Here is a 60,948-nt window from a genome sequence, read left to right on the forward strand (position 1 = left end):
CCGTTCTCGGGGTAGAAGTCCAGAGTGAAAAAGAACACCTTCCATTTTGAATAACCTTAAAGATTTACAATGAATTACAACCACCACAGTAGTTTACGTTTCAAGTTAACTTGCTTACAAAAAACATTGGAATTCTTAATCATAATTCGCAGCACTGTTACAGTAATTCAATTGCATTCTTAAAACCATTACATTGGAAATGTGGACTTACTGTTGGGAGGCTGCCACCTGACAGCGTTGAGGTAGGCGTCACAGTAACGGAAGAGAAACTCGTGCTTTGATCTCTCAACTTTCCCCTGCAGCAGGGGCATGAGGTCATGACCGTTTATCACTCTAGGAAGAGAAGACGCACACAAACACACACACACACACAATAAATGATCTCCGAGACAGAAATGGAGCATGCTGTAGGAATGATCCTTTGCGTAGGCAGAGAGACCTCAAAGGCCCTTGAAAACCTTTGATCAAAGGTTTAGATCAGCCTGATCCGCTTTTTCATTAGCTGAGATTTTTTCTAGCAGGTCCCTTTTGACACCTATTGTGAATATAATGTCTCTAGTTAGGGGGTGATTCAGAGCACTGAGAGTGCATATCATTTCTATGGTGACCTAGATTCCAAACGCTGTAGTTTTGACTGACAGACGAGGCTGCTAGAAAACCCTTCTAGTGCTTTGGACTTAACCATAGGAATAGAAGTACTTGAACAAACAATGCCCCTCAGACCTCAGCAATTTCACAGCACTCACCTGTCCCCCAGTGCCGTCCCTCCGGCTAACTTCACCGCAGTAGGGAAGATGTCCATGTTGCTGGTGGGTTCATCAATGTCTTTCCCTGCAGGTAACATCCCAGTCCAACGGAGCAGTCCTGGAACTCGGATCCCCCCCCCCCTCCCAGTTGGCGGATTTCCCTACTGCTCGGAGACAGATCGAGGCACTTTCTGAGGACTGAGAATAGGGGAAGTCCTTTATCACTCGACCCGAAATATAAGGCTTACCAGAACCTTTCATGGAAACGTCTCGTCTCTTAAGCATGAGGACATTTAGATAATCTGAGCAATTTATCTAGTAATCTATTATTCTATTCTATACATTGACTGGTTCTGACTTCCCATTTACATTCCTATTAATATACCCTACTAAACCACCGCAGATGCAAACTAAAGCCTCTCTGCACCTGCACTTCTAGGTTGAGTATTTTTACTCCTAACCGAAAATTCGACATCTGGCTGTTCGGCCTCTGTTGACCTGTTCTTTTGAAGCTGTTACAGACTGTACCTTTCTATATGCCATTCCAGCCTCTGTGCACCTCCCCCCGGACTGAGATCTCCTCAAGGTGCGCCAGCTGGTCTGAGGTCAGGTAAACCAGTGTGTTCTCCCTCAGGTTCAACCGGTCCAGAGTCTGCATGAGCTGACCTACGAATAGATGTTATGAAACAGGACATAATAGGTCAAATCCAATCAAATCTTCCAACCTTTCAAATATAATTAGTGTGGACATTTCAAATCTTCCAACCTTATGGACATAAAAAAGAAAACCATACAGCAATATAGAGTAAATATCAAGTCTTACCTACACTCCAGTCTACTTCCTGGATGGCGTTTCCATAGATACCGTGCTGACTGGTCCCCTGGAAGGCTGGTTAATGCAAACATGGCCGTGTGCACTTGGATGAAGGAGAAGAACAACAGGAAGTGTAGTGCAGAGTTCCTGTCAAAATAGTCAACACACACAGTGTAAATGGAAGAAAATAATTGTATGACAACAATGGAAACTACCGTGTACAGTATGCTTTCATTTTACAGACACAATCACCTAGGTCACCAAATATAAATAAAAAATATAAATAAAAAAACTCAACACACCTTTCTCAAAAGTTCAGTGCTTCATCTGTCATTCTCTGGGTCAGGTTCTCTGAGACATACGGCTGCTCGACCACCTCCCGGTTCCTCATTAGAAAGCAGCTAAAGTCGGGGAACGTGGCAACGAACGTACCAAAGATGGCCGCCGCGGCGCCCACCAACGCCGCCACACTCAGCACCAGCTTCCTCCACGCGGTGACCACGCCCCGCGCATGCAGGAGGGTCACTGTAGCCACACCCACTCCCAGGGTCTTGTAGGGTAGAGTTGAGAATATTTACTATCCTATATCCCTGAGGGACAATTTTCTTTATTAGCTAAAAGGTCAAACAAAGTACATACAACAAACAACATTAAAACTAGTCTGGTTACCAGTCTGTTTATGCCATCATGCCAACTCCTTATCACTTTGTTTGGCTTGACAATGACAGCAATGGAGTTGGCAAGAGCATAAACAGATCCGGGACCGCATGCTACATCAGGATACATAAATAAAAGTTAAAATACTCAACGCAACACTGTAGTAAAAAGCACGAGCTGAAGCACACCCCAAAACAGCTGTAGAGGTGCTGGCGAATGGAGAGTAAACTGTAGACAAATCTAATGTATTTAGAAAGCCCTTTTTACATCAGCAGATGTCACAAAGTGCCATTACAGAAACCCAGCTTAAAACCCCAAACAGCAAGCAATGCAGATGGAGAAGACACTCTATACACGCTCCCAACAATTTAAAAGGTTAAACCAAAATAGTGTACGTCGTCGACATGTATTGTATACTGTACATCACCTTGAAGGGTATTTGTGCTTGGACATTGGTAAAGACGGAGCCGTGGCCGAGCTGACAGTCACGTAGGTTGGTCAGGGTTATACCGTAGAAGGGGTCGAAGCCGTGCGCACTGGCGTGGTGACAGTAGTCGTCGTTCCTCTCACAGTTAAGACCAAGGTGCCATTTTTCTACAGTGGAGAGAAGGGGCCAGGTGACGGACCATATAAACTGGCAAATTCAGGCATCTTCAAAGCACAACGACCTTGGAAGACAACACATAAAGTGTTTTCAGCAGTGGAGAAAAAAGGCTGATGACGAAAATGATTCCATTTAATAATACGTCAACATGGGTTACTGAAAAGCCTGTGAGGCATGTTGCATATCAAAGAACAAGACCTTGAATGTCAACTCACATGTAAATGTACTTTGTCTGTACAACCATTGAAAAGCCAATAATGAGTATGAAAGCTATTATACAGTTCAAATCAATCATGTAGCTATACAGTCAGAATTGAAAAAAAACCTTCAAACAACAAAACAGACACATCGCTGCAACCAATCAAATTAACTGCCACTGCTTCTGCGTGTTCCCTATTCCCAAAGTGTATTGATACGTACTCATGACGATAATAAATGGGTTATACGTAGAGTTTTCCATGGACCTAAAGACGCTTGACATAGTAGCAAAGGAGAGGACTTTGGCTCACCTATGAGAGCAGTCTCGTAGCCCTGTCGTTTGGTGGCCTTGGCAAAGGTGACTTCTTCACTGGGAAGACCGCCAGACGCAGCAGAGATGATATACACCCCCTAACTGTCCAAGACAAAAATAGGATCAAAAACTGATGTGAAATCACAAAGTGGGGAGAGTAACAAAGTATAACATTATACAGTGGAATGATGATGTACTTTTCATCCTGCTGCATTGTGGTCAACATGCTATTTATTCTGTTCTATGAACTGTCCTCTCCACATAGCCTAACTAATGCATCCCTAACACCACATAATACTAGTTAGGCCTATCAATACTACCTAGTGATCTGTTAAGTGATTATAGTACTAGGCAAAGCTTTGTGTCAAACCCCAGGAGGATAGGCTACACATTGAGCTCTTGTTGTTGTTGTGTAGTATATTTTATTGCTATTGTGTTACTATTTTTACCATTTCACAGTAAAGTCTGCGCCCGTTCGGCGCATGTGACTTATAACATTTGATTTTATGTTTATGACTCGCCTCACCAGATCGTATCGGGTATCGGCCCATCAGGAAGGCTGCCCTGCTGGGCGTACAGAGGGGGGGGCAGCAGCGATATGCTGCGTCAGCCTCACCCCCTCCTGAGCCAGCATGTCGATGTTGGGGGTCCTGTAGACACAACAACACAACACATTACCACCCAGCTGGGCTCATCATCTGGAAGGATACGTTTTAGTCGTGTTTTAAAAGGTGAGCAGAGAGCACAGCAAAAATTAGAAGTCAGAATAAAAAGAACAGAATAGAATGTTGTCTTCCGAGGATGTACATTTTTGTCATCATTCAAGGCATAGCACACGTCAAACAACAACAGTAGACCAAGACAGCATGGGATCCATGGGGACTTCATTTTGATGGTGATGCACGCACACACACACACACACACACACACACACACACACACACACACACACACACACACACACACACACACACACACACACACACACACACACACACACACACACACACACACACACACACAGAACCACTGGTCACTTCCCATTTCACACTGTCTATTTAAATACTTTATCACTGACGAAGCACATCATAATATGAATTTCTCCTACTGTACATTGTATTTCAGTTGTCTCACTGTCTATACACTGGATTCTTGACAGAGCTTACTCATATATATATACACATTCAATTCGGAAAGTATTCAGACTGCTTATTCTAAAATTGGTTAAATATTTTGTTCCCTGATCAATCTACACACAATACATCATAATGCACATAGTTTTTTTTTAAATATATATTTTTTAAATGTATAAAAAATAAAATACAAAAATATCACATAAGTATTCAGACCCTTTACTCAGTACTTTGTTGAAGCACCTTTGTCAGCGATTACAGCCTCGAGTCTTCTTGGGTATGATGCTACAAGCTTGGCACACCTGTATTTAGGGAGTTTCTCCCATTCTTCTCTGCAGATCCTCTCAACCTCTGTCAAGTTGGATGGGGAGTGTCGCTGCTCAGCTATTTTCAGATCTCTCCAGAGATGTTAGATCAGGTTAAAGTCCGGGCTCTGGCTGGGCCACTCAAGGACATTCAAGACTTGTCCCGAAGCCACTCCTGCATTGTCTTGGCTATGTGCTTAGGGTCGCTGTCCTGTTGGAAGGTGAGGTCCTGAGAGCAGGTTTTCATTAAGGATCTCTCTGTACTTTGCTCCGTTAATCTTTCCCTCAATCCTGACTAGACTCTCAGTCCCTGCTGCTGAAAAACATCCCCACAGCATGATGCTGTCACCACCATGCTTCACCGTAGGGGTACCAGGTTTCCTTGTTTCTTGTTTCTCATGGTCTGATAGTCTTTAGGTGCCTTTTGGCAAACTCCAAGCTGGCTGTCATGTGCCTTTTACTGAGGAGTGGCTTCCATCTGGCCACTCTACCATAAAGGCCTGATTGGTGGAGTGCTGCAGAAATGGTTGTCCTTCTGGAAGATTCTCCCATCTCCACAGAGGAACTCCGGAGCTCTGTTAGAGTGACCATCGGGTTCTTGGTCACCTCCCTGACCAAGGCCCTTCTCCCCCGATTGCTCAGTTTGGTCGGGCGGCCAGCTTTAGGAAGAGTCTTGGTGGTTCCAAACTTCTTCCAATTAAGAATGATGGAGGCCACTGTGTTCTTGGGGACCTTCAATACTGCAGAAATGTTTTGGTACCCTTCCCCAGAATTGTGCCTCGACACAATCCTGTCTTGGATTACTTCGACCTCATGGCTTGTTTTTTTCTCTGACATGCACTGTCAACTGTGGGACCTTACAGGTGTGTACCTTTCCAAATCATGTCCAATCAATTGAATTTTCCAAAGGTGGATTCCAATCAAGTTGAGGAAACATATCAAGGAAGATCAATGGAAAAAGGATGCACCTGAGCTACATTTCGAGTCGCATAGCAAAGGGTCTGAATACTTATGTAAATAAGGTATCTGTTTTTTATTTTTAACAAATTTGCAAACATTTCTAAAAACCTGTTTTCCCTTTGTCATTATGGGATATTGTGTGTAGATTGACGAGGAAAACAATTCATTTAATCAATTTTAGAAAATGGCTGTAATGTAACAAACTGTTGAAAAAGTCAAGGGGTCTGACTACTTTCGAATGCACTTCATAAGGAAAGGGGGATACCTAGTCAGTGGTACAACTGAATGCCTTCAACTGAAATGTGTCTTCCGCATTTAAACCAACCCCTCTGAATCAGAGAGATGCGGGGGGCTGCATATACTGCTGTACATATCAGTTGACCTGTAAATCAGGTGTACATACGTATAGATTTCATTTGATTACTGCTACAGGACTATTTGGCTTGCTAAGATAAGATTTGCCCCGCAGTTCTTGTCTTTTTTTGTCTCCTTACATTTTAATTGTTTGAAATTTTACTGCATTTCTAAGAGCTAGTAACATAAGCATTTCGCTGCATCCGCTAATCTGTGTACGCAATAAACTTTGCTTTGAAGAGAGCTAGAGCAAATGTTACTAAAGATTTACACCCAAATGGCAACCTATACCCTATATAGTGTACTACTTTTGAACATTTTAGAGCCCTACTGGAGTTTCTGTAGAGCGCCTGCGAAACCATAGATCGCTAACGTTACAGTTTAGGCCAGGGTTCTCCAACTGGCGGAACGCTGCTCCGAAGCACAGTATTCCCACCCATAATAGTAGAGATATTTATGTGATTGTATACAATTGTAAGCAAGGCTTGAAAGTATTATGTTTGAGACAAATGTTATATCTGTTTTGGGCTTCTTGCTATCAATCTACAGTATACAAATGATCAACTAGCAAGCAAGTCGCAGCAATGAAGAACGCGAAGGGGGAGGGAATTCTGACAGGGGGGAGATTTTCGGCACAACACCGGCAACTTGACCATCCACTCAAGAAAAAAAATCGTCTGAATCTAGTTGATGATCCCTGGTGAAGGCTATATTGTTGCCAAGTCGTTTAAATCCTACCTTTGTGGATATGCATGTCTCGAAATGTTTACGCTAGAAACAAGAAGTACGTTTTTTGTCAACTGTCATGTGACTAAGAATGAAGCAGTCTCATTGGATTATGGTTTTTCGAAATATTTTAGCTGACCTGTGTGCTGCCTAAATGTAGTGCAATCAAGACTAAAATACTGTAGATTTCAACCCTCTACCCTCTATAGTGCAATCCTACAATCCTGCAGCCTTAATCCCTGCCAATATTTATTTAACATGTTTAGATACCCCTTGTGTCAGGAACATACGGAAGCCTACACTAGTGGATCATATTAATAAGGTAAGACGATATTCTTCAAAAAAATCTATAATTCTATTTCACTAGTTAAAATGACAAATTCACAGGCTGGTATATTACAGATTGCACCTTTACAAAAAAATCTTATTTGTAAATTTACTCCGGCATAGGCCTACAGTAGAACACTGCAAACAAGAGGTTCCATCATAGCTCTATGAGTAGGCCTACAATTTGTGTATTTAACTAGGCAAGTCAGTTAAGAACAAATTCTTATTTACAATGACATCCTACCCCAGCTGACGCTGGGCCAATTGTGCACCACCCTATGGGACTCCCAATCACAGCCAGATGTGATACAGCCTGGATTTGAACCAGGGATTGTAGTGACAGCACTTGCACAGAGGTGCAGTGCCTTAGACCGCTGCACCACCCAGGAGCCCTACAACCACAATATTCACTCTTCACTTTCTGACCAATGCTATTGTCTCTGCCTTGAATGCAAAGTTCCCGGCCATGTGTTCTTGATGCTCTTGACTTGACCCTCTCTACCCCTCTAGGAGAATAGGACATGACTGTTTCATACATCAATAGGAGGCACAGAATAGGAATGCCCTAGATGTGCTGTAGAACCAGATGATGTTATCATTGTCCGTGGTTGGATGAACTGAACTGGTCTACAGGCATTGACCAGTTATTGTTTAGATACTGTCGAAAAAGGAAACGGTGACGGTACAGTAGGTCAAGTCTGGTTCACACACTGGTCAGAGGATTGACCATAGAATTAGAATGACTTCTAAATTCTATTATTTCTAGAATGACTTCCCATTCTAATTATACGTGGTCGACTCTCAGAACAGACTCTTTGATCACGCTGTGATATGAGTAATGATGAATATTCACACTTGTGCTGTTTTTGTCTGTTAAATATGAATTTTTCACACAGTAAATCCCTCAGCAAAGGGGTTAACTAGTATGCATGGTTGCAGATGAGTGTCCCTGAAGTCTAAATACTCATGACAAAATGTAGAGCTTTCGGGTGAGATTTTTGTATTGATGCTGGCAAGCTGATTAGTCTTTTGATGTTGAGCTGCATTCCACAGGAGAAGCACATGACTGACTGAAAAGAAGAGAGGGGTGAAATCCTACAAACACACCAATTGCTTTTCATGGAAGTATTCCAACCATGTGAAATTGGCAATTGAGGAAATGGTAATACAATATTTCCATTGGAATACATACCCTTATGAAAAGCTAGCTGAGATTCAGATGGTGGGGGTGTTTGTTTGTTACACGGCTTTTCATTTCTTACAGCCGTTTGTAATACAAATCTGTTAAGGGATTTTCCATTTATCCCTTAATTTTCTCTGTATTTCTGAAACCTATTCCTAGGAGAGAACTGTCTCTGTGTCGCCTCTCTCCCAGGTCTGGTCTCATATGGATAAATACTGTCATCTGTTGTCTAAGCCATATATTGCAGAACAGGGGGCCGAGTTGGGCTCTATATGCGTGATAGGCATGTTTACACTAGGTGAAGTTTGAAACGATTAACTGATCATTTAATAGGCCTGTCCTACCCACTACTCAGTAAAACCCTACATTTTCCTGACCACTTAGATATTGAACTGCAACAGATATGTTATTTAGTCCATGCAGTCAAACTTCTGTGAAGGTTGTTGGACCATCTTTCAACTACTTTTCCTATAAATATTCAAGTGCAACGCTTGTATAAATTACAAGGCGTGTGTGGCGTGTCATAAATCAGTCTGTATGCCATGCATACGTGAACTAGGCCCTGACAGGTTTGAGATAGAGAGAGAGAGTCTCTTCTGAATGTGTGTCCATTGTACGTTGTTCACAGAATGTGCATCCCATAGAGATGAAACCAGTTCTATCTATGGTGTATCCATTGTACTATAATTCACAGAATCACAGGCCTGATGGTGACAAGACAGCACCACGGGGAATCGAGTTCCAGCCCAGAAAAAGTGTCTGTAATTAGGCTGATTATACACTAGCTGTCTGACAACACAGTAAATCAGGAGAGTGATGAACCTGAACAGTCATTCCACATTCACTACAGCATCACTTTGATGCTGTGCTAATTAGGGATTGGAGCATTTGTATCGGTTCTTATTGAGTTTGTGTAAACAACAGTAATATTGATGATATTATATATTTTTTAATTGGTGGTTATTAAAAAATGCACATTGTGCGCTTTGCACTGTAGTCTTTTATTTTGAAATTCAACGTGGTATGGATATGTCTCCAGCAGGGAGCAGCATTGCACAGCAGATCTTCCAGTTCAAGACGTCTTACAATGAGAGCTGTGTAAAAACAACTTCAACACAGTATGCAGTGATTTATTTAGTGTTTGATTTTGAGTCAGCTTATGTCTTCTGATGGAGCTCTGTCGGCTTCACCGGCCTCTTTCAAAGACAAACTCTCCTCTACGTGCTTCTACATCTGCATTGCTTGCTGTTTGGGGTTTTAGGCTGCGTTTCTGTATAGCACTTTGTGACGTCTGCTGAAAAAGGGCTTTATAAATAAATGTGATTGATTGATACTCAAAGACAAACTCGTCATAATGTGGCTGGTAGACATTCCCCTCCCCACAAGATCCCCCCAATATGCAGCTCAATTTCTTTGGGTCTGGGACACATTCACTCATCACCCTGTGAGGTCCAGGGCTTCCCCAGGCCTCCCCCTATCAGCCTGGGCCAGATTTCGTTTGATATGTGATATGTGAATGGTTCATGACTGGTTCTCAGTGGCAACAGATGACCTGTAAGAGTGTCCATAGCCCCTGAGGGCCTCTCCTCCTGGCTCTGGGGTCCTTCCTGCCCACCCAGAGGGATAACAGACTAAGGGTATGGTTAGGGTCATGCATCTCTCTCTCTCTCTCTCTCTCTCTCTCTCTCTCTCTCTCTCTCTCTCTCTCTCTCTCTCTCTCTCTCTCTCTCTCTCTCTCTCTCTCTGTCTCTCTCTCTCTCTCTGTGTCTCTCTCTCCATGTAGTCTCTCTCTCTTTCTGTGTGTGTGTGTCTCTCTCTCTCCATGTAGTCTCTCTCTCTCTCTCTACCCCCATCGAGATCTTATCATACTGGTCATTGACAGCACACCTGGATAGGGACAGCTCAGGCATCCCTCACTCACGGTGGTGACAGACCGAGAGGTGGGGTAGAGTGTTTGTGGTCATCTCTTACGGTACACCTCCATGACTCAGAAACATTTGCGGGAATCCTCATTGTTGGCATCCTCACATGTTGCCATATTGAAAACATACGATCTTGTCATGCATGCTCTCTCTTTGATCACAAATAGAGGAAGCAGGAGCAATAGGCAGAGATCTCTTTCAAATTGTCCCTCGTGTCAGGAGAGGGAAAAATAACTAATAGGGTGGAGTAATTTCTAAAAACTAAATTCAATGATTTATATCTGATTCTATTTCTATAATGATCCTTCATTTATGTTGCCTGCAATTCCACTGACTATACTGTTCCACTGACAGTCATTTCCATACTTCTGTGGCATACTGGGGCATTCATACTGGAGCTATCAAAATAAATTGGGTATCCGATGCTCTTAAGTTTCTCTGCCTTTGGTTGACCCTGAAGCAATAACAAGACTATAATGTTTTTGAGGGTTTATCATACATTTTCCAAAATGGATTGCAACTGAAAACAATTGTCTTTCTGTTTACATGTACATGACTATAAGAATACAAGTCAGGGACAAACTGTTCAAGTGGTTTCACAGTGCAGTCAAAAGGGTCTGTTTCACTTGATGTTCAAGCCAGCGAAAAGCTTTTGACTTGATGCATTCATTTGTCTGCAGCCCTCCGGTCATGCCGCAACCACAACAGATGGTTAGAGTGTTTGATTTTGTTCACAGTTATGCCATATTTGAACTGGAATCAGACAGCCTCTATAAAACCTAATTGGAATTATGAGTACTTACATCACTATAAAGAACAAAAGCATAAAAAAAAAAATGTAAAAGCATGATTGGGTGCGGGCAGATAAAAAATGCCAGATATGTGAACAGCAAACAACTATCGATGTGCCATTTGAAGCCATTTATTTTGGAGCGTTGTTTTTTGTGCTGTCCCGTCAAATATCTGAGGGTGTTTTGTGGTTTTCCCAGTGGGGTGGCTAAACCTCATCGCTCACAAGCAGGGTTTAGGTCGAAGCCGGGAAAGACATACAAGGCCTTAAGCTGTTTGTCAGAGCCGTGTGTGTGTGATAAACTGTCAACAAAATTAGCACTGAAGCACAGACCAGGCTTGTGCATGAGGATCACAGCAGTACTACATACAATCACAGACACAAACACACACACACACACACACACACACACACACACACACACACACACACACGTAATGCATGCGCAACTGTTAAATATTGAACATTGTAACAGTTTGGTGGTTTAACATTAAGTACCTCAACAACAAAGTTAACAAAATACTCCCTTGATTGGCAGCGGTTAGAATGTTGGACCAGTAAACAAAAGGTTTCGATTTTGAATCCCCGAAATGACAAGTTGTAAAAAATCAGTCGATCAATCCTTAAGCAAGGCACTTAGCCCGAGGGTCGCGGTCAATAATTGCTGATCCCTGGCAATGACCCACTCTCCGAGGGTGTCTCAGGGGAAGTTGGGATATGCAAAAATACACATTTCCATTTCACACCTCACACTCGTACAGGTTATCCACTTGCACATGCAGGGAAGCAGGACAAATATAAGCACACCCTATTTGACCTTTGGCACACAGAGCCTGAACTAACCACTGAACGCGAGGACTGATTTCCCAGTCTTACTTCCATTTGAAAACAAGTAGTTTGATTTCCATCTCCAATACCTCAACAGCCTGCAAACTGTAAAAAATATTTTTTAAATCCCACAAATCTAATGGTATACACAATTTTTTCAGTCCAAGTGTTACCTGAAGGAAAAAAAAGGTCGGCCCAAACTTATAGTGCCTTCAGAAAGTATTCACACCCCTTTTTCCAAAATTTGTTGTGTTACAAAGTGGGATTAAAATGGATTTAATTGTCATTTTTTGGTCAACGATCTACATAAAATACTCTGTAATGTCAAAGTGGAAGAAAAAATCTAATGTCTGTTGGAAAGCAGAATGAACCAGGTTTTCCTCTAGGACTTTGCTGTGCTTAGCTCTATTTCATGTATTTTTATCCTAAAAAAACTCCCTAGTCCTTTCCGATGACAAGCATACCCATAACATGATGCAGCCACCACCATGCTTGAACATATGAAGAGTGGTACTCAGTGATGTGTTGTCTTGGATTTTCTCCAAACATAATGCTTTGTATTGAGGATTTCTTTGCCAAATGTTTTGCAGTTTTACTTTAGTGCCTTGTTGCAATCAGGATGCATGTTTTGGAGTATTTTTGTTATTTTGTACAGGTTTCCTTCTTGTCATTTAGGTTAGTATTGTGGAGTAACTACAATGTTGTTGATCCATCTTCAGTTTTCTCCTATCACAGCCATTTAACTCTGTAACTGGTTTAAAATCACCATTGGCCTCATGCTGACATCCCTGAGTGGTTTCCTTCCTCTCTGTCAACTGAGTTAGGATGGACGCCTGTATCTTTGTAGTGACTGGGTATATTGATACCCCATCCAAAGTGTAATTAATTAATAACTTCACCATGCTCTAAGGGATATTCAATGTATGCTTTAAAAATGTTTTAAGTGTCTACCAATAGGTGCCCTTATTTGCGAGGCGTTGGAAAATCTCCCTGGTCTTTGTTGTTGAATCTATACTTGAAATTCACTGCTTGACTGAGGGACCTTACAGATAATTGTATGTGTGGTGTACAGAGATGGGGTAGTCATTTAAAAATCGTGTTAAACACCATTATTGCACTTATTATCTGACTTGTTAAGCAAATCTTTACTCCTGAAGTTATTTAGGCTTGCCATAACAACAGGGTTGAATACTTATTGACTAAAGACATTAAGTAGGCTGCCTTAATCAACTTCATCAGCACCCGGGGAGCAGTTGTCGTTGAAGGTTAACATCCTTGCTCAAGGACATAATAGCAGGTTTTTCCAACTTAGCAGCTCAGGGATTTGAACCAGCAATCTTTTGGTTACTGGCCCAATGTTCTTAACCGCTACCTGGGGTATTGTGTGCAGATCACTGACACACAATCTGAATGTTGTAACACATCAAAACTTGGAAAAAGCCAAGAGGTGTGAATACTTTTTGAAAGCACTGTAGCTCTCCTTAATCACTATGATGAATAAAATAGTTTTTCTTGATTGTACTTTTAACAGAACTGATATTTACTTTGAAGTGCAAAGTGTAGCAATACAGGTGAAATCAGTTATTGACACAGACATGGTGGCGTAGCAGGAAGCTTGCTGTGCTGTGAAACAAGAGGGTGTGAATTCAAATCCCAGCTGAGGATATGTTGAGTATAAATTACTCTAAATGAATGTGCCCCATGTAATCATGTGTGTAAAATATTTAAGTTGGAAACATTGTTATTACGTGTAACTAATTCCACAGCCTTTTTTCTGGTAAGATGCCCAAATAATAATTTCTAGTTGAATTAACATATGAGACAGTTTGAGCAAACACGTCATTTTAAGTTATTGCCTATAGTTTTCTCATGTTGGAGCTAAGTTTGCGCCAACTAAAAACGTTACGTTTGCGTAACACTTTGACCGAAAAGTTGCGTAAACAAAAAAGGCTGTGGAACCAAGTTACTTAATAATAGTTCATTGAAACAACTAGATTTTTTTTACAGTGTGGTCTGCAGTCCCAGTACTTAAATCTCACACAAATGCAGGACTTCACTAAAACAGCAGGCAGACACATTTCTGATCTTCCTCTCCATCTAGAACAATCTGTCTGACACAGCTAGTCACACTGTGGAATCCTGAGACAGTGTTCTCATGTTATAGTATATTCTCAAAATGCATCACCTTTGTCTGAAAGACCCTGTGGGCTGCCCACTTTCCTAGATTAACCAATATACATGTTTATTAGACCACTGCATACTGAACTAAAACTAACAGCAGCACTCTACTGTTAGTAGGTTAATAATTAATTATAACTGTGACTAACTATGACTTTGTGATCCATTCGTCATTTACTGAGCTGGCCAGGCTTCGGATCCCTGACAGCACATCATGTAGAAATCGATGAACACACACGCCTCCGGTGCTGACGTATAGCCAGTGGTGCTTGACATATCTATCAATAACTCATAATTAACTGTATTTAGGACCGTCTAACAAGAGTGATATTATTACTGTAAAACAAAGCTTTTGAGCAGTGACAAAGTGAACAATTATAAAAATAGACAAAAAATAAATACATCTGTCAAATCTACGGTAGCTAACATGAAGTTCTCGGCATGTATGTACTGTAGGATGCATTTTATTTTTGGCAGTGAAACGAGGCTACTCAGGCGAGAGAAACTCACCCAAATGTATAGCCCAGTTGGAAAATAAAATTGACTTTTTGGAGAAAAAAATAATAATAATGTAAAAAACATTTATTAAATGTGAATCACATTTTTATTTGGCGTACCCCCGACGGCATTGGTATGCGTACCCCAGTTTGGGAATACCTGATCTAGAGTAAAGTACAGTGGCTTGCGAAAGTATTCACCCCCCTTGGCATTTTTCCTATTTTATTGCCTTACAACCTGGAATTAAAATAGATTTTTGGGGGGTTTGTATCATTTGATTTACACAACACTTTGAAGATGGAAAATATTTTTTATTGTGAAATAAGACCAAAAAACTGAAAACTTGAGCATGCGTAACTATTCACCCCCCCCCCCACCCCCACCCCCCCCCCCCCCCCCCCCACCACCAAAGTAAATACTTTGTAGAGCCACCTTTTGCAGCAATTGCAGCTGCACGTCTCTTGGGGTATGTCTCTATAAGCTTGGTACATCTAGCCCCTGGGATTGTTGCCCATTCTTCAAGGCAAAACCTCTCCAGCTCCTTCAAGTTGGATGGGTTCCACTGGTGTACAGCAATCTTTAAGTCATACCACAGATTCTCAATTGGATTGATGTCTGGGCTTTGACTAGGCCATTCCAAGACATTTAAATGTTCCCCTTAAACCACTCAAGTGTTGCTTTAGCAGTATGCTTAGGGTCATTGTCCTGCTGGAAGGTGAACCTCCGTCCCAGTCTCAAATCTCTGTAAGACTGAAACAAGTTTCCCTCAAGAATTTCCCTGTATTTAGCGCCATCCATCATTCCTTCAATTCTGACAATTTTCTCAGTCCCTGCCGATGGAAAACATCCCCACAGAATGATGCTGTTATGTGACTTCTGAAGGTAATTGGTTGCACCAGATCTTATTTAGGGGCTTCATAGCAAAGGGGCGAATATATATGCACACACCACTTTTCCGTTTTTTATTCTTTAGAAGTTTTTTAAACATGTTATTTTTTTTCATTTCACTTCACCAATTTGGACTATTTTTGTATGTCCATTACATGAAATCCAAATAAAAATCAATTTAAATTACAGGTTGTAATGCAACAAAATAGGAAAAACGCCAAGGGGGATGAATACTTTTGCAAGGCACTGTAGCCTAGTGTTTAATTAGGTAACTGGCAGTGGATCACAAGCCTTGTACAAATCTGATGTGTATGACCACATCATTAGCGTTACTGGAAGGAGAGGGGAAAGAAACCAGGTACCCAGCTCTTTCATCATTCATCTCTATTGAGGACAGCTCTGACTCTATTCCACTATGCTTGCAAAAAACTCCATTTGTTTCCTTATTGATGTGAAACGCTGGTTGTGGCACGTAAACAACGACCATTGAGGCCATGGCAGAGACTCAAGTTTGTCATTATATTGTCAATACCGTAACAGGTCCCGGTTTGTTTATATGAACTAATGAATGATTCTCTGAAGATGCCATCAGATAGGAGGCAGAGAGAGTTGGATCCATAATTCATAACAATCAGCAACTAATTCAGTGATTATTACACATGTAAAGTGTCTCTGCCAATTTAGTTTCAATACCTACCATATTATAAGCACCTAAACATTGATAGGCGTAATGGAAATGCAGAGGAGAGTCCAGAGATCATGCGATACTATGTGATATTAAAGTCTATCAATATCTGTGGGTCAGGCTGCCCTCTCTTCGGAAACCTACTCTTCTGAGACCCCATCCCAAATGGCACCCTATTCCCTATAGAGTGCACTACTTTTAACCAGGAGTGCCATTTGGGAGGCAGCTTGAATCTATCAGCGTTAGAAGCAGCTCTTCCAATGGGAATATCCTCTGCTAGGCCTCTTCCTTACTGTTGGAAGCGTCCAAGTTATAGATCCCTGAAGATCACATGCAGTAGATCTGCCATGAAGCACAAATCAGAATTATGAAACTGCCAAATTCTCTTTTCAAAGAGACTGTGGATATTCTGAGGGGAATTGTCGCACGCAATCGTGTATGTGTGTGAGGGGGTGAGGGTTAGAGTGTGTGTGTGTGAGTGAGTGAGAGCCTGTATGCGTGCAAGTGTGTCTGAATTTTGATATCACTTCAACACTCAAGCTGATGTTTTCTCAGTCCTACTGCTATAGCACTTTTAATAGTTCACTAATGAGGAAGGTGGAAAATACGGTATAGAATGTCATGCTCTTTGATTCATCTCCTCCTTGGTTAGGGTACAGTAACAGGGTCTGTGTTGATGGAAACCCTAAGTCAGGTCATACTTTCATTCTCAAGTATTCATTTTCCACATCAAAAACTCTGTCATCTCCTCAGAAATGCAGTCACAGGCTCACAGCCACAGAATTATTCAAATTTCTATGGTCTATTCTCTAATTCTACAGTCACAGTGAGTACGCTTTACACATACTGTGCTGACACTTTACTCAAAGACATGTTAATCTCCATAAACGTGACAATTGGAGCTCAGATACCCCTTATGTGCAACAGACCCTATCAATCAATATCCATGTTTATTTAATGAGTTGGCGAGTTAGAACATTGGTGTGCAGCGTTGTTGGCTTGTTGCTAAGTGTATAGGAATGCAGATCAATGCGGCCAAGGTTGTGTGGTTGGACCCCAGCACTGTAGACTTCTGTAGTGGTGACCTAGCTCTCACTATCACCGTCACGAGGACATTCACGACTGGCTTAATACACATAGCAGACCAAAGAGAATGAGGACATTTGGTTTAAGCTAGTCGCGCGATGCCATCCTTCCAAGTCTCATTGTTGATGAAGCCCGGGAATCAAGGCTAGGTTTAATCGTGCAGAGTATACATACATACAGATTTTATTATTTAGTTGTTTGGCATCTTGTGTTGTAAGATGAACCATCCCTATGTGATATTGATTTATTGTTCCAATTTACTTTGCTCTATTTTTGCATACACTTTTCCCTCTCTTACACACCTGTGTTAAACCCTGCTTTTGGCATAACAGCTTTGGAAAAACGTCCATTTGTAATGTATTACCTTGATTCCTCATCACTTCTAACTGCTGCTGCCAGCCCCTCTGGTCTAGATTAAGTGTCAATGCGTGCTTTATCAACCTATCAGAGCTGCCATCACCCCCCCCCCCCCCCCTCTCTCTCTCTCTCCCTCTCTGTCTCTTTCTCTCTCGCTTTCTATCCCTCTCTCTCTCAAACTCTCTTTCTCAAGCCATCTCTCTCTAATCCTCTCTCGTTCTCTCTCTATCACTATCTCTCTCCATCTATCTCTCTTTCTTTATGAGATAATTCATCTCTCTCATTCTCTCTCTTTTGGCTGATCGCAGTGCCCATTGTTCGAAAAGAAGAAAACCCCGTCAGGATGGAAGATACAGCGCAAGTGAGTTGAGTGAGTTGACGACCTTCAACACAGCGTTTCGAAAACAATGGGAGACAGAGAGCGCCTCGAGGTGAAGTCTGCTGTTTCATTGTCTTGTAGGTCCAATGAAGAATGAAGGTGAAGTATTTTACTCCCAGCCCACTTAATCAACCCAGCCAGGGTTTACAGAAAGCACAGCATCTCCAACACCAACAACTGTTATACAGGGTGTTGCCATTGCCCTGTAGTTCCTAACCGCATACATATTCCATAACAACACGGTACATACACCTCTTCAAGCTACTATTCATTCTACAGGTAATAAATGCAGTTACCATGCTGAGCTTGTAAAAACGTGATCATAGACAATGGTTTAAACCCTATACGTTATGCATGAGTCCACACCAGTACTTAAAAAAAAAAAGTGCTTCTCCTGCATGTACAATAAATCATTGTTGCCCTATTGCTGAGTTTAAAAACAATTAGCTATAAACCACGCCATAAATTACACACAATGCATTTCTCGTCCATAACCACCTCCCTGACATAACCCACAGTATCATCTCTGCTTTTATTAGAGGGATATTCTGTCTGGACCTTGGACTGTCCCCCTTACTGACATGCTGTGTCTCTAGATTCGAATTTCCAGCATTTCAATAGTGTGCACACATCACAACAGATCATGCATGTCCCCTAAGAGAGAGGGAGAGAGCAAGAAAGAGGAGAGCGGGAGAGAAGGGGGGTGAAGAGAGAGGGGGGAGAGAAACAGAGAGCGAAAGGGAGAGACAGAGAGAGAGGTCCCCCTTTACAATCCAGAGCACATCATATTAGGTTACATTGGAAATCACACTTCCATTTCAAGGACTTTTTATTCATTAGAATAAACAGGAACATTCCTAATTAAATCTGCTAGTCCTGCTTGACCTTGTACATTTTGCTGCTCACTACTCAACAAGCAAGGCAATCACTCACTCACTCAGAAACCACTTGGATAGCATACTTGCTGCCTATATGTGTTGTGCGATCAATATTGCACACAATATGATTTGTAGTTACATGAAAGGTTCTAGTGTATAGTGTGTTGGATACAATATAACCAATATACACACTACAGCAAGTATACAAGCAAAGACAAAAACAGGAAGTACCAGTGACTCGCTCAATACAGAAGTGGTCAGATGACGCAGATGTTAAGCTACAGGACTGTTTTTCTATCACAGACTGGAATATGTTCCGGGATTCTTCCGATGGCATTGAGGAGTACACCACATCAGTCACTGGCTTCATCAATAAGTGCATTGATGACGATGTCCCCACAGTGACCGTACGTACATACCCCAACCAGAAGCCGCTTTCATTTCAAGGAGCGGGACTCTTTTATTTTTATTTAACCTTTATTTAACTAGGCAAGTCAGTTAAGAACAAATTCTTATTTACAATGACGGCCTACCCCTGCCAAACCCTAACCAGGACAGCGCTGGGCCAATTGTGCACCGCCCTATGGGACTCACAATCACAGCCGTTTGTGATACAGCCTGGAATTGAACCAGGGTCTGTAGTGACGCCTCTAGCACTGAGATGCAGTGCCTTAAACCTCTGCGCCACTCACTCTAACCCAGATGCTTATAAGAAATCCCGCTGTGCCCTCCGACGAACCATCAAACAGGCAAAGCGTCAATACAGGAATAAGATTCAATCCTACTACACCAGCTCCGATGCTCGTCGGATGTGGCAGGGCTTGCAAACTACTACGGAAGCACAGTTGCAAGCTGTCCCGTGACACGAGCATACCAGACGAGCTAAATAACTTCTATGCACGCTTTGAAACAAGCACCACTGAAGCATGCATGAGAGCATCAGCTGTTCCGGATGACTGTGTGATCATGCTCTCCGTAGCCGATGTGAGTAAGATCTTTAAACAGGTCAACATTCACAAGGCCGCAGGGCCAGACGAATTACCAGGACGTGTACTCTGTGCATGCACTGACTAATTGGCAAGGGTCTTCACTGACATTTTCAACCTCTCTCTGTCTGAGTCTGTAATACCAACATGTTTCAAGCAGACCACCATAGTCCCTGTGCCCAAAAACACCAAGGTAACCTGCCTAAATGACTACCGACCCGTAGCACTCACGTCTGTAGCCATGAAGTGCTTTGAAATGCTGGCTCACATCAACACCATTATCCCAGAAACCCTAGACCCACTCCAATTTGCATACCGCCCCAACAGATCCACAGATTGCGCCATCTCTATTGCACTCCACACTGCCCTTACCCACCTGGACAAAAGGAACACCTACGTGAGAATGTTATTAATTGACTACAGCTCAGCGTTCAACACCATAGTGCCCTTAAAGCTTATCACTAAGCTAAGGACCCTGGGACTAAACACCTCCCTCTGCAACTGGATCCTGGACTTCCTGACGGGCAAAGTCTTTATATAAGTTATATAAGCCTTACCACCTGCCGCCCGCAGGTGGTAAGGGTAGGTAACATCACATCTGCCACGCTGATGCTCAACGCGTGGGCCTGTCATGCCAAATAATGTCCCCTGGCCAAATAGTGTCCACCTCTACGTCACAATGGGATTCAATAAACTATTAGCGTCCGTTGCTATATCAACAGTGTGATGACCTAATGATTAAAATTTTGGAGATCATTATAGCCTAAATGACGTTCTTTTCATCATCGCTATGCAAACAAGGCTGATGTCCGTGACAATTTCGCTGTTTAAACAAATTTTGTTTAGCTAATAAAATGAAAACATTTATTCAAACTATTTTTTGGTTCCTTGGGTATCATTACAACACGAAATCCATGTGTAAACGTGTAATCTGCTTGACACATTAAAGTTACTTACCTTACAGATCACGAAGTCGGCTAATTTCCACTCCAGTCGTATGCAAATCCGTTTGAGTCATACACTGGCTTGTCTGGCTGTCATGTTTTTATTTTATCCTGCCTTTCCCTTGCCTACACTGAAATAATATAATTTCAGTAGTCCTCTATTATGTTTAATTTCTTTCTATCTCGCATAGCTCATTGGTACAACATTGTGGTTGAATATATATGTATCTATTGTAGGTCCTAGGATACAGCAATGAATAATGTGGAACAAATACATACCATCAAAGGAAACCTTACAACTTACAGGAATGAACACCTTATGAAACAGCAGTGAAAACCATCCTGGAAAAATGTAAGTAATACATAAACTTTGATCGTTTTTTGGTACAGTTGTGTCATTTCATTTATTTTCACAGGTCATTTTTTTGTACACTCACATTGCAATCAGACTGAAATACATCATTCTGGTGTGTGGAATGAAGAGGTGGGTGCTGTGTGGGTGGGAGGGTCTGCCTGTCACTTGTTCTCAACAGGCAGTCTCAGAATGGGGGACTTGATGAGGGAGAATGTGAAGCCCAGGCACTGCTGCTCTCTTTGTTCTGAGTGTTTGCACTGCTAGTGGTTTTTAGTTCATCTGCGTATCTTACATATTATATGCCCAGTATGATACGGCTAGCAAACTTTATTAGCAGATAATGACAACATGACAATGACAGTAGCTTTAGACAATGTAATGAGACGGAGGAGGGGATGGGATGAGTGGTCAGATTGTTGGGCAATCAGACATCACTAGATACAGAATTTCGTCTGAAGGGAGAGGAGAGAAAGAGTTATAGGATGAGGAGAGAGGAAAGAGGCAGAATCAAGAGATGTTCAATCAGGTGCTGTGGCTAGTTCTTCCTGTCACATGTTCTCAACAGGCAGCCAGTCTCAGTCAGGGGTTCAATAACATGGGCCTGGTTTAGTTGGAAGCCCTCTCACCACATCAAGGTACAGGCCAAGAGAAGGATTTTGTTTTTAATTAAGGCCTTTAACCCCCTACTCTATCTTTGTAGTGTTTGACCTGATGGGGCTGGGATAGGTGTAGTAATATGGTGATGACTCAACCCTGCTGTGTAATGCACTCTGGGAGACTTCTACCATATTACGTACACAAATCTAGAACCTCCAGATATGCAAACACTAACTAGAAACCAATGTCCAATTCCATGCCAACCCTGGCCTAAAACTTGATTTGGAATTGGACACAAAAGATGAATATTTAGGGAGAAGGGGTTAAGGACCAGTAAGGAACTAGGCAACTGAACTGTCAATTGTGAGAGAAACTCTGGGGTGGTGTTATGACCACTGGAGTCATACACCTTAACAGTACCTACCGCTCAGCGAAGGTTACTTACCGTGACCCAGTAGTTAGCCTTGAGATTGACTATCTGGACAAACCCCTGGGCCAGTGTTGGTACTGCTGACAGCATGGCGATGCCGCCCACCGCAAGGAAGCCTCCTACTTCTGAATGCTGCACCTGCAGAAGAGCTTGAGCATGATCAATTGTAAAATTGTCTAACCAGGAGTGTGACGGAATAGTTGGAAGTGTCCAACTGCTCCAACTGGAGAAGATTGTTGGCTTCCACCGAGGTAACCATTATGAAGACATAAAGAGAAAAATGGCGGTGTTAGGAAAACTTAAACTACCTTCAGGTTATTTTGTGTGCAAATTCAAATAGTTATTATCTGAGATTTTTTTATATTTACCTAACCCTAACGGATGATGACCCCAGCTAGGAGCGAAAGAGGAGCGAGGTTTCCCAGGTCTCGCCTTCCTTTCATCCTTCTTCCAAACCAAGTAATTTGCCCGGATGTCGAAGCACTTGGTCCCCTTCTTGATTTTACTCTGGTAGCTCTCCTTCTGCTTATCCTGCACCTTGTTGATGTTCAGTCTCACCTTGATTGATAACAGAAATAAATGCAAATATATTTAATATTAAATGTCCAACATGCATCTCTGTCAGCACGTCCTCCTTCTCCTTAGTGAAAATCACCCTCCTGTGTTGCTGGCCATCCTTCCCCAGTAGGTACACGTCCTTGCCTAACAAGTTGGAAGACGAGTTGTTGTAATACTAAAGTCAAAGTCAATTTGCACTGCTCTTTTTCTCTTTCTATGTCTTTCACTCTCTTCCCACCTCTCTCTTTCTCACTTTCTTCCTCCCTCTCTTTCTGTATGGGTCTCTCTCTGTCATCTAGTGACACCGAGTTAAGGGCAGTTGGAGTTACCGTAATTGCTTACACCTATCCATTTGATTGATCAGGGTTAACTTATAGCTAGACACATCAATGTGACAGACATACAGTTTAACTAAATGTATAGCATGTAGATGACCAACTAACGTTAGCTAAATGAAAAATGGTTGTACATAAATCCTTCCAGTTATCTAACAGTAACAGTAATATAAATGAACAGCTTAACGTTAACGTTACCCTGAATTGTGAATTTATCTGCCCCCCTATGAATGTCGCGCCTCTAGTAGAGATCAGTGCTGCCTTCATATTACTTTGCCTGGTTTGGAAAGATAAAAGAAAATCTCCTCGAGAGATGCCATTAAAGTGCAAACTACATACAAACAGAAAGCAGCTACAATAAGTTAGCTAGCTAGATAAACAGAAAGCAGCAATAACAGTTAGCTAGCTAACTTAGATAACGTTAGCTAAATAAAACTGTGTTGCTGAGGTAAATAAGTACCTAGCAATGTCAATATAAAATCAATCTAAAAACAGCAAATTATTTATTCCTATTTAACAATATTTTCTTATATAAAGACAAATATATGGGAAAGAAATAGTGTTCTCTTTCCAGTCTTTTTGGCCTCTGAAGCAGCAGGTAGTCAGAAGGTTGTCACTGTCAAAAACAGTCCTTGGAGAGCAATTCTGAGGTAATACATTTGCACGGATTGAGGGAGCACTTCTGAGGTGAAATACAACTAGAACTGTCAGTGTCCTCCTTCCTTCACGACCACTACAAGGTAACCAAGCAACCAGCATAGCAATGGACGCTTTGGTTCATTACGTAATCCGGTCAGAATGTTGCAAGTTCTAGCAACAACCCTAGCAATAGAAGTTAGAACTCATCAAATCCCATTGTGACGTAGAGGGGGACATTATTTGGCATGACAGGCCCCTCAGGGGTGCATGCTCAGTCCCCTCATGTACTCCCTGTTCACTCATGACTGCATGGCCAAGCATGACTCCAACACCATCATTAAGTTTGCCGATTACCCAACAGTGGTAGGCCTGATCACTGACAACGATGAGGCAGCCTAAAGGGAGGAGGTCAGAGACCTGGCAGTGTGGTGCCAGGATAACAACATCTCTCTCAACATGATCAAGACAAAGGAGATGATTGTGGACTACAGGAAATGGAGGGCCGAGCACCCCCCCATTTGACACCCCCAGAGTGTGAAATTGCCAAAGACTCCAGTCACCCTAGTCATAGACTGTTCTCTCTGCTACCGCACAGCAAGCGGTACCGGAGCGCCAAGTCTAGGTCCAAAAGGCTACTTAACAGCTTCTACCCCCAAGCCATGAGACTCCTGAACAGCTAATAAATAGCTACCCGGTCTATTTGCATTGAACCCCTCCCCCCCCTTCTTACGCTGCTGCTACTTTCTGTTCATTATCTATGCATAGTTACTTAACCTCCACCTACATGTAAACTTCCGTTCAAAAGTTTGGAGTCACTTAGAAATGTCCTTGTTTTTGAAAGAAAAGCAAAGAGGACAAGTACATTAGAGTGTCTAGTTTGAGAAACAGATGCCTCATAAGTCCTCAGCTGGCAGCTTCATTAAATAGTACCCGCAAAACACCAGTCTCAACATCAACAGTGATAAGGTGACTCCGGAATGCTGGCCTTCTTGGCAGAGTTGCAAAGAAAAAGCCATATCTCAGACTGGCCAATAAAAAGAAAAGATTAAGGACTTGTGAGGCATCTGTTTCTCAAACTAGACACTCTAATGTACTTGTCCTCTTGCTCAGTTGTGCACCGGGGCCTCCCACTCCTCTTTCTATTCTGGTTAAAGAAAGTTTGCGCTGTTCTGTGAAGGGAGTAGTACACAGCGTTGTACCAGATCTTCAGTTTCTTGGCAATTTCTCGCATGGAATAGCCTTCATTTCTCAGAACAAGAATAGACTGACGAGTTTCAGAAGAAAGGTCTTTGTTTCTGGCCATTTTGAGCCTGTAATCGAACCCACAAATGCTGATGCTCCAGATACTCAACTAGTCTAATAAAAAAAGCCAGTTGTATTGCTTCTTTAATGAGGACAACAGTTTTCAGCTGTGCTAACATAATTGCAAAAGGGTTTTCTAATGATCAATTAGCCTTTTAAAATGATAAACTTGGAATAGCTAACACAACGTGCCATTGGAACACAGGAGTGATGGTTGCTGATAATGGGCCTCTGTACGCCTATGTAGATATTCCATTAAAAATCATCCGTTTCCAGCTACAATAGTCATTTACAACATTAACAATGTCTACACTGTATTTCTGATCAATTTGATGTTATTTTAATGGACAAAAATTGTGTTTTTCTTTAAAAAATTAGGACATTTCTAAGTGACCCCAAACTTTTGAACGGTAGTGTACATGCCCCGCACATTGACTTTGTACCAGTAGCCCCTGTATATACTGTAGCCTCGTTACTGTTATTTTATTGTTGCTCTTTAATTAGTAGTTATTTTTCTATTTTCTATTTTTTTTTTACATCAGTTTATTTAGGCTTGTAAGTAAGCATTTCACTGTAAGGTCTACACCTCTTGTATTCGGCACGTGTGACAAATACAATTTGATTCAATTCTTTTCATACTGTTGTCAACTGTATTGTGCCACAATCATTTGTAAACCCTTATGTTATGCTATGTGGTGTTATGTTATGTTACCCCATAATATAATGTTATCCGAACCAGCCAACATTTACAATGGTAGAGGACCATGCTGATGCCCTGAACAAGGGAGTAGAGAGGCAGCATCTGTCCTCCTCTCCTCTCACACTTCAGGCCTAGTGAGTCCCTAACAGATGTTGCGTTCTCTCAAAAGAGCAATTTTTTATAATGAAAGGAATGAATGACTCTCTCTGTAACAAACATAACGGGAACATAAAGCATTCCTCTCCAGGCACCATGCTGCTTTCAGCCAACGCTAATCCCACAGCTCAGTATGGTGTCAGATCATTAATTTATACATACATTTCACATGGGCCATTTAAAAAAAAAGACATACAAGAGCTGCTTTGAAGGTGACTCTGAGGAGTTGGTTTGAATAAATTCCTCTAAACCACACAAGAGTTTGTGTTTGGGAAACAGCCTCCGTTAACACGTTAATATATGTGTAACTGCCAAAATAAAGGAAACACCAAGGGGCATTGGGCCACCATGAGTCAGTATAGCTTCACTGCACCTTGGTATAGATTCTACAAGTGTCTGGAACTGTATGAGGGATGCGACACCATTCTTCCACGTGAAATTCCATTATTTGGTGTTTTCTTGATGGGTTGTAAAACACTGTCTCAGGCGCCGCTCCAGAATCTCCCATAAGTGTTCAATTGGGTTGAGATCTGGTGACTTAGACAGCCATGGCATTTGGTTTACATTGCTTACATGCTCATCAAACTATTTAGTGACCACTCGTTCCCTGTGGTTGGCGGCATTGCCATCCTATGGGGGCATAGCCATGGTACCCAAAATAATTGCAAAAATAATGGCCTGCCCAGCATTTTTGTACATGACCCTAAGTATGATGGCATGTTAATTGCTTACTTAACTCAGGAACTACACCTGTGTGGAAGCACCTGCTTTCAATAGGATTTGTAGTCCTCGTTTACTCACATGTTTCCATTATTTTGGCAGTTACCAGTATAACGTTAATATATACAGTAACATAAGCTTGACATATCAACATTGGATATTTCCTCAGTCACAAAGATGACCTTGTAGAATGATTTAGAATTACTTTTTCCCCAATGAGGATACAGGTTTGTGTCATGGTGGTAAAAACAGAGGACAAAGGTGGAGGTATCAGGTGAAGGATAAGGCCAATGTTAAAAATAAATATTTTGAAGTTAGTTAGTTGCTCGGTTATCATTTTGAAGTTAGTTGCTAGGTGCTAAAATAGTTAAAGAAATATGTGAAATATCTTTTAATATTTTAACCATGCCGTCTAAACTTTCATATACAGTTGAAGTCGGATGTTTACATACACTTAGGTTGGAGTCATTAAAACTCGATTTTCAACCACTCCACAAATTTCTTGTTAACAAACTATAGTTTTGGCAAGTCGGTTAGGACATCTACTTTGTGCATGACACAAGTCAGTTGTCCAACAATTGTTTACAGACAGATTATTTCACTTATAATTCATTGTATCACAATTCCAGTGGGTCAGAAGTTGACTGTGCTGTACACTAAGTTGACTGAGCCTTTAAACAGCTTGGAAAATTCCAGAAAATTATGTCATGGCTTTAGAAGCTTCTGATAGGCTAATTGATATAATTGATGTACCGGTGGATGTATTTCAAGGCATACCTTCAAACTCAGTGCCTCTTTGCTTGACATCATGGGAATATCAAAAGAAAAATTCTAGACCTCCACAAGTCTGGTTCATCCTTGGGAGCAATTTCCAAATGCCTGAAGCTACCACGTTCATCTGTACAAACAATAGTACGCAAGTATAAACACCATGGGACCACACAGCCGTCATACCGCTCAGGAAGTTGACGCGTTCTGTCTCCTAGAGATGAACGTACTTTGGTGCAAAAAGTGCAAATCAATCCCAGAACAACAGCAAATGACCTTGTGAAGATCCTGGAGGAAACAGGTACAAAAGCATCTATATCCACAGTAAAATGAGTCCTATATCGACATAACCTGAAAGGCCGCTCAGCCAGGAAGAAGCCACTGCTCCAAAACCGCCTTAAAAAAGCCAGACTACGGTTTGCAACTGCACATGGGGACAAAGATTGTAATAACCATTGTTATGTTTGGAGGAAAAAGGGGGAGGCTTGCAAGCCGAAGGACACCATCCCGACCGTGAAGCACGGGGGTGGCAGCATCATGTTGTGGGGGTGCTTTGCTGCAGGAGGGTCTGGTGCACTTCACAAAATAGATGGCATCATGAGAATGAAAAATTATGTGGATATATTGAAGCAACATCTCAAGACATCAGTCAGGAAGTTAAAGCTTGGTCGCAAATGGGTCTTCCAAATGGACAATGACCCCAAGCATACTTCCAAAGTTGTGGCAAAATGGCTTAAGGACAACGAAGTCAAGGTATTGGAGTGGCCATCACAAAGCCCTGACCTCAATCCTATAGAACATTTGTGGGCAGAACTGAAAATGCATGTGCGAGCAAGGAGGCCTACAAACCTGACTAAGTTACACCAGCTCTGTCAGGAGGAATGGGCCAAAATTCACCCAACTTATTGTGGGAAGCCTGTGGAAGGCTACCCGAAACGTTTGACCCAAGTTAAACAATTTAAAGGCAATGCTACCAAATACTAATTGAGTGTATGTAAACTTCTGACCCACTAGGAATGTGATGAAAGAAATAAAAGCTGAAATAAATCATTCTCTCTACTATTACTATTTAAGAATTTCACATTCTTAAAATAAAGTGGTGATCCTAACTGACCTAAGACAGGGAATTTTTACTAGGATTAAATGTCAGGAATTGTGAAAAACTGATTTTAAATGTATTCTAAGGTGTATGTAAACTTCCAACTTCAACTGTACATCCCATGTTTTCCCTTTTTCTTTCCTTCCTTCCTTCCTTCCTTCCTTCCTTCCTTCCTTCCTTCCTTCCTTCCTTCCTTCCTTCCTTCCTTCCTTCCTTCCTTCCTTCCTTCCTTCCTTCCTTCCTTCCTCCTCTCTTTTGCCATCTCTCCCTCTATGTTTCTGCCTTATCTCTCTTGCTCTCACTCTGTCTCTCTAGGGAAGGTCATAAATGTGTTTGGGGCATAGAGGGACCACGGTCTTAAAACACAGTCTTTAATCCTGAACCAGGATGGAGCTGGATAGAGTTGGTTATGTTCACAGCAAGGCCATTCATTCCTTATACTAAATAGACTCCCAGTACAGTGTTTACCAGAGCGTTCAGCAGTTTACTGTTCATACAACTGTTTTACACTGTTACATGCCATAGACAGCAAATTATATCTGCATTAGCATAAAGAGCAGCAAGGATGGCTTTCTTCAATGTGTGAACCAATAACTCCCATATAGGATAAAAAATTAAAAGGTAAAGGACCCCAAAGACATAAAATAGAGAGGGATAGAGCGAGAGAGAGAGAGACCATAGCAGAGTCATATTCAGATGCATGTGCACACATTCTGTATTTAGACAGGCAGAAACAGAGACCCAGTTGGTTGGGTTGAATGGGAATAAGTGTGACGCCATGCACCATGGGTATAGAACGCTGACAGACTGCGTTGCCGGGTGGTGTGTGTGTTTGTATTTCCACACGTCCCCAGGAGACCTGTGTTTCACTAGCTAACCTTTTGTTTGCACACCAAACAAGCTACCATGTCAATAGAAACACAATGGTTGTTCATTTTCTCTGGTGTATAACTATGGACTTTTGAACCATACAGTATAAGATACATTATGCACAGACACGACACTTTTTGACATGGAATTTACTTATACATCTCTATACAGGGTATGTCAGTTTTTTAAAGGGTGAATTGGAAAGAACAAACACAGTATACATACAAATAAACCACTGTAGACATAAATTATTGACAAAATGTATGTACAGCATTTACAGTACATGAGAGTTGAGACACAATATCTTCAGCCAATTAAAACGTAAAATAATATCACTTTTTTATTTAAAAAATGTATTAACACTTACAAGTTATTGTCTATTTGTCGGAGAGAGGGAGGTTGTAATACAAATCATTTCATGGGAGGTTAGTTATGTGCAGTCTGGTCAGCTCTGGTCAGCTGATCTCTCAGTGCCTCTCTATGGTGGGCTGGTGCTGGTGATGATTCCTGAGTCTTGGTCCTGAATGGTCACATTGAAATAGGCCAAACAAGTCAACAGTAAGGTCAGGGTTAGTATTGCAAACCTACTAGTAATTTACCAAAATTACGGCATCTTAGGTAATAATGGTAATTACCAGGTAATCTATGGCAATGTATGGTAACTTTGGTCATTTATACTTTAAAAAAATATTCATATATAAAGTATATATTTTTTAAATTTGTGTCCATATTGTCCATGAGTTTCTAGTAGATAGATCAAATAGTTCAAAGAGAAAATAGTCTAATTAATGATAAAAGGATCTAATCAATAATAGCAGTATTTTCAATTAACTCTGTTACTCTACCAACTAATGACTTTTTCACTACAGCCACCAGTTTGGCGGCAAAACATTTACAATATTGACATATTCAAATAAATTAAAGTGTGTAAAAAAAAATCTATAAAGGATATTTCATACTGAAACCTTAATTTTAAACATCAATCAGTGGCGGTCATGCCATTTAAGATGAGGGAGGATCTAGATACTTTTTCTAACCTCTCTGGATTAAAACCAAATGTGTACTATATTAAGTATTGAATCGCAAAAAATACAACTTTTACATTACCATGTAGTTTACCAATAAAATGGTCTGACGGGGATGTGGACATACTCGGTATACATATCCCGAAAGAAAGAAATGATCTTGCTACCATGGAAAGGAAAATACCTGTCTATTTGTGGAAAAATCATTCTGAATAACTCCTTAGTTATATTCCAGTTTACCTATCTGCTTATGGTCTTGCTTACACCTAGCGACCTGTTTTTGAAATTATTTGAGCAAAGAATATTCCATTTGATTTGGAACGGCAAGCCAGACCAAATAAAAAGGGCCTATTTATATAATGAATATGAATTCAGACTGCAGAAATGATTAAATATTAAAGCATTAGACCTCTCACTAAAGGCATCAGTCAAACAAAAGTTATACTTAAATCCAAACTGGTTCGCTAGCAAATTAGTAAAAATGTCTCTGTCACGCCCTGGCCTTAGTTATCTTTGTTTTCTTTATTATTTTAGTTAGGTCAGGGTGTGACATGGGGGATGTTTGTGTGTTTTTGTCTCGTCTAGGGTGTTTGTATTGTCTAGGGGGTGTTTGTAGAGTTCATGGGGTTGTGTTCATTGTAGGTGTTTATGTAAGTCTATGGTTGCCTAGATTGGTTCTCAATTAGAGACAGCTGTCTATCGTTGTCTCTGATTGGGAGCCATATTTAGGCAGCCATAGTCATTAGGTAGGTTGTGGGTGATTGTCTATGTGTAAGTTGCCAGTGTCTGCACTTATTGTTTGTATAGCGTCACGTTTGTTGTTTTGATTAGTTTGTATAGTGTTCGTTTCGTTTTCATTAAAGAATAATGTATTGTTATCACGCTGCGCCTTGGTCCTCCTCACTTAAATGTTACGACGAACGTGACAGTCTCACCCCATGTTCAAGAATGGCCTTTTTCCCTTTATTCAGATTTCAAATAACTGAAAGTGAGAAGTTGCAAACAAAATAATCTCAAAAAATATCACTACTTTTAAAACAAGCCATAGAAAGTTGGTTGCAATTTCAGTTTAATCCACCAGAAACAACAGAACAAATAATACAATAAATATTGTGGTTAAACTCAAATATACTAATTGATTAAAAAAACAATTTTTCTATACATTAAAAAAAAAAGTATACTCTTTGTAAATTCTATCATAAATAGGACTGGTGGAGTTGTCACACATGCAGCTAACAAAAATATATGGAAATGTCTGCTCAACCCAAAATTACAACCAACTAATTGCAGCATTACCGCAAAAATGGAAGAGGCAAGTGGAAGGGGGAAAAGTAAGGAACTTGTCTGTCAGCCCTGCATTAAAGACCAAAATTGGTTAAAGAAAATTGTGATAAATAAAAATATATACCAGTTTCATTTAAGTACCAAAAAAATGACAGTTCTGCCATATAGATTGCAAAGTCGTTGGGATGAGATTTTCGATGTACCGATTCCATGGCACATGGTTTGCGAATTGATACGCAAAACAATGCCAGATTCAAAACTTAGAATTTCCCAATGTAAATTATTATACAAAATTCTTGCAACCAATAGAATGTTATATACAGTGCCTTCTTAAAGTATTCAGACCCATTGACTTTTTCCACATTTTGTTACATTACAGCCGTATTCTAAAATGTATTTTTTTTAAGATCAGCAAACTACGCACAATACCCCATGATGACAAAGCTAAAACATTATTTTATTTTTTTAATTTACATAAGTAACCAGATCCTTTGCTATGAGACTCCTGTTTCCATTGATCATCCTTGAGATGTTTCTACAACTTGATTCGAGTCCACCTGTGGTAAATTCAATTGATTGGACATGATTTGGAAAGGCACCCAGCTGTCTATATAAGGACCCACAGTTGACAGTGCATGTCTGTTAAAGGAATTTAATTCCTATATGTTCAATTAAAACACTCTGCCCATTCATAAGAATTTGTAAGATACTTATTTGCATAAAATGGACAGAACCAGTCTCAAAATCAATCAATCAATAGCGTTTATTCTCGAGAGTACTGACCATAGTACAATTTACATCAGGTTATATAATAATAATGATGTCATAGGTTTTAAAATGTCCTTCCTCCTCTCGGATACAATGGCAATACAGTTCACAGCCTCCTTACATTGTCTGCCACCTGTTAAACAATCTACAACCAGCCCAAGGTCTCTCCCCTCCCTGGGTAGAGACGGAATTTCCTGTAAGGAACACATCATTCCAGCCTGTCTGATGATAACTCCATTCTTTCTAACAAGGAACAGACATTCCTTGTTCCAATTCTTGATTACAATTACACACATTATATTCAGCATTATGATTATAATAAGATTCATACATCCGTACAGTAACATAGTAGTATTCTGTTTAGTTATAATTCTAAGTCAAATGTACACATAATTTAGTCATTATTCATAAAAATCCCATAACAATGTCAGAGAAAAAAAGCCATGAGGTCGAAGTAATTGTCTGTAGAGCTCCGAGATAGGATTGTGTCGAGGCACAGATCTAGGGAAGGGTAGTAAAAAATGTCTGCAGCATTGAAGGTCCCCAAGAACACAGTGGCCTCCATCATTCTTAAATGGAAGAAGTTTGGAACCACCAAGACTCTTCCTAGAGCTGGCCGCCCGGCCAAACTGAGCAATTGGGGGAGAAGGGCCTTGCTCAGGGAGGTGACCAAGAACCCGATGGTCACTCTGACAGAGGTCTAGAGTTCCTCTGTGGAAATGGGAGAAACTTCCAGAGGGACAACCATCTCTGCAGCACTCCACCAATCAGGACTTTATGGTAGAGTGCCCAGACGGACGCCACATGACAGCCCGCTTGGAGTTTGCCAAATGGCACCTAAAGACTCAAAGACCATGAGAAACAAGATTCTCTGGTCTGATGAAACTCTTTGGCCTGAATGCCAAGCATAATGTCTGGAGGAAACCTGGCACCATCCCTACAGTGAAGCATGGTGGTGGCAGCAGCATGCTGTGGAGGTGTTTTTCAGCGGCAGGGACTGGGAGACTAGTCAGCATCGAGGCAAAGATGAACGGAGCTGTAAGGGGTGAATAACCGGTGGCAGGGAAGTCAGACGCAGGAGAGCAGAACTTGGTAATAGCCGGAGCAGTTTAATAGCAAAACCAACGGCATAAAAATAACAAGATATTGGGTACAAAAACCCGTCGCGCACCAATAAACACGTGCACAAGCACTTACAATAAACAATCCCACACAAAGACATGGGGGGAACAGAGGGTTAAATACACAACAAGTGATTGAGGGTATTGAAACCAGGTGTGAGGAAAAACAAGACAAAACACATGGAAAATGAAAAGTGGATCGATGATGGCTAGAAGACCGGCGACGCCGACCGCCACCCGAACAAGGAGAGGACCCGACTTCGGCGGAAGTCATGACAGGAGCAAAGTTCAGAGAGATCCTTGATGAAAACCTGCTCCAGAACACTCAGGACCTCAGACTGGGGTGAAGGTTCACCTTCCAACAGGACAACGACCCAAAGCACACAGCCAAGACAATGCAGGTGTGGCTTCGGGACAAGTCTCTGAACGTCCTTGAGTGGCCCAGCCAGAGCCCGGATTTGAACCCGATCGAACATCTCTGGAGAGACCTGAAAATAGCTGTGCAGCAACACTCCCCATCCAACCTGACAGAGCTTGAGAGGATCTGCAGAGAAGAATGGGAGAAACTCCCCAAATACAGGTGTGCCAAGCTTGTAGCGTCATACCCAAGAAGATTCAAGGCTGTAATTGCTGCCAAAGGTGATTCAACAAAATACTGAGTAAAGGGTCTGAGTCCTGAGTCCAGAAATGTGATATTTCTGTTTTTTATTTTCAATAAATTAGCAGATTTTTTTTTTTTAACAGTTTTTGCATTGTCATTATGGGATATTGTGTGTAGATTGATGGAAATGTTTTTTTAATCAATTTTAGAATAAGGCTGTAACATAACAAAATGTGTGGGAAAATCAAGGGGTGTGAATACTTTCTGAAGGCACTGTATATGGGGGATACAACCTTGATCATTCAATTTGGTACTGTCCATATGTAGCTTGTTTTTGGTCACAGGTCCAGGAATGGCGGAAGAATTGCAACATTTACCTGGAGCTAATGCTGCAGATAGCAAAACTGGGTGGTTTGAAAAGTCATAGTCAATCGATCAATAATATAATAATATTTTTAGAATAAAACGAATATTTAATTTACAATCTGTAGAAACTATGTGAATAAAAAGGTTCAGAACTTTTGTGAAGAATCACAGCACAGTAAAAAAAAATATATGGAAAATAGAAATCCAATATGGATAGTGCTAAGAGATAGTTGGGAGGGGTTGAGGGTAGCGGAAGGACAGGACTAAAAACAAACAAAATGTAACTATTGTAAAATAGATTGTGTCCGTAAAACGTACAGTACCAGTCAAAAGTTTGGACACACCTACTCATTCCAGGGTTTTTCTTTATTTTTACTATTTTCTACATTGTAGAATAATAGTGAAGAAATCAAAACTATGAAATAACACACATGGAATCGTGTAGTAACCAAAAAAGTGTTAAACAAATCAAAATATATTTTATTTTTGAGATTCTTCAAAGTAGCTACTCTTTGACTTGATGACAGCTTTGCACACTCTTGGCATTCTCTCAACCAGCTTCATGAGGTAGTCACCTGGAATGCATTTCAATTAACAGGTGTGCCTTGTTAAAAGTTAATTTGTGGAATATCTTTCCTTCTTAATGCGTTTGAGGCAATCAGTTGTGTTGTGACAAGGTAAGGTTGGTATACAGAAGATAACACTATTTGGTAAAAGACCAAGTCCATATTATGGTAAGATCAGCTCAAATAAGCAAAGAGAAATGACAGTTCATCAATACTTTAAGACATGAAGGTCAGTCCATGCGGAAAATTTCAAGAACTTTGAACGTTTCTTCAAGTGCAGTCGCAAAAGCCATCAAGCACTATGATGAACCTGGCTCTCATGAGGACGGCCACAGGAAAGGAAGTTACCTCTTCTGTAGAGGATACATTCATTAGAGTTACCAGCCTCAGAAATTGCAGCCCAAATAAATGCTTCCCAGAGTTCAAGTAACAGACACATCTCAACATCAGCTGTTCAGAGGAGACTGCGTGTATCAGTTCTTCATGGTTGAATTGCTTCAAAGAAACCCCTACTAAAAGGAAGAAAAGACTTGCTTGGGCCACTAAACACGAGCAACAGACATTAGACTGGTGGAAATCTGTCCTTTGGTCTAATGAGTCCAAATTTGAGATGTTTGGTTCCAACCGCCGTGTCTTTGTGAAATGCATAGTAGGTGAACGGATGATCTCCGCATGTGTGATTCCCAACATGAAGCATGGAGGAGGAGGTGTGATGGTGTGGGGGTGCTTTGCTGGTGACACTGTCTGTGATTTATTTAGAATTCAAGGTACACTAAACCAGCATGGCTACCACAGCATTCTGCAGCGATACGCCATCCCATCTGTTTTTTAACAGGACAATGACCCAAAACACACCTCCAGGCTGTGTAAGGCTTATTTGACCAAGAAGGAGAGTGATGGAGTGCTGCATCAGATGACCTGGCCTCCACAATCACCTGACCTCAACCCAATTGAGATGGTTTGTGATTAGTTGGACCGCAGAGTGAAGAAAAAGCAGCCAACAAGTGCTCAGCATATGTGGGAACTCCTTCTTGACTATTAGAAATGCATTCCTCATGAAGCTGGTTGAGAGAACGCCAAGAGTGTGCAAAGCTGTCATCAAGGCAAAGGTTGGCTACTTTGAAGAATATAACATCTAAAATATATTTTGATTTGTTTAACATGTTTTTGGTTACTACATGATTCGATATGTATTATTTCATAGTTTTGATGTCTTCACGTTTATTCTACACTTTAGAAAATAGTAAAAAATTAAGAAAAACCCTTGAATGAGTAGGTGTGTACAAACTTTTGACTGGTACTGTATATTTTTAAGTTAATTAGTTGGTAGGATATTGACGTTTGTTGCTAGGTGCTAAAACAGTCAAATAAATATGTGAAATATATTTATATACTTGAACCATGCCTTCTAAACTGTTTTGATATATATCCCATGTGTTATCCCTTTTTCCTCCATCCTCCTTCCTCTATTTGTCTACCTCCTTTCTCTCTCTCTCTCCCTCTCTCTCTAGGGAAGGTCATAAACACAAGGGACCATACACTTGAAAAAGTCATAAATCCCGAACCAGGATGGAGCTGGATAGATGTGGTTATGTTCGCAGCAAGGCCTTTCAGGACTCCCAGTACAGTGTATACTAGAGCATTCAGCCGTTTACTGTTCAAGTGTTTTACAGCATTACCTGCCATCAGTGACGGTCAATGCCACTCACGATGATGGAGGCCTTGTTTCTTTTACAGCATATTGGTTGACTGTCATTCATATTCCATTCACCCAGTTCAATGTAACATCAATAGGTTTAGGCTATTACATGATACTAAAATTTTCCCTATACCCATCATGAGGTTGCTATAACCTAGCCTATGAATGAAAGTTTACAACGTAGGTGTGCAAAGGTTGAGCGAAAAGGTGTCAGACAGTGACACATGGACAGACAGTGACACGTTCAATACAGCCTTGCACACTCTTGCCTGCATCTAGCTTATCAAGGGTGTAATCATCAGTCCAACAGTTGCAAACGAGAGTTTCTATTGGATAAATTCAGGTATTTTTATCCCTGTTTCGTTTGCTTCTGTTTAAGAAACGTTTTTCAACAGAATCAGTGGAATGAATACAACCCTGATCACACGTAAACACAGTTCACTTTCATAGCAGCCACGTTGTATTCCTTCTCGCATCTATGCACTCTCCTCCTCTCACCTTTTCAATGCAGAGAACATCAGCTGTATGTGACCATGCAAAAAACATTTCAACCAAATCATATAAAAACCACTGCACACAGCCTACATCTTTGTCCCCATATTAGCTAAAGTAACGTCCTAGTCAACATAGCTAACAGAACTAATGTGTTAGTAAACCCGCTACAATCATGCAGTGTACAGCAGTTTAGCAGTTACACCAGCGGGCCCCGTGGCAATAAATAAATTAAACCAAAAGCTTACTTTGACTTGGAAGAGTTCCAGTGTTGTGTTGAATCGTCATAGCCAGCTAGTTAACATAGTATCCCTCTGTTTGAGCCGGGTGTTTGAGTAAGCTTAACTAGCCATGTGCATTTGCTAGCTAAGTGAAACTGAAAGTGAAATCTGTTTTATTAAATCTCTCTCCCACTCTCTCTCTCTCTCTTGCTTCTACTTTATTGAATTTGTTGAAAACTGTTAAACTATCGTCTTTATCTCTCTTTGAGTCAACTACTCACCAAATCTTATGCACTGCAGTGCTAGCTAGCTGTAGCTTATGCTTTCAGTACTAGATTTATTCTATGATCCTTTGATAGGGTGGACATGTCAGTTCATGCTCCAAGAGCTTTGATGGGTTGGAGGACATCCCCCGGTAGTTGTCATAATTAATGTGTAAGTCTATGGAAGGGTGTGAGGACCAAGAGCCTCCTAGGTTTTGTATTGAAGTCAATGTACCAAGAGGAGGACGGAAGCTAGCTTTCCTCCGGCTACACACTGGTGCTACCCTACAGAGTGCTGTTTAGGCTACCGTAGACCTTCATTGCAAAACAGTATGTTTTAATCAATTATTTGGGGACGTACATTTATTTTGTATAGTTTTATCGAAAAATTATAACTTTTTTCATTTATTTACTGAGGAGGATGGTCCTCCCCTTCCTCCTCTGAGGAGCGTCCACTGCCTGCCATAAACTAGGTATACATCCAATTGGAGACAGATTTTCATATGAATATTCTCAAATCTGCATAAAGAAAATATGCTTATTTTCCCACCAGTTGTTTCCATCAAACTGACTTGTTGCAGATAAAAAAAACAGTGCGTGATGACAGTGCACACAAAATGTACTTTTTAGCTGAAGTTTTCATGTACCAAATATAAATCTAGTGTTCAATGTGTTTCCATCGCATTTCAACTCTATGGATAGTTTTGTCACTGACATTGTTAAATAGCAAATGTGCCTACTCTGGTTTTAGCCCGTGCGATGTAGCCAACAGCTCGCAGATACAGTGCGGGTAGGCGCTGCAGGTAGGCTAGTCTACATGAAGAGATTATGGAGAAGAGCGGCAATGTTTTTATTTGTCAAAACGGTTGTCAAGCGTCGATCATCATGTCATCAGAATAAGACCCTTGACATTTATTGGAAAGGAGCATCAAGCGCATACAATGCATTTTCACCACCCTGTGAAGTTCATCATTATTTATTTCATCTTTAGCCTAATTTAAACTGCCAGGTTTCCCAAATTGTAGTGGCAGGACCACAAGTTTACTTCCATATGATGGCTATTATATCAATAATTGCGTCTTAAAGGCATTTCCACCACCATTTGTCGTATAATACATTTGACCGAAACAAAAAGATTCCACCATGTCGAACGAATAAATTATGTTGGCATTTATACAATTTTACAGAAAATTCCTGTTTCCATCACAGCTGTCATGACTTTAACTCGCATAAAAACTGTGGATGATAGCAAATTAAAGGTAGAATTAAAATCATAGATATTAAATCAGCATTAACATAGAGCAGTTAGGATTGCTTCAACGCTTGAACCAACAACTCCCTCATAGGCTAAAAATAAAAAGTTAAAGGACACCAAAGATGTCAAATATATATAAGAGAGATAGATACCATAGCAGAGTCATATTCAGACGCATGTACACACATACCGTAGTTAGACAGGCAGAAACAGAGACCCAGTTGTTTGGGTTGAACGGGAATAAGTGTGACGCCATGCACCATGGGTATAGAACGCTGACAGACTGCGTTGCCGGGTGGTGTGTGTGTTTGTATTTCCACACGTCCCCAGGAGACCTGTGTTTCACTAGCTAACCTTTTGTTTGCACACCAAACAAGCTACCATGTCAATAGAAACACAATGGTTGTTCATTTTCTCTGGTGTATAACTATGGACTTTTGAACCATACAGTATAAGATACATTATGCACAGACACGACACTTTTTGACATGGAATTTACTTATACATCTCTATACAGGGTATGTCAGTTTACAAAAGGGTGAACTGGAAAGAACATACAGTCAAAAGTAACAAAGACAACTGTGTACAGTAATACATACAAATAAACCACTGTAGACATAAATAAATTAGACAAACTGTATGTACACCATTTACAGTACATGAGTTGGGGCACAAAATGACATATTCAGCCTATTAAAACGTAAAATAACATCACTTTTATATTTTAAAAGTGTATTAATTAACAGTGACAAGTCATTGTCTATTTGTCGGAGACAGGGAGGTTGTAATACAAATCATTTCATGCCAGAAACACTAGGATTTTACATGCAAAGCCAAGGTCTAAGGAATCTTAATCTACTGTATAACGACTCATATCCACATGCAAAATTCAGAAGCATTCCCTCATTGAAGTGTTGGGTGAACGGTTTATCGGTGGGCTACTTGTTAGCAATTTCTTTGATTGGTAGAGTGTACATACAACAGTAGAGGCATGACTGAGTAGTGTCTGAAAGAGAATACTTCTCTCTTCTGTTGGTGGCTGTTCTCCAGTGTCCTGAGTCTGGGAGGTTAGTTCTGTGCAGTCTGGTCAGTGCCTCTCTATGTTGGGCTGGTGCTGGTGATGGTTCCTGAGTCTAGGTCCTGAGATAGGCCAAACAAGTCAACGATACGGTCAGAGTTGCAAAGCTACCGGTAATATACGAAAGTTACCAGATTCTTCAGTAATAAATGGTAATTAACAGGTAATCTATGGCAACTTTGGTGATTTATATTTGAATAACAAAAACATATTTTTATTCATATATAAAGTATACATTTATTTTATCTGTGTCCATATTGTCCATGAGTTTCTAGTGGATAGATGACATGGTTCAAGAGAAAATAGCGTCATTAATGAAAAAAAGCATCTAATCAACAATGGCATTATTTTCAATTAACTCTGCAACTCTTCCAACTTGACTTTTTTCACAACTACAACCAGTTTGTACCCAAAACATTTACAACAAAAACATATTGATATAGTCAAATAAATAAGTGTAAAAAATATAAAGTATATTTCATGCTGAAATCCTCATATTAAACACATACATTTACTAAGTTGGTTTATATTTAGAATAATGTTTTATAGCTTTGTCTTTATATTTTTCATTTTAAAATCATCTTGTTGGAATTTTTGTTATATATTTTACATGAGGCCACACAGAGATAATCACAGACACCTGTGATAGTCGGCGGCACCCAAAAAGGCAACTAGATGTCATCTTGTAAAATTCCATACACTCCTTGAAAGTTACCAAAATTATGAGTTTAATGGTAGACTTAAAGTTTCCAGTAATATGCTCTCCCTTTGCAACCATAGTCAGACTGCAAAATCACAACAACAAAAAATTACATTTTCTATCACCTATCAAACTGGCCATATTTAAGAGAACATCAGTTATCAGTGGTTATGCATGTGCGTATTCTCATTGTATTTCTCTTTTAACATCTGGAAAAGAGCAAGATAATCCAATCAATGATCTTACTGTGCTGCTGGACTGGTGAGGTGGTGGGAGTGCAAAAAGTCTCGGTGGTGGCAGGACCCTCTCCTCCTGCTCCAATCAGCTGGATCTCCAACCTGTAGAGGGTGGCTAGCTGCAGACCTGACACTACCAGGACATTACGCTCCTGAGAGAAGAGAGAAGACAGCAATACAGGGGCTCATTAACTGTGAAAAGGGGGAGCTGGTTGGCTTTTTCCTATATGGATGTTTTGGTCACCTTACTCTACTACACATCCACCCTTTGCCGTGACGCTACATATTTAAACCGCAACAAATCAAAGGAATTTGTGAAAATGAAGATGGATTACTTTGACATTTGTTGGTTATTGCAGGGATTTTGATTTACTGAGACAAATGGTCAGATTTGTTGCATATAGGTGGGCTAATTCATTGAGTTGATATGGGTTTCCAGTTATGGTGGCCCCCCACTGGGGAGACACTGGTTGAATCGATGTTGTTTCCACGTCATTTCAATGAAATTATGTTGAACCAATGTGGCAAAGAGGCTGAATTTACATCTGTGCCCAGTGGGACAGCACTATTTGGGTTTATACTGATGGACTTACTGGTGGTAGTATCTGGGACTGTGAGATTAGGCTGTTGGGAAGGTTGTTATGGCGACCGGCTGAGGTCACTTCCGCCCATGTGACCTGGAACCCGTGGAGCTGTTGGGGTGGGAGTGGCGTAGACACCTCCCATGTAAACACAGCTGTGACGTTACCCTTGTGGGCCATGAAGGAGGCGGTCAGGTTCTCTGCCTTGGACAGCACCTTGGGAGGAGGAGGAGCTCCTATGGGACAAACATACAGAGTGTGTGAGGGGATCAGTTTGAGCAAAGCAACGTGCAGAATTGCAAATCTTGATCACATACTGACTAGTTATTTAAGATGCAAGGTGATATGTACAGTGGGGAGAACAAGTATTTGATACACTGCCGATTTTGCAGGTTTTCCTACTTACAAAGCATGTAGAGGTCTGTAATTTTTTATCATAGGTACACTTCAACTGTGAGAGACGGAATCTAAAACAAAAATCCAGAAAATCACATTGTATGATTTTTAAATAATTAATTTGCATTTTATTGCATGACATAAGTATTTGATCACCGTAAGAATTCCGGCTCTCACAGACCTGTTAGTTTTTCTTTAAGAAGCCCTCCTGTTCTCCACTCATTACCTGTATTAACTGCACCTGTTTGAACTCGTTACCTGTATAAAAGACACCTGTCCACACACTCAATCAAACAGATTCCAACCTCTCCACAATGGCCAAGACCAGAGAGCTGTGTAAGGACATCAGGGATAAAATTGTAGACCTGCACAAGGCTGGGATGGGCTACAGGACAATAGGCAAGCAGCTTGGTGAGAAGGAAACAACTGTTGGCGCAATTATTAGAAAATGGAAGAAGTTCAAGATGACGGGCAATCACCCTCGGTCTGGGGCTCCATGCAAGATTTCACCTCGTGGGGCATCAATGATCATGAGGAAGGTGAGGGATCAGCCCAGAACTACACGGCAGGACCTGGTCAATGACCTGAAGAGAGCTGGGACCACAGTCTCAAAGAAAACCATTAGTAACACACTACGCCGTCATGGATTAAAATCCTGCAGCGCACGCAAGGTCCCCCTGCTTAAGCCAGTGCATGTCCAGGCCTGTCTGAAGTTTGCCAATGACCATCTGGATGATCCAGAGGAGGAATGGGAGAAGGTCATGTGGTCTGATGAGACAAAAATAGAGCTTTTTGGTCTAACTCCACTCGCCGTGTTTGGAGGAAGAAGATGTATGAGTACAACCCCAAGAACACCATCCAAACCGTGAAGCATGGAGGTGGAAACATCATTCTTTGGGGATGCTTTTCTGCAAAGGGGACAGGACGACTGCACCGTATTGAGGGGAGGATGGATGGGGCCATGTATCGCGAGATCTTGGCCAACAACCTCCTTCCCTCAGTAAGAGCATTGAAGATGGGTCGTGGCTGGGTCTTCCAGCATGACAACGACACAAAGCACACAGCCATGGCAACTAAGGAGTGGCTCCGTAAGAAGCATCAAGGTCCTGGAGTGGCCTAGCCAGTCTCCAGACCTGAACCCAATAGAAAATCTTTGGAGGGAGCTGAAACTCCGTATTGCCCAGCGACAGCCCCGAAACCTGAAGGATCTGGAGAAGATCTGTAGGGAGGAGTGGGCCAAAATCCCTGCTGCAGTGTGTGCAAACCTAGTCAAGAACTACAGGAAACGTATGATCTCTGTAATTACAAACAAAGGTTTCTGTACCAAATATTAAGTTCTGCTTTTCTGATGTATCAAATACTTATGTCATGCAATAAAATGCAAATGAATTACTTAAAAATCATACAATGTGATTTTCTGGATTTTTGTTTTAGATTCCGTCTCTCATAGTTGAAGTGTACCTATGATAAAAATTACAGACCTCTACATGCTTTGTAAGTAGAAAAACCTGCAAAATCGGCAGTGTATCAAATACTTGTTCTCCCCACTGTAGATCAGTGATTCTGCACAGTCCGACTTCAATGTAGTTGATCTCAAACATAGAGAGTGTGAATTGAAGGGTCACTAGGTCAATGACAAAGTGACTAAAGTCGTATTTGGGTGGTCAGTGGTGTCTCACCTTCCTGGCCGGGACAGGCTATGTGTTTGGGGCTCTTGGCCCTGATGGTGGCACAGGAGGGGGTGAAGAAGAAGGTGGTTTCTGCATGGGCACGTCCCTTAGTACCCAGTGGCTGGAGGTTCACTCTGTACTTACAGGAGAAGAGCAGGCCGTGGAGGCTGGCAAAGCCCTCCTATAAGAGGTTAAAGACAGCGGACACAGATATGATGAGCAGCCTATACTTTAACTCCAATAGAGATAGATACCCTTTGTCTTAATTGAAGATACACCATAAAATCGGTTGTATGGCTGAATGAAACTGGTTACCCGTGTGATGATCTTGTCCACTCCTTTGGTCTGGTTGTGTCCACAGTACTCTGGTACCCACTGGACACGATACCGAACTACAGTGGGATCTGAGAGATGGAAAGTAGTATCAATCAATAATCATTCATCAATCAATCAACTGCCGATTTGTCGCATAACATTGGAGACAAAGCACACATTGGCCTTTCAAAATAAGAATCAATAGTTCACTTCTATAAAGCTCAACTTGTTCAGACAGAACAGATTATTTGACACAAAATGTAAGAGAAGCCGTTCCTCAGTTGGCTCTTTGGGTAGCCCAGTGTGTGCCGCGGGTAGCCCAGTGTGTGCCGCGGGTAGCCCAGTGTGTGCCGCGGGTAGCCCAGTGTGTGCCGCGGGTAGCCCAGTGTGTGTGCCGCGGGTAGCCCAGTGTGTGTGCCGCGGGTAGCCAGGGCACATGCGATGCTAGCTTACTGTGCTCATGTTCCTGCATGAACAGGATTCCGGATGTACTTTTGTGCATCTTATCAGCTTATAAGAAAGCAGCCTTTTGTTTCGTGTTTAATTACCCACAAGCAGCCTGTACATTTACGATAATCTCTCTGTTTACATAACGATAGGGAGGTGGTGGTTAGAGGATTATTTCCTCAGCAACACTGCTGTTCTTGTCGAAGGCCAAATCAAATGTGTGTGTGTGTGTGGATGCGTGTGACTGTGTGTGTGTGCATGTGTGCGTGTGTGCATGCACACATGCGTGCCTTTGTGTGTGTGCATGCATGCAAGCATGCTTGCGTATGTATGTATGTATGTGTGTGTGCCTATGTGTACGTTCATTCATGCGTGTGTGGCTGTGTCTGGGTTTCCCCCTGCATACCTGTGCTCCTCTGCCAGTAGACCCGGACCTGCAGCTGGCCGTCCTGGTAGAAAGGGGTGCCCACATCCAACACATCAGGGATAAGGCCCTCGGGGACGGGGACCGGGTGGGAGCCAGACGTCTGCTCCTGCCCTGATTGTGGAACAATGAAAATGGGAACAAAGCGATGTTAGATCAGATGCAAACATACACTACATGGCCAAAATACTATATCTTTCCTTTTTTTACCCTTACACAGATCAGCCCTGTATACACATCAATATACACTATACACACCAATATACGAAAAACAAAACACAATTACAGGAAACAAACACATTCTTCAGTAAAAAGATCCTCAATCAGCTTTTTCTGTCAATCCAGATAATTATAAGCAGGGACATGATCAATCAGCGCAATGTACATACACTGTATATACAAAAGTATATGGACACCCCTTCAAATTAGTGGTTTTGACTATTTCAGCCACACCCGTTGCGGACAGATCTGTAAAATTGAGCCCACAGCCATGCAATCTCCATAGACAAACATTGGCAGTAGAATGGCCTTACTGAAGAGGTCAGTGACTTTCAACGTGGCACCATCATAAGATGCCACCTTTCCAACAAGTCAGTTCGTAAAATTTTTGCCCTGCTAGAGCTGCCCCGGTCAACTGTAAGTGCTGTTATTGTGAAGTGGAAATATCTATGAGCAACAACGGCTCAGCCGCGAAGTGGTAGGCCATACAAGCTCACAGAACGGAACCGCAGAGTGTTGAAGCGCGTAAAAATCGCCTGTCCTCGGTTGCAACACTGACTACCGAGTTCCAAACTGCTTCTGGAAGCAACGTCAGCACAATAACTATTAGTCGGGAGGTTCATGAAATGGGTTTCCATGGCCGAGCAGCCGCACACAAGCCTAAGATCACCATGCACAATGCCAAGCTGGAGTGGTGCAAAGCTCACCACCATTGGACTCTGGAGCAGTGGAAATACATATGGAGTGATGAATCACCATCTGGCAGTCCGACTGACGAATCCGGGTTTGGCGTACGCCGGGAAAATGCAACCTGCCCCAATGCATAGTGCCAACTGTAAAGTTTGGTGGACGAGGAATAATGGTCTGTGGCTGTTTTTCATGGTTCAGGCTAGGCCCCTTAGTTCCAGTGAAGGGAAATCTTAACGCTACAGCATACAATGACAATCTAGACGATTATGTGCGTCCAACTTTGTGGCAACAGTTTGGGGAAGACCTTTTCCTGTTTCAGCATGACAGTGCACAAAGCGAGGTCCATACAGAAATGGTTTGTTGGCCTCCCGAGTGGCGCAGTGGTCTAAGGCACTGCATTGCAGTGCTAGCTGTGCCACTAGAGATTCTGGATTTGAGTACAGGCTCTGTCGCAGCCGGCCGCGACCGGGAGACCCATGGGGTGGCACACATTTGGCCCAGCGTTGTCCGGGTTAGTGAAGGGTTTGGCCGGCAGTGCACGCTGACACGGTCGCAAGGTGTACGGTGTTTCCTCAGACACTTTGGTGCGGCTGGCTTACGGGTTAAGTGGGCATTGTGTCAAGAAGCAGGGGAGCTTGGTTGGGTTGTGTTTCACACACGGCTCTCGAACTTCACCTCTCCCGAGTCTGTACGGGAGTTGCAGTGATGAGACAAGACTGTGACTACCCACTGGATACCATGAAATTGGGGAGAAAAAATTGTTTAAAAAAAAGGGAAAAAATAAATGATTTGTCAAGATTGGTGTGGAAGAACTTGACTGGCCTGCACAGAGCCCTGACCTCAACTCCATCGAACACCTTTGGGATGAATTGGAACCCCGACTGAACCAGGCCTGATCGCCCAACATCAGTGTCTGGCCTCACTAATGCTCTTGCGGCTGAATGGAAGCAAGTCCCCGCAGCAATATACAAACATTTAGTGGAAAGCCTTCACAGAAGAGGGGAAGCTGTTATAGCAGCAAAGGGGGGACCAACTACTTATTTATCAACTGTGGCAATCATGACATTTTGTCAGCCGGTGATTGTCAAGCAAATAACTGCTGGTCTCACAGTAATTGACCGATAATTAACAAAAACACATTTAGCATCTTCTGGCTTCCACGCAGCCTACAAGCCATTGATTCAGACCTTTGGAACATCTACATTTTAAAAAGTCCGCTAAATCCATGTAATACAGTCTACACCATCACAATAAAGCCATTATTTTATACAGGTCTAAAGAAACTGTAGTCTATTTCAGAAGAACAGCATAGCATACTCTGAGTTGTCCTTATGTTAGGCCCTGATCTGGCTATGCCATATTTGTATTTATTATGGATCCCCATTTACTGCGGTCTTCCTGGGGTCCTGCAAAATTAAGGCAGTTTATACAATTTTAAAACATTCACAGATTTCACAACGCACTGTGTTCCCCCAGGCCCCTACCACATATCTACAGTACTAAATCCATGTGTATGTATAGTGCGTGTGTGCGTCTGTGGGCTACAGTACACTAGCTCATTTAGCAGACAAGATTTGCTTAGAATTCCGTGGCATTATTTTATATTATTTAATAGTATGAAGAATACAATTGAACATAGCTGAATAAAATAGAAAGCATATTTTCTCCAAACGATTTGAGGGTGTGCGCACATGCGGCTATTCTGTGCTGAGCGGTTAACAACGAAACAGGCCCTCCTATGCTTCATTTAGAGTTACTTTAGTTGTGATACAAACGTTGGACTATAAGTTTTGATTTTTAATACATTCTAAGGCTGCATGACTAATGATTTTTTTTTTTTAAGTTGCATGAAAGGCTTGAGCTCTGCTTAGTTTTTTTTTGCGCAGGCTGTACAGTCTGATTCAGAATTTGACGAGCACTTGATAATGCCTCAAATTTCCCGGCGACATCCCCTTCGTGTGGCCGTAATGCCCCCTAAATAAATCCATGCCTTTTGCGGCGATGACCGCAAATGTGATTATGCATGTAATGCTTTTACTATAAAGGTGACTTTTTAATGGTGAAAATGAGCTTCCCCAAACTTGAAAGTCACACGCTGCTTATGTACAGTATGCCAGTCAGGCTCTACACCCCTTGTAAAGTAGATGAATATGCTTAATTTTAAGAAGTTATTTGACCACTTTAGTTGTGATACAAACCTTATCAAAACAGGCCTTTGGGCTAGGCTACATGAGGTGTGCGACTATGATTATGAAAAGTCGCAAAAAAAAGGCATTGTTTCTTGTGCTGGGCATCATTGTATAATTCACAAGTGATAGGCTAATATTGTCACCCATCAGACTATTCTTGATTTAATGATTGTATTTACATATACTAAATAATATGTGTTAAATTTGTTTTGATTTAAAATGGACCATTATCATGCACCTGTCTCGAAAACAGGGGCAGTGGAAAAAATACATGTCATCTATGTCAAGCTTTTCCCGTGGTTCATTTTCATGCCAGCCAGGTAGGCTATACTCCTGTTGTAAAGAGAAGCAATGTGCTTAATATTAGGAAAGTTGATAAATAAATATAGTAGGCCTAACCTATAAAAAGCTGATGGGATCCACCTCTTTTTAGTAGAGGCCAGCACTGTTTTCTCGCGCAATTGCATAGCCTATTGTAATGTTGCGCAATATAAGCTCATTGGCTCTCATGAAGTGTTTGATTAGATTTTCGATTTCAATTGCATTGATGCTGAGTAGCAGGCAGTTAGCAAGTTTGGTAGGCTATTAATGACCATCAGCAGCATCAGAGCTTGGAGAAGCCTAATTACCACGATAAACGGTCTTGTGGAATTTGACTGCCGTCATGACTCGTGACCGGCGGTGTCGCGGTAATACGGTCACCGTAACAGCCCTAGCAACTTTGGAATAAGATGTTCGACAAGTAGACTTTTGGTAATGTAGTGTATCACGCTTCCAACCTCAATATACTGGGTAAATATTTAATAGAGTTGATAAATTCTGTAAATCCTCCAACTGAGATTTATGTAAAAACCTGGGAACTTTGAGAATGTTCCCAAAATTTGGGAGCTGATAAGCATCGACTGTTGTTGACGTACTGTGTCGTGTGTTGAAGTGCAGGGTGGCTTTGGGACTTTTCAGTGGGGTCTGTCCCCAATAGGACACAGCCTGTAGCTCCACACTGTAACTCCTGTTAGCTCGCAGACTCTCCAGCTCCACATAGCTCTGCCCCTGGATACACACACAGGACAGAGGGGTTATGGGGTCAGGAAGACCATTCTGTGTCCTCTGCATCCACACAACAAAGGTACAAAGTAAGTCCAATAACCACTGCATAACTTGTCGGATATGTCCATTTTCTAAAACAGTCATGAGCTAACGCAGATTTTGGCTATTTAATAGCATCGATTTGCAATTCATTTGCCAGAGGCGACAACTATACAATTGCTTGGTTTGGTGTGTAAGCACTAAGCACCATCTGATGGAGTTTATGGCATCAAAGCCACACACACACTGCCATTGTTTATCCTTCCATTACATTTGTTGTGGCTTGAGGAAAGCAAGAACAGGCTTCCACTGTACATTGTCCCAGGGAATGTCCCATGTTAATGAGTGCCTAAATGTCAGGGTAGAAAAAGTGTTCCAAAAGGGTTCTACGGCTATCCCCATAGGAGAACCCTTTTTGGTTCCAGGTAGAACCCGCTGTGGAAAGGGTTCTGCCTGGAACCAAAAAGGGTCCTTCAAAGGGTTATCCTATGGGGACAGCAGAAGAACCCTTTTAGTTTCTAGATAGCACCTTTTTTTCTAGGAGCGTAGAGGCTATGACCATAGAAATAGACTGACTAGACCCGCCAAAGCACGTCATTCCATTTCTATTGGTATGACTGACCTACCACATGGGCCAATAATGTCAGGGTAGGGGACTTACTCTATGACTTACCCCATTGACCATCTTCCTCCTCTTGGTCTTAGGTGGTGCAATGGCCCCAGTGCTGCCTGTGGCCCAGCTCCAGGACACCTTGTAGTGGTGTACAGGGACATCCAGGTCTGAGGGGATGGACCAGCGCAGCCGGACCGACACCGCCCTGCCGCCGGGGCCAAAGGTCATGTTGGACATCCTCAGCTCAGATGGAGCAGGGGGGCTGGAGGGGTCTGGGGAAGACATTGTTAAATCAATCAGGTGCCATTGGTCTGAAGTAGACATCAGTAGTGTTTCCGGTGTTTCTATGTCAAAGCGTTTTGTTATATTTCAGTCTTCTGTAATGTATTTAAGGTGTAATATTGGGATGCAAACTCAGTTCAACTCTATATCTGACATGGTACAGTTGATAATTTTTTTAAGCCCATAACCATGTGTGTGAGGTGTATACTTTTGTTTCAAAGTAGGTTTGTTTAAGACTACTAAGAATCTGTGTGACCCTGATTTAGCCCACTGAAGTAAAAAGGTTAATGACATTAAGCTTTGGTAACTGTCTATTAAAGATATTCATATATTGACTGGAAGGTATTACAGCTCTACGGGGCTAAAGCACAATACAGTACTTCAGAAATGGCCAAAAGCCAATGTAATTAGTCTGTATTCATCTTCATCACAGTCAGTGCAATATCACCCCAGTGTGATTAAGCCAGCCTCACATACACACGCAAGCAGACACACACACACACACAGACACACTCTGCCTGACCTTTCTTGGTGTGGATGTGGCGACTGGGAGTAGTGAACCCTCTGGTCCCGTGGACGTTTACTGCTGCCACTCTGAACTGGTACCACCGGCCTGCCCGGATATCAGCCAGCCGCGCTTTCACCTCCGTGGTCTAGAGAGAGAGAGAGCAAGAGAGCGTGAGAGAGAGAGAAAGCGTAAAACAGAGACAGAGCGTTGTTTAACTTCATGAACAATCAATACATTGCCACACTTTGAATTCTAAGTAGATTACTTTCATTTGTCCCTTTATAATCAACTAAATACAGTATCAATAAGTAAGCATCCCCAAAAAGGCTGACTAACCTGAGCTACCACCTCCCATTGTGTAGCAGCGTCCTCACTGGGTTGGATCCCGTAGTTCCACCTCCTCTGGAGCACGTAGATGACCGGCTCGGCCGACACGTTGAATCGGGTGGACCAGCTCACCTCCATTTGACCAGACCTCAGCTCCTCAAAACTCAGCTCCTTTCTGGGCTTCAGAGGGGCTCCTGGAAGGGTGAGGTGGGTCATTTCAACGTCACATGTGATCATTCAATTTTAGTCATTTAGCAGACGTTCTTATCCAGAGCAATTATGGTTAAGTGCCTTGCTCAAGGGCACATCGACAGATTTTTCACATAGATTCGAACCTTACATGACATCAGTGAATTTTAATCTCATCTTTGAATTGGCCCACAAATTGGTTGCAGATAATATATTGGTTGTAACCAACCAACAAAAAATGTACATACTGTAGTTCCTACTGTGTGTACTGGAGGTTGCTGTACCTTTGTAAAGGTTCTTGGGAGGTTGGCAGGTGTGCCCACAGCCGTTGGAACAGCACTTCTTCTGGGCAGAGCACTCTCTGTCCTCCTCGCATCCCTCCACGCACGCCGCAGCGAATCCGCTGGCCTTTTCAGGGGCAGGGCAGTCACCCTGCTTCACTGCCACCACCGAGCGCAGGAACTCACAACTCGTCACACACTCCCAGTGCTTCTTGGGAAATGAGCGCTGGGGTGGAGGATTGAGAGAGCGAGAAGAGTGTTAGAAAGCACAGATGCTTTACTACTAAAATAACATGACCAAAAAACTGTAGGAAAAACTGTAGGAAAAAGATCAGTGTCTGATTACTTTTGACTGAGTAAGGAAATTGAGGAAGCACGGAGGTAAAAGATGTCTGTGTCTGATTACGTTTGCCGAAAAAATTCCTATGGAGGAGAATCTGAACTGAACTCTACTAATTTAGCCTCTCAACATGAAGCCTCTCCTCAGCGCGTTCCTCCCCCCTAACTTAACGAAATGGGAGGCTGTCAAAAGTCATCATACCTCACAAAGCTCCCGGCACTGGCTCTTCAGGTCCCAGGAGGCCTTGCAGGGTTCCAGGCACTTTGAAGGTGAGAGAAACAGAGATGGAGGTAAGGGCTTGTTACACCTTCCATGCCACCACAGGGGATTTCTGAAGCAGCTTATTACAGTAAAAAGGTGTCACCACAGTTGCCACAAACATTAGCAGTTTGAGGATTATTGGGATGAATCTTTGTATGTATCTGACATCTGTGGCCTTGTCGGTGTTCCTGACTCTCTTGAGGGGAGAACAGCTAAAAGAACTTGACAGCCGGTCGCTGGACTTACATTTAATTTGGGGAACATCATTATAAGGGAAATAAATAGGATGTTTGAAAATCAAAGAACACCACTCTTCCACAGTGTGTTTGTTAACTATGTGCTTCCTGTAGCGGCTTGTAGATCTGTACTGATGTCCTTGTCCCCTGAGACACTCTTCCTGCATGAGTAACTCAGGCTAGACTGCCCAGGGGAATATTCACATTTCCAATTTCATGCTGCAATGAAACACAGTGGTTGGTAGCTATGGAGGAAAGGCAGTTGGGAATGTTGCATCTAGGGGTAATTTGAAAGTTACCATATTACAGTAACAATATCCATTTGATATGTGATGTCACTCTTTATCTAGGTGTAACTATGCTGAACCAAAATATAAATGCAACAATTTCAATTATTTTACTGAGTTACAGTTTATAAGGCAATTAGTCAATTTAATTAAATAAATTAGGCCCTAATCTATAGACTTCACATGACTGGGCAGGAGCACAGCCATGTGTGGGCCTGGCAGGGCATAGGCCCACCAACTTGGGAGCCAGGCCTAGCCAATCAGAATGAGTTTTTCCCCACAAAAAAAGGCTTTATCACAGACAGAATTACTCCTTAGTTTCATCAGCTGTCCGGGGGGCTGGTCTCAGACGATCCCGCAGGTGAAGAAGCCGGATGTGGAGGTTCTGGGCTGGCGTTGTTACAAGTGGTCTGCGGTTGTGAGGCCGGTTGGACATACTGCCAAATTCTCTAGAAAGACGTTGGAGGCGGCTTATGGTAGAGAAATGAACATTCGATTCTGGCAACAGCTCTGGTGGACATTCCTGCAGTCAGCATGCCAATTGCACACTCCCTCAACTTGAGACATCTGTGGCATTGTGTTGTGTGACAAAGCTGCACATTTTAGAGTGGCCTTTTATTGTCCCCAGCACAAGGTGTACTTTTGTAATTATCATGCTGTTTAATCAGCTTATTGATATGCCACGTCGGGTGGATGGATTGTCTTGGTAATCTCTGGGATCTTTAATTTCAGCTCATGAAACATGGGACCAACACTTTTGCTCGATATGCTTATGGTTATTATTTTTTACTTACTTATGCCTTGATACAAGTATAACAGCATGTCCAATACACTCCTACAACCTTCTAGAGAAAACCTCAGCCATGTAATGCGTTGTTGAAAGTTTTCAAGGCGTGAAGATTGGAGTTATCCTGGGGCAACGTTTTGGTCGGAATGAGAGTGGGAAACACATTTATCTTCAGTTGCTGTGAAAACATGAGCAAGTGTGTGTGTGTGAGCGTGTGTGTGTGTGTGTGTGTGTGTGTGAGTAAGTGTGTGAGGGGTGGAAAGTGTTGGTAGTTGTCGGAAACTCTGAATAATGTGAAGGAAGGAGGCACACGTTTAAATGCAGCTGAGGTGCCCACTTTATGGAGGGGGAAATGCGGAGACCCTGCCGAGCTCGCCCCAGGCTCCACTGCTACTTGTATGGAAGGAACATCCTGAAACTGCTAAAGCCTGACGCTGTACCCTTTCCCATTCAGTAACACATGCTCATACATTGCTCATACATTCAGCTAGCTCTCTCTTACCCCTCTACTCTCCTGTAGTGCCCTGTCCTTGCTTTCTCTCCCCTACAGTCCCTCCATACTACAATGTAATGCATGTCTAAAGCTCTCCCATTGTGTCTAGATCCTCGGCTCCCCGCCATCGCCTAGTGCCATGCTGTACTATGAGTGTCCCTGTCCTGTCATCTCTTATCTCCCTTCTCTGGTCTCCAACGGGAGGTTCTTCCTCTAATCCCAACTGACGCTCAGACTCTCGTCTCCTCGTTCTTATTGTGCCTCGGCTGCGCTCCGTTTTCCTCCCCATTTCAAACTCAAACCAAGCATTACTTTCCAGTAGAGACCGACCGCAAATAAAGCAGAGTTCTAGGACTCTGATAGAATGTCTAGGAATTTACAGAACACCTAAGGACTCTCTTCCACTGATGGTAAAAGACAAAGGAGTGTTACCCCTTGATGGCATAAATTTGATAAGACATTTGAAAGTCAATAATGCTTACTCTTAATTTTGAACACAGGAAAACCTGCTCTGTTTTTACAAAGGAACCAGGGAAAACAGGAAAAGCACCAGCAGAGTGCACATGGCCATTTCAGGATGTAGTAGGACAAGAGTGAACCGTTTCCTTTGTGAACGACGGTAAATAATGGCCTCAGTGACTTCTCTGCTGACCGTGCATAACGCTGCTGTTCTGTTGGGTTGGGGGAGACTGAGCCTGCTTCTCAAATGGTACCCTGTTCTCTAAATAGTGCACTCCCTTTGACCAGCGCCATATGGGCCCTGGTCAAAATAAATACACTAAATAGGGAAAAGGGTGTCATTTGGGATGCGCCCTGGCTGTACTGTAGCACACAACAGTGCTTGATACAGTGCCCAGATGACACCCTCCCCGGAGGAAAGAGACCTTGCATTTGTCTCCCCCTTCCTGTTTCTACAAATTGAACAGGCTTTGAGGGGGTTCCAGAGTCTTTCTCAAGAGGACAAGCCCGTGCCACCTCTCTGTAGTACTAACACTGCTCATTATTTCACATGGTCATGTCTGTGGTGGAAGATGCATTCATGTGGTGTGCATTCAAAAGTAGTGCACTCTATATGGAATAGGGTGCCATTTCAGCCTTATTTTTAGTCTTTAGGGCCACATCATCCCAACTGCTAGACCAGTAAGTGTTAGTTAGTACACTAATGACTCCCAAGTGCTGCCTAAACGCCAATCTGAAGGAGCCGTGACTTGTCGTGAGGGGATAAAAAAAAATAATGACTTCAACTAAGCATTCATATCTGCAGAGCTGAGAGGCTGACAGGCAGCCCGGTGTAATGGCATGGCAATTATGACCGTCCACGGCTCTCCTAAATGAGGCACTGAAGCGATCCTGTCATCCCCTGCTAAGCCTTTAAATGAAGATGTGACCGGACTCTATTGTGTCAAGACTATGGTAATCATCTATAGTAGCCTTAATTGACTGCCTGCCTCGACGAGATAGTGACAGGCGGATTAACAGTCACTCATCGTTACCAGGGAGGTCCATGGATACAACGTGATGCTGAGTGTGCATGGGCAAAGTACAGGATGATCGGACTATTGTGACCAAACATTACCATAGCTCTACTGGATGCAATCATTGAGGGATTTAAAAAAACAAAAATGGCAGCACTGTTGTTGTCTCCGATAAGTTGTGGGTGGACTTTCAGTGTAGCCGTAAGCACGGCTGCAAGCAATAACCAAATGCAGACATCCGATGGCTTATGCAGCGAAACAAATCATCTGTAATCAAATACTGCAAAACATGAGGGTCTGACTTCCAATTTTGTGGTTGAGCTGGAACTACAGATTACATAGTAGGCAGTGGCATTTCAGGAACACCTTAAATCAGACTGGAATCCTTGGGCAGCCTATCAAATCTAATGTTGAGTTCTAGTGATATACAGAGCCATTGGTGACACGTAACCGAACTGAAAGCAAAGCAAGTTTACTTTTAAAGTGAGACCGCAGAGACATTAAGATCTCCTTAGTGAAAATAAATTGATTCTTCTTCTCTACTTCAGAGCCTCTAATTTGGCAATTAGCTGCCGTGTAATGAACATTCTACGAGGAAGAGGATTCTAATTGGCTGTGTTCTTTCTTAACGAGAATAGAATATCATTATTACTTTCTTAACGAGAATAAAATAGCATTGTCACTCTTCAGGAAAACAAGGAGAGCGCTGACATTTTATTATCTGTAGCCTGGTATCCAATCTGATATGCTCAGTTTCACCATTAAAAACAGAGCATATCGGTTTCGGTTCCAGGCTATATTACACGGACCTTGTGTGGAGGATGCGATCACGCTACAGGGATTGACCTGGTTTAAAGTTTGAGTGAAGACTCTCTCTGGAGTTCTGGAGAAATATGCTGAGCAGTTGGCCAAATGTTTTCATGGACCCACCAAGAGAGGTCGGTGCCTGGCTGACTATGTTTCTGCTGCGAGCCAACCCTGGGGTGTGTCTGTCTGTTTGTCCCAGAGAGAGACGCGTGTTGTTGTGCTTTACGCCCATATGGTGACACAAACACACAACTAGCCAGAGTATTATACTGTAGTAAACAAAGCAACAAAACAATCACAGACAATTCAAAACTAATTAGGAATGTGGCTTCAGAATAAATAGCTACGAGTGTGAACGTGTTATTGAAAAAAACATAAAATTTTTCAAAAACATGAGATAATATTGTTCATAATGGTATTCGACTGCTGTTTTCATTATGAGATATGACAACTGTGCAACCATTCTATTTTCGTATGCTACAGTATACTGAAGCCTGTGGAATAAGCACAAAAGCAACATGTCAGCTTCTCTTCTGTAAACTGTTGGGGTAGTATACCGAAGGGCTGTTAGAGAAGGTTACTGTCCTCATCACCAAAAATGAGTGGACCTCATTACCCAAAGACAATTATGACTTCCAGAGAGGGATATGCAGAAATGTATTTGATGAAAATACAAAGTGGAGCGACTAAGAGCTTAACAGCCAAGCATCCATCTAAAGCACCTGTCGCTATACGTTGCAATCATATATTATGTAGGCTCTGTGACCTACAGATGAACAGTACATAGCTAGCTGCAGTATATTGGCTGACACAGTGATGCATGGTATTGCATGGTAAATAGAGTACTGTGTAAGAACCACTATGACAATGATGTATCATGCTATTTTGTCAGCTGCTGACTTTCCCTGAGAGTTTTTCCACTCTGAAAATAGATCATTCAGTTTTGTGTGATTTCTGTCATGTTAGGTATGGTGCACATGTAAACATCTGTACGTTACCTTGGCACACTGTTTATGATTTTGACACCAGCCCAGGGATCCGTTGTTCTGTAGGGAGAGAAGAGAGTAGAGGACAGTCAGTAGTGTAATTACTAGGGAGAGAAGAGTGTAGAGGGCAGTCAGTAGTGTAATTACTAGGGAGAGAAGAGAGCAGAGGACAGTCAGTACTGTAAAAGTTAAGTCTTAACTACTGTCATAACTACCATGTAACAAAAGTCGAAAGTGTACAAACACGATTGGTTTACCCATTCATGTTGGCAACATGGCTTTTGAAGTGGCAAAGAAAGTGACGTAAAGTGAAAGTGACCTTAAGTGAGCTAATGTCTGAGGAGACCGAGCAGGCCAGTCACAGGCACCCTGGCCTTCATCTGTCCAGTGCAGGCACAAGGGTCTGGAAGGGGTGGTTGTGGGCAAAAAAAGGCTGCTGTGTCCAGTGCAGGCAAGGCTAAAGACAGATAGTCATCTGACTTCTCTATCATTATCAGGTCAATGAATGCCTGCATCCCAAATGGCACCATATTTCCATTATAGTGCACTATTTTTGAACAGGGCCTAATGGGCTCTGGTCAAAATTAGTGCACTATGAAGGAAATAGGGTACCATTGGGGACTCCTTCAATTCATCATACCCATGTTATGAAGGCTACTATGGCAGCCCAAGAGACATGAAAGTCAGGACAGATAGGGGCATTTTGTTATGTCACTTTGACTCAATGAATGGAGCACAATAAGACCTCTGACGCAAATCAGAACTCGTCTCACAAGTCAGACAATTGTTTCCGAAATATTACATGTGAGAGACTGGAAATCAAGGGTAAGGCTACATCCCAAATGGCACCCTATTCCTTATATAGTGCACTACTAATCCTGATTGATGGTGGCATTAACATGATTTGAAGTCACCGCGCGGTGTAGATTATGTCATGTTAAAAAGTCTCCATCAAATCTCAGAAAGGGACTTTTCAATATGGAAAGTTACGATAGATTCAACGATCTGTACCAAGATGTATTTCCATGGCTGCTTCCAACAGAGACCTTTCAAACAATATGCTTCATTTTAGTCACGTTCATCTGTCCATTACAATGTGTCGAATTGATGAAAACGTATAGCTGAAGCGTACTGTAGCTATACCCAAGTCTGGCAAAAAGAATTAGCCATTTTATAGGCTGACATGACATAGTATCCTATCCACTCCTACAATGGGTAGATTTGATCTTTGATCTATGACAGGAATTCCATCACAGAGGGAATAGATGGACTGCCCTTGCAATCTAACATTGACCCTGCTACATGATCCGTGGGAAGTAGTGATTAAACAGGTTAAAAGGTCATATCCTGACCCTTAGAGAGGTCACGAGTGCTTGACAGCGTGGCTAATGATGTGATGTCAGCGCAGTTCCAGTCCTATGATAATAAACCATAGCTAATAGCCATGTGTCTCACTACTTCCCCATTCCATATTCCCTATGGATCAATTCATTCAGTAAACTATATAGGCCTACTATGTGGGAGTATACTAGTGGGTATTCTCACGGGGCCATCCTTCCAAATCCTGAGGCTGAATAGTGAGTAACTGGGCATGTTCACTGCTAAGGCTAAAGTTATCCCCATGTACTGTATGTTATCCAAGGAGGAGGAGGACATGAACTTGATCATGTGACATGGGTGGCAGGCTTGGGACTGGAGGGGTAGTGAAGGGCTTGGTATGGACATAATTAGGATAACAAGCCTCTCTCTCTCTCCATCAGCCAGTAGGTTGCTCCACTTCTCAATGCAGATTTAAAAATGGGACATGGTAAAGAGAACTTTCTAATGAGGAGTACAGTGTATAGTCAGTTTCCTGTCAGAACATTGGTACTGAATTTTCTCTATATAATTGTGTCTAGTTTGCTTGCAAACTTACCAAATCTAAAGCAGTTATGAGGCCAAAAACAAAACTTCAGTTATCAGTTAATAATCAACTAAATAAACAAATAAAAATAAAAACTTTCTCATTAATTAATGGGATGGTCTATTTCAAGGACATTCTTGTTTATTAAAACATTTACGCATAAAAAGTAATTTGAATATTATAGAATGCAGTAGAACATTTCTGATTGCCTGCGTTTGATCCAACTGACTTTATTCCATGACGACAGCAGCATGCTCGCGGGCTTGTTTTGGCCTTACCTCCACTTGAGATTGTTTGGAGAGCGTCGCTATGCGAGTGCTGTGCAGGCTGAGGCACCTAGAAGCACATCTCCCTCGGTAGATGTCGTTCATCGACTGGGTCTCGTCTTTCTTCCGCGTCTTCTCACTGACACTCAAGAACAAGATACTCCACAAACAAAGACTGGCAAATACACCTCGACTTTTGAATAATGACATTGTCGAGGACTTTTCTCTTGCGTGTTCCCCTCGTAGCGACGGGACGGGTTTATGACAGTTTGTGGATGCAGCCCGGGAAACTGATGAAACTTCTATGTCGAAGGGAGGAGTCAGGAATTGAGCTCAGCCTGCCATTGGAAGACATCTCCCATAAACGGCAAATGATCTCAGGTATGATGTGTGTGATGAGTTTGGACTTATGCCATCTAATTGTTTAATTGCTGACATATTTTAAATGATGATTGCCAAATAGCCTCCAAAAGTACAATCTAAATGTAAGGGCTCATTTACCTCACATTATAAAACTAGGTCTAGTATTATCTTTAATGATAATGTCCTGCTTCTAATGAAGAATGCATTTTGATAAAGGGTAATTATACATTAACAAAATCGACAGAATCCACCCCTCAACACTCCTGTTCACCTGTAACTCACTACACCTGTTTATGGTCTTGCCCAATGCATTTTCTGGAGCCCCAAAAAACATAGAACTGCAACAATCACTTCATAATCTTTTAAAAGTTATCCTTGACTGTAGTGAAAAAAAAATCTACATATTTATTGTGTCTTATTTGGGATTCATCCCTTCATTTTCATTAATTAATTAATTCATCGAAACTTACCTAACTAACAAGTGTGTTGCCTCATGGAAACCTATCTGGGGGGCGGGAAGTTACACAGCTTCCAGGGATCCCCATCATTTTCACCGGTAGCAGAGAACAACATTTTTATGGGCAAAACTATAAAAACTAACCACTACCATATCTCACAAAGTATCTCTCCACGTATTGGCACCGTTTTCTGGCCCACGGAACGGAGAGAATATGACGTGTAGGAAATATTGAAGAAATCCTCCCGTAGTTGGTATTTTTTGCTCATGCTCGTTGAAAAATAGTCTCTGCTTGGTGCGTTAGCCTCCTGGGGTGATAATGACTGGCCCATACCTCTTCTATGTTAGGTTTAATAGAGTGGTGCTGTGCTGAGCTGTGTGGAATCACAGCAGCTGTGCTGTCTACTAACTACAGTGTCATAATTAGTCTACAGGTGAGGAGCGTTTCCGACACTGGCTGCAGTTCAGAACCAGAGTCAGGTTCAATCTGTTCATTTACAGTAGCTTTAGTTTACACAGAGTGAGATTGTGGATAGTGAATGGTGAAGAGTTTGGTAACTCAGTCTCTGTCTTCTATCATTTGGACCGCAATTGCATGTTTAAATGCAATCATGTATTTAGTAGAAATGGCATGTGGCCCCTCTCAAGTCCTTGGTCATGCAACGCTGAGTGACAGTGTGTGACTGTATCTTAAAGGGGCAATCCACAGATGCTACATCCATTTTGGGCTCATAAAATAAGAAGAATATAACTTATAAATGCCTCATTTATAATGCCTCAGAACCAAAAATATAAGCTTGTTTTACTTCAATGTGTGCAAACATTGTACATGTAAACAAACACTATATCTCCTCAAAATAAACTTCAGACTATATTTTTTCAGTCCTTGCATCAAGAGCTCTGTATTTTTTACCAAAACAGAGGCAGGGTAGCCACTTTGTTATTGTTTCAACTACAGATTACCCCTTTAAACTCTAAGGCTATATATCAGGCAATGCCAGAGTTACTCAATAAATTACGCATGTACATTTTATTCACCTGGTGGTCCAACCACACTGCAACTTTCAAGAGGAGGAATACCCCCTGCTCCTTTAAAAAAATTGTTAAAGAATATGTACTTATATGCA

At 41.9% G+C, this 60,948-nt stretch overlaps 1 protein-coding gene, 1 long non-coding RNA gene and 1 pseudogene across 2 annotated transcripts; all 3 read right to left on the bottom strand.

The window, feature by feature from the left end:
- The window catches only part of LOC139532938 (steryl-sulfatase-like), a 5,851-nt pseudogene extending 681 nt beyond the window's left edge, over positions 1–5,170 (bottom strand).
- A 15,946-nt stretch (positions 5,171–21,116) lies between these two features.
- Positions 21,117–39,237, bottom strand: LOC139532165 (uncharacterized). Its single transcript, XR_011666516.1, has 5 exons — positions 39,120–39,237; positions 29,636–29,788; positions 22,490–22,679; positions 22,137–22,259; positions 21,117–21,546 (listed from the first exon to the last, which is right to left on the bottom strand). It is a non-coding gene; the product is annotated as an uncharacterized lncRNA (long non-coding RNA).
- Positions 39,238–39,409: 172 nt separating this feature from the next.
- Positions 39,410–59,332, bottom strand: LOC139532164 (anosmin-1-like). The gene is made up of 14 exons (XM_071329390.1): positions 59,014–59,332; positions 56,845–56,892; positions 51,702–51,761; positions 51,164–51,386; positions 50,700–50,884; positions 50,379–50,508; positions 49,634–49,845; positions 48,792–48,924; positions 44,759–44,890; positions 43,906–43,994; positions 43,600–43,771; positions 41,537–41,760; positions 40,954–41,095; positions 39,410–40,069 (listed from the first exon to the last, which is right to left on the bottom strand). The coding sequence occupies exons 1-14, from the start codon at positions 59,209–59,211 to the stop codon at positions 40,017–40,019; spliced, it is 2,001 nt and encodes a 666-aa protein (XP_071185491.1). The 5' UTR covers positions 59,212–59,332; the 3' UTR covers positions 39,410–40,016.
- Positions 59,333–60,948: the final 1,616 nt, after the last annotated feature.

The sequence above is a fragment of the Salvelinus alpinus genome, chromosome 10 (assembly GCF_045679555.1).
Source record: "Salvelinus alpinus chromosome 10, SLU_Salpinus.1, whole genome shotgun sequence".
NCBI classification, from domain to species: Eukaryota; Metazoa; Chordata; class Actinopteri; order Salmoniformes; family Salmonidae; genus Salvelinus; species Salvelinus alpinus.

Coding starts and splice junctions, on each gene's coding strand:
- LOC139532164 (XM_071329390.1), bottom strand. CDS start 59,211: ATGTCATTATTCAAAAGTCGAGGTGTATTTGCCAGTCTTTGTTTGTGG. Junction 51,762..56,844: donor ATCATAAACAGTGTGCCAAG/GTAACGTACAGA, acceptor TCACCTTCAAAG/TGCCTGGAACCCTGCAAGGC. Junction 48,925..49,633: donor GGAGGAAGATGGTCAATGGG/GTAAGTCATAGA, acceptor GTGTGTATCCAG/GGGCAGAGCTATGTGGAGCT.